General features: G+C 40.1%; 1 protein-coding gene and 4 long non-coding RNA genes across 5 annotated transcripts; 3 read left to right on the top strand and 2 right to left on the bottom strand.

Moving 5' to 3' along the window:
- The first annotated feature begins 8908 nt into the window (after positions 1-8908).
- On the top strand, positions 8909-10382 carry LOC139195809 (uncharacterized). The gene is made up of 4 exons (XR_011580844.1): positions 8909-9002; positions 9174-9289; positions 9441-9969; positions 10075-10382. It is a non-coding gene; the product is annotated as an uncharacterized lncRNA (long non-coding RNA).
- An 11105-nt stretch (positions 10383-21487) lies between these two features.
- LOC139195811 (uncharacterized) lies at positions 21488-22772 on the bottom strand. Its single transcript, XR_011580846.1, has 2 exons — positions 22561-22772; positions 21488-21741 (listed from the first exon to the last, which is right to left on the bottom strand). It is a non-coding gene; the product is annotated as an uncharacterized lncRNA (long non-coding RNA).
- Positions 22773-37480: 14708 nt separating this feature from the next.
- Positions 37481-37933, bottom strand: LOC103408285 (egg cell-secreted protein 1.2-like). Its single transcript, XM_008347142.2, has one exon. The coding sequence runs from the start codon at positions 37931-37933 to the stop codon at positions 37481-37483; it is 453 nt and encodes a 150-aa protein (XP_008345364.1).
- An 18300-nt stretch (positions 37934-56233) lies between these two features.
- Positions 56234-57913, top strand: LOC139196488 (uncharacterized). The gene is made up of 2 exons (XR_011581464.1): positions 56234-56639; positions 57872-57913. It is a non-coding gene; the product is annotated as an uncharacterized lncRNA (long non-coding RNA).
- An 8791-nt stretch (positions 57914-66704) lies between these two features.
- LOC139196487 (uncharacterized) lies at positions 66705-67653 on the top strand. Its single transcript, XR_011581463.1, has 4 exons — positions 66705-66929; positions 67013-67110; positions 67194-67291; positions 67467-67653. It is a non-coding gene; the product is annotated as an uncharacterized lncRNA (long non-coding RNA).
- The last annotated feature ends 4436 nt before the right edge of the window (positions 67654-72089 follow it).

The following is a 72089-nucleotide window of genomic DNA, read 5'->3' on the forward strand; positions in this document are numbered from 1 at the left end:
TCCTATTACAACTATTGGTCCATTTGATTGTTTTAGTTGTATTTAATACTCCCACTATGCTTATAAAACGGTTTTTAAAGCAAGAGTATATGATACTACTAACATAAACTTTGCATTCATTGATGGACTATATAGTTGCCTTAGGGCCTTACGATGACTATGAACCTTTGTTTAGATTCAACACGAGCCTTGTGTTGAATCTCGGTCTAGGGATGGTGATTGATTTTAGTTACGCGTTTAATCACATTAAGGCGTGTTGTCTTAGGGGCGTTGGACCCAACTACTTCATTTTCATGCATATCAAATAAAGCAAGAAAGAAGTACTTCAAAGTAAAGGTGAGCTTATGCTCATTACAACATTTGCATAAATCAAATTACTTTAAAGTAAAGAAGAGCTTATGCTCTTTTACAACATTTGATCAAATCAAATTACAACCAAAATCTAATCTACACATTCCCATGGTTCAAACAAATTTGAAACGGCCTTTCACATAGCTCAATTATCGTAGGCTTAGGTTCATAATCACCCTTTAATTAATTAACACTTTAACTAATTAAATTGAATGCAACATTTTCATTTGGTTTTTGTATCCATAAAATTGATTTAAATGGAGCTAAATGAAATGAAAATCCAATTCTCATTTAAAGAGACAAAACAATTTTGTTCTCTACCTAATTTGGGCCAATATGCAATAACCACAACTTATTTGGGCCATAAAGCAATTAACCTCAACTTTTGGGCTATATTGCAAAACTTTTGGGGTCACTTTGTAAAAACACAAAAGTCCACTACTTCATGTAATTACAACTAGAACCCAAAATTTTAATAATGCAAAAACTTCATTAAAGGAGCAAAACAATTTGTCCTTTAGCGTTTTTGGACCTAAACGTAAAAACGTAAACTTTTGGGCCAAAGTGCAAATACATAAAAGTATCAAAACTTTATGTAATTGCATAAAAGCCCCAAAAGTACCCTACATGTAGGGTGGCCGGTTTTGGAGAGGAGATGTGAGTGATGTGTGTGTTGATTTGTGAGTTTTGACATAAAGCATGCAAGTGCACAAGTGGTGTGTGTGAAAGGGAATTAATCCTTTCACACCCACCATTATTTCTATCACCATTTAAACAAATATCTAAAACATCTCAAAACCATTCAAACTTTAGGGAAATAACATATAACCAAACTAGGGTACATAGGGGTTCTAAAAGTTACTTGAAAACACTTTTAACAAGTCAAACAAGAACCCAAAAATCCACCCTTTGGATTTGGCCGAAAATTCCCAAAAACATGGCACCAAATTTTAGCTCCAATATTCATGCTCATATGAACTACATCTACAACATTTGAGATGGCAAATTTTCTAACAAAATTTACATTCAAAGAAACAAGAATAAAGCTTGTAACATATTACAACTTTTAAATCACAAACTTTGAACTACAAAAGCCAAAAGGATTCACCAACTACTAGACCTAGGCTCTGATACCACTTGAAGGATTATTTTGTGAAAACATGTTCATTTAAGCAACATCTATAAGCATGCAATTAACAATTAAAGGCGGAATCATGCTTGCATGCACTTAAAAACAAAACATTAACCAAGAAATTCAAAGCCTAGTAGATTGGTGAACCAAGACTCAACTCAAAACAAAGTGAGTTGAAATTTATACCTTTGTAGATTCCTCTTTGCATAAGCAAAGGCTAATCACCCAAAGATAGGGCCTTCATTCCTTGCATCTAAATTCTATGGATTTGGATGGATGAAAAGTTTTCTCCAAGTTCCCAAAATTGAGAACCTCTAGGTCTCCACACCAAGGAGAGATTGGAGAATAAATGAGTGACCTTGGAGTAGTGGGATTGCTAGATGCACCCTCCAAGGGGGCCGGCCTCCTAGAGGGAAAAGGAGAGACAAGTTCTCACCAATTTTCTCTAAAAAAAACCCTTAATGAATTTAGGCTATAAAGTCCTTTATATAGTCATTTCAAATAAGTGACCTAAAGAACCAAAAGGTGAATTAAGTTGTCATACAACTTAAGTCAATGGGCTTGACATTCGAAGCCCATTGGGCCTTGAGGCCCAAAACTAACCCGTGGTCTTTTAACGAACTTTATTCGTTTGATTAATTAACATATTAATTAATCCTTGCCATAAATAATTAAACCATTTAATTATTCTTACTCATCTCCATTGTTTCTTCAATCTCCACCTTACACGGTGTACGATCCATTAGGTTCCTTTTAGCGAGGCAGTGGGCGATTAAAACCATTTCACATTGATTGTGAATTGAAACTTACTTTCAATTCTCCCTTTAGTGATTACACACGTTTAGGGCTTCCACAAACCATGAGTGACACCTAGCAGCATATCATGGTTACCCAAGCTAATCAGAAGAGGTAGAGAACCTATTTAGTTTAGGATTACAAATGCAATACGGTCTTTCTCTAATACAATACTCTTGATCACATTGTTTGGTTTGATAGTTTATTTATTCATGTCTACTATCCAATGCGATTCGTGTGCTTATATGATTACCTTGAATGTGATTTGGAACGACTTCCTAAATCTCATTCATACTCTGGCCAAAGGTTCTAAATCATATCATAGAGTATTCTCCCTCAAACGGTTTGAAGGTTAGAGATCCCTTGTTGCGCATTCACTTGCCTCCATAGCTAAGTGGCTTAACCCCAACGATGCCGTGGACACCCTCCTGATGGAGTGACTTTGACATAATCAAAGATCAAGTACTTAACCACAAGACAAACGTGATGCCTCAGGTCAAAGGACTACTTTGCATTATCCCAACCATGAGTTCTCATGTGACATGAATATGAGAACTCTTCGTTGATCGTGTTCAGTGAACTCATTCTCTATTGAGCACCTACGTACTTGCCTTGATGTCACACACACCAATGACTCTAGACTAGTCACTCTCCCTGAGAGAAGACACAACACGTACTGATCTTAACGGACTGTCAATGCCCAATTGGCAATCCTATGATCAAGAACGTTTAGGATATGTCTACTAAAGAATGGTCTCATGAATCTAACTTCTTTAGATCGCATTCTCCCAATCACATATTCCTTTGGACTTATCGTTTAAGCATATAACATTTATATGAGACGGCTCAAACAATAATGTTTGCCCTTGATATTAAACTAGATTAGTTTAACATGTGAAATGTCTGTAAAGTATCATCATATGATTGGTTTTAGGGCACATTTCCAACAGGTTTTACCCAGAAACTCGAGCAGAAGGAGGACCTGCGTTTTTCATTCTAGAACTGTGCCCATTTGGTCACTTTCAAGCCATTTTTCTGGTCAACCTCGACCACAACGGGACTCCTTCTAGGTACAAACTTGTTCTCTATGTTCCTAACTTCAAAATGGATTTTGAATCATTGAGTTTGGTTAAGTATCGAGTTAGAAATCAACTATGGAAGTTAGGAAGAATCAAGCTTGTTAGGAGCTCTGGAAGTTGTGCAGCCACTTTGGGTGGCGCGTGGTTAACACGTGCGTGTTCGTGTAGTAGAGTAGATAGATTTCATATATTTAAACCCTAGGTTTGAGCAAACTATGGCGGTTTTATTTAGGTTTCCGTTATGTGCTTTAATTAATGCTATTTTCGTTATTTCACATATAGGGGAAACTTATTCCGAGGATTTTCGAGGCCAAGCTAGGCTCGGGGGGTACGACCGAGCGACGTACTTATGAGTGGGCAGTTGTTTTATACCTATACATATTTATAGTTTCCATAAATGCGTATTTACTTCACTTTTATGCGTATATTGCCTAGTATCATTATTGTGATATAAATTGTGATAAATGCTGCTATATGGTTGTGATATTACTGTCATGGCATTCATACATATTTGTACATGCTCATCTTGTTGCACCCGGTGTTAGTACTCGCCCTAGGGCCAAGGCCAATCCTTCACGTGTATGTTCACATCCGCACCGTTCGCTCACCTTGGATCCAAGTTTAGGTGCCAGTCCTGTTGGGTAGATTGTACTTAGGCAATCCAACTTGTATGTGGTGTGCTTTTGCACTAGTCTTCACATGATCGTAGTACTAGAGCATATTGATTACACCCAGTCATGTTCGTGTCAAAATCTATCTGTCAAACTTGTGTGTCAGCTTAGATGGATGAGCACTTAGCTATACTTGATTATCACATGATTATTACTGTGGCATTCGATACATCATTACTTGGCATATTACTGATTATTATACTGCTTTAATATTATCGAATTATTGTTTATATACGTGAGTAGTATGTTTAAGGAAACTATACTTGTTTTACGGCGAGGGGTTAGTATATTCAAAGATAAAGGTTTTCTTATAAGCATTGTTTTGCTGACCCACTCAACTTTGTTTTTCACCCGTCCCGGACCTAGATAGCTGTACTCTTTGTGGCACTCGAGGAACCCTGGCAGTTCTGACATTTCCTTCTGTTTTAGACGTTCAAACTTATCACTATTATATAATAAGTGTACTTTGGTTGCTTTGACTACTCTTCTGTATTCTCATTGTCTATTACGCTCTGAATAATTGTAGTTGGTTCAACCTATGAATTGGGCACTCTTTCACTGTTTAGTTCTAATTAGTTTTAATCTTATTCACTTTTTGCATCACTTACCCTTATGGTTACGTCACCTCATGGTGATGGCTAGCATGCTTCCACCTTTCCAAGTCGGGGGGCCCTAATTACCAGTTTTCAGGTCAGACCGGTTCTGTTGGATCGTGTTCTCGAAGCTCAGATGAACGATACAGAATCTTAGGAATTGATACAGGCAATATCAGACGGGAAAAAGAAGGACCTCAGGATTTGAGATCCTGATGGCATGCTTATGCAAGGCAAACAGATGTATGTACTGAATGTTGATGAACTAAAGAAAGACATATTGGATGAAGCACCTATTTCTGCTTATGCAATGCATCCAGAGAGCACCAAGATGTATCATACCATCCGACACTTCTACTATTGGCCAGGTATGAAAAGAGAAGTTGCAGAGTATGTTAGTCGTTGTGCAATTTGCCAGCAGGTTAAGGCAAAAAGGAAAAGGCTGTTTGGATTGCTACAACCACTTCCGATACCTTAGTGGAAATGGGAAGATATTACGATGGATTTCATGTACAAGTTACCTCGTACACGAAATGGTTACGATGGTATCTGGGTGGTGGTTGATCGACTTACCAAATCAGCACACTTCATACCCGTTCGTGAGAATTACTCGTTAAGTCAGTTGGCCAAACGGTTCATCTCTGAAGTGGTTGGGTACCATGAAGTCCCAATTAGTATCATTTCTGACTGGGATCCCAGATTCACTTCGAAGTTATGGGTAGCTTTTCAGGAAGCTTTGGGATCGAGATTACTCTACAGCACCGCCTATCATCCTCAAACAGATGGGCAGTCAGAGAGAACTATCCAGACTTTGGAAGATATGTTGAGATCATCAGTTCTACAATTTGGAGGCACTTGGCACAAGCGCTTACCGTTGATAGAGTTCGCGTACAACAACAACTTCCATTCTAGTATTGGTATGGCACCCTTTGAGGCGTTATATGGAAAACCATGTCATACTTCACTTTGTTGGTCCGAGGTTAGCAAACGAGTTTTAGTGGGCCCTAAGATCGTGGAGGAGATGACGCAGAACATTCAGGTGATAAAGGCTAACCTAAAAGCGGCCCAGGATCGGTAGAAGAGTATCGCCGACAGACATTTTACAGACAGAGTTTATGAGGTTGGTGATTGGGTATTCTTGAAATTATGGCCATGGAAATGTGTTGTGCGATTCGGCAAGAGAGGGAAACTCAGCCCTAGGTACATTAGGTTGTACCAAATCGTTGAACGAGTTTGGGAAGTTGCTTACGACTTGCTTTGCCACCAGAATTGGTGAGAGTGCACAATGTGTTTCATGTATCGATGCTACGGAGGTATTTTTCTGATCCGTCACATGTAATCCCTCTTCATCCTCTGGAGATCAATCCAGATTTGACCTATGATGAGGTTCCGGTGACTATCCTTAATTGGAAGGATAAGGTTCTTAGGAACAAGACCGTGTGGATGGTGAAGGTTTTGTGGAGGAACCACTCAGTGGAGGAAGCCACTTGGGAGACAGAATAACGTATGCGAGACATGTATCCACGTCTATTTTATGGCTTTGATGGTAGTCAGTATTGAAATTTCGAGGACGAAATTTTTATAAGGGGGTAGATTGTGACGACCAATCCCTAATTTTCCTATGTAATTTCTCCCCGAGTATGTGTATTGACGATTATGCCCTTATTGGCAAGTGATGTGGACTTATTCTTATCGCTTCCTTTTTATTTCTCGCTATCACATTTAAATTGTACATGCTAGTATGGGTAGACATAGATTTTAAAGTGTAAAAAATATCTACCTCGGATAGATTTCGATTTCCTTTTACTGTAGGAAATCTAAAAACCTATACATTGGATTACTTTTTCATCCCATCCCGTGCATCCCCCCTTCATTATTTCACTCTCAACTATCCCATCTCTTCTTTATTTTATGTCCACTCAATCAGAAAAGCAAGCATCCCATCTTTCTCTCTCTTCTCCCTCTCACACGCCGAGTTCTTCTTCTTCTTCTTCCTCTTTGCAACAACCACAAAAACACACCAAAACACTCAAACGTGAAAAATAAATTACACCATTGTGATCATCTCAGTCTCATGATCATAACCATGTCCTTGAAATCTGGTGTGGACAAGTTTTAACTCACCAACTCGGAAGGTCGACTCGGTGACTTCGACATATCGATTTTCAAGCCATTTATGGCTTAGGTAAGGTTTGAGAAACCTTTAGAACCTTCATTTCACCTCTATGGGTTGTTATTGATCCTTTTTTTTTGTTTTGGACGTGTGGTTTTACCCAGAAACTAGAGAAGACGGAGGACCTGCGTTTTTCATTCTAGAACTGTGGCCATTTGGTGACCTTCAAGCCATTTTTCTGGTCAACCTCGACCACAACTGGACTTCTTCTAGGTACAAACTTGTTCTCTACGTTCCTAACTTCAAAATGGTTTTTGAATCACTGAGTTTGGTTAAGTATCGAGTTGGAAATCAACTCTGGAAATTAGGAAGAAAATTTCAGTTTCTGGAAAATTTGTAACCGTGGTCGTTTGGCCACTTTCAGGCCTAATTTCTGATTAACTTGGACTATATTCGAACTTTCTGTGAATTGGGATCGGTAGACCACATTCCTAGCTTTAATTTGGCTTTTGTAGACATGAATTTGGTTGAGAATCAAGCTCGTTATGAGCTCTGGAAGTTGGGCCAAAAATCTGCAAAAACTGCAAATTTTCGTGAAGAAGGCGAGTACAGTGTACTTGTGGGGTGCGTGGGCGCGTGTGGGTAGCTTGTGCAGCCACTTTGGGCTGCACGTGAGGGCGCGTCCAGCCTCCGGCCGACTCGTGGTTGACCCGTACGTGTTCATGTCGTCGAGTAGATTGATTTCATATATTTAAACCCTAGGTTTGAGAAAACTATGGGGGTTTTATTTAGGCTTCCGTTATGTGCTTTAATTAATGCTATTTTAGTTATTTCACATATAGGGGAAACTTATCCCGAGGAGTGTCGAGGACAAGCTAGGCTCGGGGGCTACGACCCAGCGACGTACTTGTGAGTGGGCAGTTGTTTTATACCTATATATATTTATAGTTTCCATAAATGCGTATTTACTTCACTTTTACGCCTATATAGCCTAGTATCATTATTGTGATATAAATTGTGATAAATGTTGCTATATGGTTGTGATATTACTGTCATGGCATTCATACATATTTGTACATGCTCATCTTGCTGCACCCAGTGTTAGTACTCGCCCTATGGCCAGGGCCAGTCCTTCATGTGTATGTTCACATCTGCACCGTTCGCTCACCTTGGATCCAAGTTTAGGTGCCAGTCCTGTCAGGTAGATTGCACTTAGGCAATCCGACTTGTATGTGATGTGCTTTCGCACCAGTCTTCATGTGATCGTAGTACTAGAGCATATTGATTACACCCAGTCCTGTTCATGTCAGAATCTATCTGTTCAAACTTGTGTGTCAGCTTAGATGGATGAGCACTTAGCTATACTTGATTATCACATGATTATTATTCAATACATCATTACTTGGCATATTATTGATTATTATATTGTTTTAATATTATCGAATTATCGTTTATATACGTGAGTAGTATGTTTAAGGAAACTATACTTGTTTTACAACGAGGGGTTAGTATATTCAAAGATAAAGGTTTTCTTATAAGCATTGTTTTGTTGACCCACTCAACTTTGTTTTTCGCCCGTCCAGGACCTAGATAGCTGTACTCTTTGCTGCACTCGAGGAACCCCGACAGTTCTGACATTTCCTTCTGTTTTAGATGTACGAACTTATCACTATTATGTAATAAGTGTACTTTGGTTGCTTTGACTACTCTTCTGTAGTCTCACTGTCTATTACGCTCTGAATAATTGTAGTGGGTTCAACCCACGAATTGCCCATTCTTTCACTGTTTAGTTCTAATTAGTTTTAATCTTATTTACTTTTTGCATCACTTACCCTTATGATTACGTCACCTCACGGTGATGGCTAGCATGCTTTGACCTTTCCAGGTTGGGGTGTGTCATATAGCTTCTTTGTATTTTTTGGAATTTTTACGGTACTTGGGAATATGAGATTCTCTAGATGTTTTAACGTTAAATAATTCACCATAGATCACACTAAAATTTTGGTTCTTTTACTCCTACTTAGATAAAACAGTCATACTAACTTTTCTTTGTCAAAGAAATAATTCTCATTTGACACTATCACCGACACTAAATAGTGTGGTCCCCACGACCACCACTACCTAGTAGTACTCGACTGTCCATCTCTCTTCCATTTATTTTCTTTTCCTCCTTTCTTAATTTCCTTTGTTGGTACAACTTTTCTGTGATAATTTTCAGTGTGATTGTTATACTACTTTCCTTGCCATTTGTCACTTCTCTCTGCCTTTGTAAGTTTGTGTTGATCCTGTATTTTATTTTTCTGGTATATTCTCTGAGTCCATAATCTATTTTTGCTTAATATTCATTTTCAATTACCAAAACAAGATTTAAAGTTTCTATTTTCTTTTCCCTACTCATTTTCGTTTTACTTGTTCATTGACTACTGTTTTTGTTTGCAGAACCCATTTTCCGGTAACCCAATATGATTCAATAGCTTAAACTGAGTTATCGAAGACTGTAAGATCAAATCAAATTGTCAAATGTGTGTTGGCATTGAGTCAAATATCTGACCATAGTGAGTCCCAGTAGATACAAATAAAAATTGTATCTTGTAATTACCAAAAGAAGATTTAATGTTTCAAAAATTCTTTTCTAAATTTTAAAACATTGATCTTCAATCTTTTTACTCGTTCATTTAGTTACTCATTGTAGTACCCGATTTACAGCAACTGTGCTTTCCGATGGCATTGAGTTTCAGAGTCTCTGCATCTTTTCTTTCGAATGAATCAGCTCCTCTATGGAAGTATGATGTGATTTTGAGTTTCAGAGGTGTAGACACCCGCAAGGTTTTTGTATCCCATTTATACCATGAATTGTGGGAGTGCCAAGGAATTACGACTTTCTTTGATGATCGAGTGTTTGAAGAAGGAACAAGTATTCCTCTTGAGCTCCCAAGTGCGATCAAAGAATCGCATATTGCAATCATTGTTCTCTTGCCAAACTATGCATCCTCCAAATGGTGCTTGGACGAACTCACAACCATTCTACAATGCATGGAAGGCAGGAACCCAGTTCTGCCGATCTTTTATGAGACAGATCCATCTGACGTTGAAAATCAACTAGATGTTTTGCTAAAGTCTTCGCAGAGCATGAAGAAAACTTCATCACTACCGAAGACAAAAAGAAGGTGACCCAGTGGAGAGCTGATTTGAAAAAAGTATCCAAAATTGCTGGGTGGCATTTGAAGAATTTTAAGTAAGCATGCATGGACAATTAATTTCCTATATCTCTTAATGGAGTCAAACGGCAATGCCTTGTTTATCTTGGATTGATCAGGTATTTTACTTTTCTTCCTTGTAGATCTGAAAGAGAGCTGATTAATGACATCGTCAAATGCGTGTGGAGGAAAGTGCAAGCTACATTCACGCTATCACATTCCTCATGGAAGTTAGTCGGAACTGATTATGCACTTGAGCAACTAAGTTTGCTATTACCTCATGATGCCAATAATATGTTCACTTTATTGGGATAACAGGGATCGGTGGAATAGGCAAGACAACCCTTGCTAAGCTAGTTTATGATAAAGTCTGCCATCATTTTGAAATTCATTGTTTTCTTGCAAATGTTAGAGAGGTTTTTGCAAAAAATGGTATGGTTGATTGGTAGGATTTTATCATCTGCAAAAGTAGGAATAAAATACTTAAAAATACTTGCAAGAGTACAAGGTTATCGTAGTATAACAGCTCAAGCAAAGTCGTTTTCCACAGGGATTGAATAAATAATTCATGTTAAAACCAAATCTTAATTAATTATTTGTAAACAAAGTTTGGAAAGAGGTTGATCTTATGACCTAAAATATTAAAAACAATTAAATAAATTGACAAAGTAAAGAAAACAAAAGAAAATAGTTTTGAAAATAAATTTGAGCACTAGGGTTCGGCCGTCACCTTAACAATTCTACGTAGTTCTTCCAATTACTTATGAATTACATATGCATATTTTGTAGGTTAGGTTGTCCTAATGTATGCCCTACTTGGAACCTCCAACATAGAACGTATATCTAACATAAAACCCGTCCGTGGTGTCTAGACCGAATGTGAACATGCAAGACTGTTTAAGTTTTGTGAAATCCTTTTGAAAAACCATATAACCCTTAAGACGTGTCGTCTATCCTAAGAAGTTACACATATTAACCACAAGAAGCCTTAGTCAATTCCAGGGACAGCTCTCCGCCAAAATTGCATCAAACTAGTTTTTCTAAATATCCTAATGGTGGCCAATCATCAAGACAATCAGATAGTTTCAAACATGGTGATTAATAATTCAAAACTTGCATGCATAATATTTGTTTGGGCCCAAAATATTATTTTAGGCCGAGCTTAGAGCTGCTCTCGGCCCAGTAATCTTCTAAAATTATCATGGGCCGTTTAGTCATCATGGGTCGTCCAGTGAGGATCGAACGAATCCTATCATGAGGTGGATTGGTTTAGATAAGAGTGGGGTAGTCAAAACCTAGTGTAACTAGGAGTCTTTAAGGCTAAGACCTAGGAGATGAATTTGGTTTGTTAAAGAGCTTGGTTCAAAGTCCTATTGGAGTTAGAATTGGCCGAGACCTAATCAGATTAAGATGAGAAGTTCTAATCCGAGTACAATTCTAGCTCGGCTATGAGGGGGTTTGCTGCTATAAATAGAGAAGGGAGTGCATCATTCAAGGCCCCTCCAATTCAACATACAAATTTCCTTTCGCAAAGTTCTCAACAACCTTTGAGATTTTATCCTTCTCCATTTTCTTCCCATCAACACATCTTTAGTTTGGATAAACAGCAGTGTGAAGGCAACCGGCAACATCTTCAGTTTGGATAGACAGTACTAGAGTTGTAGAATCAACCAACCGAGGAACCGGAGAGGCGATATCGGCTCAGAAGCAAGCGAGAAGTAAGTAGTGGTAGAGGACAACCTTGGAGGTAGCCCAGCTGACGAGCTATAAAGTGAGAATGGTAAACTTCTCAACTGGCCCATTAAGCATCACAATCGAAGGGAAGGTCATGAGCCAAGACGAACAACCCTCAAGACTGTAGAAGATCTGCGTCTTCTATTTCTCCCCATACCGATGTAGGGAGCCTGATGGAAGATGGATATTTCTGGCGGCGACAATCTAGAAATTCCTTTTCAGATAAATCTTTAAGGCCGAAGAAATATTTGAATATGTCTTTGGCCAAGTGAGAAAGAAAGGGTTGCAAGGCTAGTTAAAGACCCATCGCTTCATTAGAGTTGAAGTTAGGTATCTCCGACCTCAACGTGCAGAAGTAAACCTGCAGTTAGGGTTAGAAGACCCAGAATGGGCCGTTCTGGTATGGGTTGACCTTCCCAGCAGTGGCCTCGGCCAAGCACCGAGTAAGATTGACAAAGATGGCCGGGCTGAGAGCCAAGACGTGACCGTTGGCCAAGGCTTCAGCTACTGGCATGTTCTTAGCCAAGTATTTGTTCGAATTGGTACAAAAGATAAACTTATTATACCAATAGAACAAGAAGGCCTCATGCTCTCCCTTCTTGAGGTATTCCCCTTCCGAGTCAGCGAAGTGGTTGATCAAGATGCTGTAGTTGAAGAAATTTTTGTGCAGTTTTTACACATCTTCTTTCGACAGCCCTTGGTTTTTCTTCATCAAGACTTCTACGGCATGATCATTGAAGACTGCCTTCAGGTCGAGGTCGAATTCGTATCGCGAGAGAGCAACGTTGACTGGGAGACCGGAATGAAAGGTGCCAAGTATGGCCGTAACATCTAGCACAGTTGGGCCGACGGGACCGAGGTGGAGAACCATTGTGTTGGTGGTCAAGCACCAGAAGCTTAGGGCGGCCATCAAGAGTTCTCAATCCATGATAATTCCATGGGTCGAAAGCTTGATAGCATCGAAAATTCCAAGGGTTTTCTACTCACCGTCGAAGTGTGGCTCCATGCGAGTGACCCAGGCTGCGATGGTTGAGGACCAAACTCCTTATGGTCTGGCTGATTCCCACTTTGACCAATCATACCTTTAGAAAATGAGTTCAAGGCAATGGACCTTTAGCTTGTTGGTAATTGACTCTGGGATGTTATCCTTGAAAAGTGGTCCTAGAGTTTAGTGGGAGGCGCTCGAACCACCCTTGGATCGAAGGGACTTAATGGCGTTTCGGTCGATAAAGTCCCTATACTTGTTGTATTCCTCAACAAGCTTGGTGATGAAGGTGTTGGCAGCCATTGATGAAGGTTTGGAGGTTTCTAGGTTTCAAAGTTTGGTTTCTTTTCTGGGTTGAAAGTAAATAGCAAAAGTTTTTTGGAGGTTTTGAAAAAGTAAATATCTAAATGAAGATGAGCTAAGTATTTATAGGCATTTGGTAAGAAGATCAATGGTTTGATTTTAAAAGAATGAGGGGTAAAATCGATCAGAGAGATTTGTAATCATGATAGATATTCAAAGAATCCAGAGGAAGAGACCGAAAAGCTCGTGGATTGAGAATGCACGTATGCGTATGATAGCGAGGCTTATGGCGAATAGATGTTTCAGATACTCGCACGCTTCGAACGTTATTATTATAGACAGACAGTTGGGCTGAGAAACTGCCACATGGAAAGGAATCTGACATGTTTAAGGGATCGTGCAATCGTGTTCAATAAATGCGCCTAGGTGGTTCGACCATTCGAGCTCTCTTGGTATTCTCTGGTATATTAGGAATATGCTAAGGGATTATTTCGTTTCTTCAAGGTCGAGGCTCGGCCAGGACTTGCAGGTCGAAGACCTCAGAAGCAAGGGGGTAATGTTTGGGCCTAAAATATTATTTAGGCTGAGCTTAGAGCCGCTCTCGGCCCAGTAATCTTTTAAAATTATCATGGGTTGTCCAGTGAGGATCAGATTCTATCATGAGGGGGATTGGTTTAGATAAGAGTGGGGTTGTTGAAACCTAGTGTAACAAGGAGTCTTTAAGGCTAAGACCTATGAGATGAATCTGGTTTGTTAAAAGAGCTTGGTTCAAAGTCCTATTAGAGTTAGGATTGGCCGAAACCTAATAAGATTAGGATGAGGAGTTCTAATCCGAGTATAACTCTAGCTTGGCTATGAGGGGGTTTGGTACTATAAATAGAGAAGGGAGTGCATCATTCAAGGCCCCTCCAATTTAACATGCCATGTGGAAAGCTTCTCAACAACCTTTGAGATTTTATCCTTCTCCCCTTTCTTCCCACCAACACATCTTCAATTTGGATAAACAACACTATGAAGGCAACCAGCAACATCTTCAGTTTGGATAAACAACACTGAAGTTATAGAATCAATCGACCAAGGAGCACCTTCAGTTTGGATAGACAGCACTGCTTCGAGGCCGACTGGTTATTTATCCAAGTCCCGGTTGAGAAGGATTTTCAAATCCTTGTTGGCAGTGGTCATCTCATTAGCCTTCTCGGTGAAGTGAGGTGTTACAGATTACTAGGCTCGACACATAGAACGCCGAGTTGTTTTTTGATTGGATACTTGCATGTAAGTTTCAGAGTTCGGCATTCCGACGGCTGAACCACATTTACCATCAAGACATACATCTTTTTTAAGTATTTATGTGTATACAGTATGGTGCTAGTTCGATGAGCTTATATTCTCACGAATATAATCACCGTGACCGAACCCAGTGCCAATGATTTATGAACTTCGCAGGACTAGCAGCCTTGTCTTCTGGCTCTAGAACCTAAAGGTTGAGATGTGTTCCTTCCTAGGCCATAATCGCAAGATGCAGAAGTTAGCAATGAACCCAATGCAACATCAACACATTACTCCCTGGTCGAGCTCAGCCAATGAGTTGGCACACCCCACACATAATTGAAGGACATAGTTAGCTTATTAGTTACTTGGCATGCGCGCCACGTAGGCTTGGTAGTTTTTAGGGTCAACAATATCATAAGCAAATTAAGGAAACTACATATTCTTGCTAAGGCTTGTGGCCTCGCCCTAGCAAACGAACTAGTTACTAACAATCATAAAACAAAATATTATTAAGAACACAGATAGAAAACACCTTGAAAATAAACTTGAATCTTCCAAAGTAGTGCATGCATTCTCCCCTCCTTAACCCTAATGGCTAAAAAACCTTATTTATAATACTACAAAATAAAATCCTTACTAGAAAAGGTTTCCTATTTGAACTGAAATTCGGACTTCTCAGAAAATCAGACTTTTGACCAATCAAATCAACTCTGATTTGGTCCTAAAAGGTCTCTTTTGAAAGTTGAAGACGTCTCTAACAAATCCTGAGAAGGAATCTTCCTCAAAATATGCCATTTTGACCTCCAAAATGCCCAAAACGTCCAGAAATGTCAATCTGGGAAAGCTGCGCGTTGGGTTTTAATTTCATCACCACAGTTAAACGGCTTGGTAGAAAAATCTGAAATTTGGATAAAATCATCTCGAAAGACTCAAGAACATTCGCCAATTGGAATCACTCCAAAATTCATCTGTTTGATCACTTTTTGCTCAAGAAGAACTCTCCTACATTAAAAATACATAACAAAGTATCAAAATTCTACCAAAATAACCAATAAACTATAACTAAGAATAGGGTAAAATATGTGGTATAATATAGACTCATCATTGATCTTGTGAAAAGACTTCTTTTCTCGCTCTTGAAGGAAAGGATCGCATAAATTTGAGATGAAGTAAGCATTCTCACATAGAAGTTCTTGCACAATAAAAAGGTTCTTCTCATACTTGATGATGTGGATGAATTAAAACAACTCCAAGTATTGGCTGGAAATCAAGGTTGGCTTGGTATGAGGAGTAGAATTATGGTTACAACTAGGAATAGTTAGTAGCATCATGTCCTTTCTGTCGAACCAACTGGAAAAGTCTTAAACCAAATTCGCCTAATTTTCTAAAGCATTGTGTGGAAGTGCAGTGAGCTTGAAACGTTGGGCCAGAGATGACAAGAACTACACAACTTCGACTGGGTTTCGAATGAGAAGGAAGTTTTCGAACGAAAAGAAAGTCGGCTGCAAATTTTTCGAAACCGTTCACAGGAAAGGGAGAGTTTGGGCGAAGGAGATGACAACTATTGTTGAAGAGAGGGAGAATTTAAGTTGATAAAAAATAACTATTGTCAGATACCTTTTTGAGTTGATGACGGGTCATTTATTTTTAGCCGTAAGCTTGTTTTTATTGGTTTGTTTTCAATCGTTCATATTTGATCCAACGAACCATATTTGGTCCAGAACTAAGAAAACGCAAATAAAATAAAGTACTCCAATTGGGTTGAGACAATCATCCCAATAGACAAATTGTAATAGCCCGTCCCTAAAAATTATGATTTATATTATTTTAATAAGTGAATTTACGAAAATGCCCTTTGAAGCACAGTGTTGACTTTTGTTGACTACCGTGTCGTGTCAAGTAAGGTTCATTTTCTTGGTGTATCCTCGTAGTACTCATCGCTACGGGTGCGTGGGCTCAAACGAATCGTGATATGGAGTTATAATGAAATAGTTAAAGTTGGGGGCATTTTAGTAAATTAAATGAGTTCAAGAAACCACCAGATTTTTGGAGAAAAATCTGGAATGCCACGTGTGTGGCCCAAATTTAAAGAAAGATGGTGATGGGTAATGGAGATGGAGTATAAAGGAAGGAAATGAGGGAGGAACCGGCCAGTGAGGAGAGGAGAGAGAAGAGGGTGACCAATGGGTGAGGAGAGAAAGGAGAGAAAGGAGAGAAAGGAAAAACAAAGGAATCGGCCAGGTTCCCTTTCGACCTGCGACCCGGGTTGTAACCGGTGGGTTCTCCGGTGAATTTCACCATTTTTCCGTTGAATTGGGCCGATTAATCACTCCCAATCATCAATTCTACTCCTCCTTTACCATTTCCACTTCAAATTTGAGAGGATTGGGTTTCAAATTGAGGGTTTTGCACCTGTGGGTGCCTTGAGACCCGTGGCCGAGATCCATCAAATCTAAAGCGTTTCCATTCAATTACCACCACCAAAACACCCCTCAAGAGGTCTGGAACAAAGCCTAATCAGTGGTTGGAGCGTCAGAGTTCATTTGAGGACGAATCAAGAACCACCCAAACCTAGGGTTCCAACGGATTTTCGTGAAATTGGGGCTTTTCCTGGAAAAATTGGCCTTGATCGCAGGTATGAAAGTTGCTCTACTCATCAAGATCTTCATTTCTGTGAAATTTTTTAATTGTTGGAAATAGTTGAATTTTCTGGCAAGTTGGGGCGGCCGACCGCCACCTGCAGCGGCGCGTGGGCCGAGGTATCCCCTGACCTTCCTAGGTTAAGTTTGAATACCTTGATACCATTTGTGAGGTCCGATTAACGAATTTCCACCATTTGAACCTAGTTTCATTAAGGACCGCCACCCGATTATTATAGCAGTCGACGATCCGACCATTGGAGCATCACTAAACTTTGATACGTTCTAGTACATAATATTTGAGGATTTTAGAAACTTACGGATCAAGAATCCAAAGTACGGATCATCCCGAATAGGATATGTAATTTAAGTGTTTTATTGACAGGAATTCTGAGATATGGTTTGATAATTGTTCTAGACGCCGATCGTTCGTGACTCCTTGATGTTGTGCTAGGGAGTTCTAGAGCAGACTCCAGGTAAGTAGGCTTTTGATTTTCCATGTATATGTATATATGCTTTACGTTTTTCCAGAAATTGTTTTAAATGGATTTACGATTTTAGATGCCATGTCAATCACATTACATTTTAGAACATGCATTAGTCTAGTTATGCATATTGTTGTTTGATGCTGTGGATGCTCAGGTAAGCTTCAGGTGAGTATATATTGATGGTAGTGATTGTAGTGTGTATGGTTATGTTGAGATGCATTTAGAGCTCATTATCCTGCACCCTGGTGCTAATGCTCCCACCCGTGACCAGGGCATAGTCCTTCATGTGATGTTCACCTCCCACACCGCACGCTCACCATGGATCCAAGTTTGGTGCACAGCCTTGTCGTACATACCACATTACATGGTTCCAACTCGTAGGTGACCCGCGATTATGTTGGAAATGTGCCCTAAAACCAATCATATGATAATACTTTACGGACATTTCACAAAGTTAAACTAATGTAGTTTAAATATAAAGGGCAAAGATTATTGTTTGAGCCGTCTCATATAAATGTTATATGCTTAAACGATAAGTCCAAGGAATATGTGATTGGGAGAATGCAATCTAAAGAAGTTAGATTCATGAGACCATTCTTTCGTAAACACATCCTAAACGTTCCTGATCATAGGATTGCCAATTGGGCATTGACAGTCCGTTAAGATCAGTACGTGTTGTGTCTTCTCTCAGGGAGAGTGACTAGTCTCGAGTCATTGGTGTGTGTGACATCAAGACAAGTACGTAGGTGCTCAATAGAGAATGAGCTCACTGAACACGATCAACGAAGAGTTCTCATATTCATGTCACATGAGAACTCATGGTTAGGATAATGCAAAGTAGTCCTTTGACCTGAGGCATCATAGTTGTCTTGTGGTTAAGTCCTTAATCTTTGATTATGTCAAAGTCACTCCATCAGGAGGGTGTCCACGGCATAGTTGGGGTTAAGCCACTTAGCTATGGAGGCAAGTGAATGCGCAACAAGGGATCTCTAACCTTCAAACCGTTTAAGGGAGAATACTCTATGATATGATTAAGAATCTCTGATCAGAGTATGAATGAGATTTAGGAAGTCGTTCCAAATCACATTCAAGGTAATCATATAAGCACACGAATCACATTGGATAGTAGACATGAATAAACTATCAAACCAAACAATGTGGTCAAGAGTATTTTATTAGAGAAAGACCGTATTGCATTTGTAATCCTAAACTGAATAGGTTCTCCACCTCTTCTGATTAGCTTGGGTAACCATGATATGCTGCTAGGTGTCACTCATGGTTTGTGGAAGCCCTAAACGTGTATAATCACTAAAGGGAGAATTGAAAGTAAGTTTCAATTCACAATCGGTTTGAAAGAGTTCTAATCGCCCACTGCCTCGCTAAAAGGAACCTAATGGATCGTACACCGTGTAAGGTAAAGATTGAAGAAACAACAGAGATGAGTAAGAATAATTAAATGGTTTAATTATTTATGGCAAGGATTAATTAATATGTTAATTAATTAAATGAATAAGTTCGTTAAAGACCTCGGGATAGTTTTGGACCTTAAGGCCCAATGGGCTTCGAACGTCAAGTCCATTGACTTAAGTTGTATGACAACTTAATGAATAATGATTCACAAAGGCCCAAATAGTCCAATGAATCCCTATGGCCGGCCATTTAGAGATGGAGTGGGTTTTGGACTTATTTACAAGTTTGCCACTCCAATGAATTAAGGTATAAATATGACTTTATAGCCAAAATTCATTTAGGGTTTCTTTTGGAGAAAGGATGAGAACACAAAGCTCTCTTTTCTCTCTAAAGAGGCCGGCCACCCTAGAGGAAATTAACTAGCAATCTTGCTTCCTCTAGGTCACTCATTTCTTCATCAATCCATCCTTGGTGTGGAGACTTAGAGGTTCTCAATTTTGGGAACTTGGAGAAACCTATTTCATCCATCCAAATCCATAGATCTAAGATGCAAGGAATGAAGGCCCTCTCTTTGGGTGATTAGCCTTTGCTTATGCAAAGAGGAATCTACAAAGGTATAATTTCTCAACTCACTTTGATTTGAGTTGAGTCTTGGTTCACCAATCTACTAGGCTTTGAATTTCATGGTTAATGTTTTGTTTTAAGTGCATGCAAGCATGATTCTGCCTTTTAATTGTTAATAGCATGCTATAGATGTTGCTTAAATGAACATGTTTTACAAATATTTCCTTCAGATTATTCGCACAGCCTTCACATGATCGTAGCACTTGAGCGTATTTATTTGCACCCAGCCCTGTCGTACAAACCACCAAAGGTGGTTCCGACTCGTGTGCAGGATTAGAGTGATGAGCTATAGGTTCAGCCGTACAGGTCACATTAGGTGACTCCGGCTGACATATCATTTTATATTGATTCATAACATTTGTCTTACCTATTGCATTTCTAAGATACTTGACATGGCATACACTTGGTTTTCACTACTCTCAAGCATGATTTCTATATACGTATGTATCATTATTTTCTGGGAAATTGTATGGGTTTACGGTGAGGGGTTATTATTTTTGGAAAGAGAAATGGTTTTTGAAAAGCTTTGTTTCTGCCTACTCACATTTTCTATTTTGCGCCCCTCCATGTTCTAGTAGCAAATTTTCTTTATCGACGAGGATTCGTGGCATATCCCAGTACTGGTGGCTTCCTATGATGGTATAATCCTTATCTTACCTTACTATACTTTACTTATGCTCTGACATCGCGTGTGAAATGGGTCCATATCCGCTCACCGCGCACTCGTGTACTTAGGCACTTTTAGGATTAAATTTATTCACATTTTACACATCATCACACTTTATGGCTTCGTCACCTTCCGGGTGTCGGCCAATACAACTCGATTCGGAGTCTTAGTGGACTTTCTGGGTCGAGGTGTGTCACAAATAAGCAAAATGTCGACAACAAATTAGCCTTTTTTTATTTTAATTTTTTATAAAACACGTCTCTGTAGGCAAAATCTCTTGGTTTGTTTTTCCTATATAGGCAATTTATCCTTTTAAATACTTATTTTTGAAGAAAACTGAAGTTTTAGAGTTTGTGAGATCATTGAACAAGTTATTTTCTTACCCCTCATATTTTACAGATCAATTGGCTAGTCATTCTCTAGGACGGGATATTCAAAGATCGTAGGGTCTTTGAAATAATCTATGTGTGAAGAAAAAAGAGATCCCACAGACCCAAAATAATTTGAAATTGATGTGTTCCATCAAGATGATTTCGAAAATGAAAATCGATCAATATAGTTCATGAAAATAGGTGTCGAAAATCAATTTGGTACTTCCATAAAAAAATTGTAAGAAATCTGTTATGAGCTGGTGTGGCACGTACTTGAGTCTAGGCCTAGCAAATGGGTCATGTCTATCGTGTTCGTGTCGTTTTCGTGCAACACCTGTTATCTTAACGGATTATGTCGTGTCACACATGTTATCTTAATGGGTCATTAACAAGTCGGGTCACTTTACCCAACGGGTAGAGTGACCTGACCCATTATGACCCTATAAGAAAAATATATTTTTTTCCTTAAATTTTCACATACCACACATTGCCACATAAATATTACTTCAAAACATTAAAACACATTTGTCGTTTAAGTACTACATCTACACTCCAAAATAAAAGCCTAATAAAAAAATATTCATACACTACTAGTCTATTACAAAATATTAAAGGTTGTGAAGCCTTTCTCAAAAGTTTAAACCTTGACAATGGAACTCAAAGCTTGCATGTTATTTCTTTTACAAAATCATCAATTTTCATCGATCATCATGAGGAAATTGTATTGAAACTTTGACTTGATCTATTGCTTTCAAGAGTTATGTTGATGATGTTTTTAGTAAGGTTTTCTAGATCAGAACTCTCTTCCGCATAAATTAAGTATAGAAAAACCCAACATTAAAAACCATTCAAATTATGAGAAGTTTACCAAAATAATTATGAAAAGAAATAAAACAATAGTACTATACCATATAAAAATATATTACCTCCTTTCCTGGCCATTAGTTTTAATTTTAACAAAAAACCCAAATCACTAGTTTTTGAAAAAAACACGGAATACCAAAAGTGACACACCCTAACCCGAAGACTAGGACGTGCTGGCCGTCACGTGAGTGTGACGTAACCATAACGCAAGCGGAAACGATTTAATAATAAAATACGAGTCAACGAAAACCACTAATTGCAGTTATTTACAACCGAGCATTCTATGTGCATAAGAGTGTACTAAACACACATAAACAGAGCATAAGCATCTAGGTGCAGTCAAGTAGGAACATAACTAATTTACAACACCCTCGGGTGAATCCTACATTTATTTAGTCTGTCAGAACGCCGAAGCAGTCCTCGTAGGCCACCAACGCCTCAACTATCAACTAGAACCTGGAGGGGCGAAAAACAGAAAACGTGAGTGGGCGAAAATCAAGCTTTTCCAAATCATTTCATAAATCCACATTTATAACCCCTTTTTGGAAAACCTGTATACTTTCCCAGAAAAATAGTATATAGCATATATATCTCAACTGTCTCAATCATCAATCTTATAACAGATTCAATAAAGAATGTACCATGCCAATTTCAACAGTGTAGTATGAATGCATTAACATAATATAATCAGGTAAAAGAAATAATCAATCGGAGGCCCTCTAATAGCCCTGAACGATTGAACCTAGAGCTCATCATCTATCAATCTCACTCTCTGCCGGAGTCACTCCGCGTGACCTGTCCGGCCTTCTGCACATAAGTCGGAACCACCTAATGTAGTCTGAACGACTCATGGTAATATTCGCTCTAGTGCTTCTCTCATCAATCATCTGTATACAATAACCTAAGGTCACCCACCAGTCATAATCTCACTAACACTCTACGACTGGCCCGTCGTACCCACTCCGCGTGGACTGTACGACCAGCATCTACTTGGATCCAAGGCGAGCGTGCGATGCGGTGAATACTATAAGCACTAAACCATGGTGCAGGATATGAGCTCAATATATCAACATCATCATCATAATATTAATTAAATACTTACCTGTGCTTCCACAGCACCATCACACATATATGCATCATACGACAGTTCATAATATCCATAATATTCTATGCATGGCAATCACATCATATTTCATTTCAATATACTTTTCATTTAAATTTGATTTCTGGGGAAATCGAGTATATAGGTATATATAAAAACAAATGCCCACTCACTGGTATGTCGCCGGGTCGTAACCCCCTTGACGCCCCTGGATGTGCTCGTCCTCGTTATAAGTTCCACCTAGAAGTGAAATAACTTAAAACAATCATTTAACGCACATTTAACGCACCTAAACCAAACTAGGTAATTAATTCTTCATACGATGCTCAAATTGGGTATATGAATATACCACAGTGACCTACACAACCTCAGGATCATCCCCATATTTTTAAAATAATTTTTGGAGGTCTCACGCGCCCCCACGCGCCTGACGTGGCACGGACCTACGCGCGGCCCACGCGCGGCCACGTGGCATGCACACTGACGGCTACAGTGAACGGCGTTAGGGAATATTCCGTCAAATCCTAGTATATTCCGTTAAAAACTAACGGTTTCCGTTAAAGTTAACTAACGGCGTCGGAATATTCCGTCAAACTTGACGGAAGATTCCCTGTCTTCTCCGGCGAGTCGCCGGTCGCCGGCGACTGTTCGCCGGTTTCTGGAAAAATTTCAAATCCACTATTCTCCTTCGTTTTTCAACCAATTTCTTCGAATTTTATACCAAAATGAAGCATTTAACATGTACTATCACGTTGGAAGGGTTTTAGGGCCTAAAAACAACTAGATCATACCTTCCAAAATTCCTCAATTTCGGCCAAACTCGAACCCGACGATCCCGACGTCCATTTTGTTCAAACGAGGCACTCCGAGCCTCCTTAGGACTTCCTAAGACTCGTGGTGATCTTGCTTTAGCCTAAAACACAACCAATTTTAAGTTCGTGAACAGTGTCAATTCACGGGGTGTTTTGAAACTAGGATTTTAGAAATGAAACTTACCTGAAACTTATACCCCCGTGCTCGTGAAGTTCCCAAGATCACGAAGATGATCTTAGATTGGACGTTGGTGCACGTTTGTGGTTGTTCTTGGTGTTTGTCCGAGAGCTTGAGAGAGTTCGAGAGTAAGAGAGAGAGAGTGTTTCTGAGGGAGAGATGAGGAAGAAAGAGGGAGAGAGACAACCTACGGGTTTTGGGGAAGGATTTCAGGAGGTGGGGATCCCACCTAAGTCCAATACAAAATTATTAGACCAAACAAATGTAAATCTAAACCCTAGTTTAAGATCTTAGTGTAAAACAAACACCAAAATTACGTACCTTAATCCCGTTTAAGGGCGTTTCTGTAATTTCACGTCCTCGGTATTTAGTAATTCTGGGACGGGCTGTGACAAAAAGTACAAATTTCATACCTTTAGCGTGTGTGCTAGCTTATGTGTGGTTTTCTTATGGCTGCCGGAGTCGAGTTGAAGGAAGTGAACGGAGGAGGATGCGAGAGAGATGCGGATTAAGGAGACGGCGCGAGAGTAAGTCTGGACTGGAGAGATCAGAGTGAATGAGAGAGAAGAGAAGGATAGCCTCCAACCTAATACACAATGGGCGGTTGAGATTAAATCTCAGCCGATCCAATGGTCACCAATTTTGTAAATTAAATTTAATATAGACACACACACACACACACATATATATATATTATATATATATATATATATATTCTATTAGAGGGCTTGTCAACATTTTGTCCTCTTTTTTTCAATTTTGCCCTCACTTTTGAATACACAATGTTGACATGAGGAGGGCAAAATAGTAATTTTGTACCTTTTGACAAAATAACAATCATATCCCAATTTTTTTTATTTTGCCCTCACTTTTGATGCACAATATTTACATAAGGAAGGCAAAATGATAATTTTGTATCAAAATATTTACATAAGATAAAAATATGCACTTATTAAGAGAAATTGTCCCACAATCAATTTTTCATACATGTAAGTGAAATCTTGATGTTTTTTGGATAGTTTGAATGAACTGAAGCAGTTGCGCTTGAGGAGAACGTGAGAGGAGATGGGCGTGTCAACTTTTTGCCCCCTTTTTTTCAATTTTGCCCCCACTTTTGAATATACAATATTGACATGAGGAGGGCAAAATAGTAATTTTGTACCTTTTGACAAAATGACAATAATATCCCTATTTTTCCTATTTTACCCTCACTTTTGATATATTTACATAAGAGGACAAAAAACTGTAAAATATGCACTTATTAAGAGAAATTATCTCACCATCATTTTTTCATACTCTTTTTAAAATTTTAAAAACTAATCACACTCCTTAATAAAAAAATAAAAAATAAAATGAAATTGTTCATATATATATATATATATATAATTATTATAGTTTTTAGGTGTATAAATGCTCTAAACCCTCGCCGTAAAACATGTATAATTTTCCCAAAAATAGGATATGATTATAAATATATATGTAGATATATTCAAGTCATGCTTCACATCTCCATAAACATAAGTATGCCATACCAAATATAAAACAGAATAAGTAACTCAGCTAAAATAAATTCATGGTAAATAATATATTAGCCGGAACCCCTGCAGAAGTCTATACGACCGAATTCATAGCTCATTAGTCAATCTAGCCAGAGTCACTGCAAATGACCTATACGGCACTACACTGCACATGAGTCGGAACCACTGTAATTGTCTGTACGACAGGACTAGGTGTAATATAGTTATGCTCAGTGCTACTCTCTCATGATAGCTGTGCGCTAAATCGCTAGTCACCTATGAGTCGGAACCACCTATAATGGTCTGTACGACAAGACAATGCACCTAAATTGGATCTAATGTGAGCATAGGGTATGGGAGGTGACATTATAAACAGGCCTGAGCTATATATCTGGCTAAATCACTAACACCAGGGTGCAGGTTTATGAGCTCTATGCTTCTCAAATAATCACAACCGTTATTCACATTCACAATTCATAAACTCACTTGGGCTTACCTTAGCATCCACAACACCACAATTATATATATGCATCATATACTAATTCATATACTGAACATAAATTTATATGCATGGCATTTCAAGGCATACTTTCATTTAACGCATTTTCTGGGAAAATATCAAGTATATGAGTATATACTAAAAAACAAAAACCCACTCACTGGTATGTCGAAGGGTCCTAGCCCCCGAGTCGCCCTTGACTGCGCTCGTCCTCGAGATAAATCTCCCCTGTATGCGAAACAACTATAAAAATGTTAATTTAAAACACATAACCAATACTAGCTAATAACTTCTCATACAATGCCCAAATGGGAAGTTTGAATATACCAACGTGATCTACACAACCTCACGAACATCCCCATATTTTTAGAAAAAATTTCCTACCCCTCATGCGCCGCCACATGCCAGCCAAGGCACGGCCAAACGCTACGCCCACGCTCGGGCACGTGCCTGGCACACTGACGGCGACAGTTAATGCCGTCAGGAATATTCCATTAAAATCTAGGATATTCCGTGTAAAAACTAACGGCGTTACCTTACGCCGTTAGCATATTCTGTCAAAACTAACGAAATATGCTTCTTCTTCCTTGACTAGTCACTGGACGCCGGTGACTGTTCGCTGGTTTCTGGAAAAGTTTCTAACCCTAATTTCTCTCTCATTTTAACATCAAACTTCAAGAAACTTGAACCATTTTGAAGATCTCACCAAGATGAACAAAACCATACCTGATTCGAGCCCTGAAACCACCAGAAACCCACTGAAAAAAAGCCTCGATATTCCGACAAATCTTAAAACGAACCACTCCAATTTCATAAGAACCTCCTAAAGCTTCCTATGAGCTGGAAATCCCCAAAAAACACACGATTTTACAATTGCATGAATAGTGACAAAAATCGGGTTAAGGTTTTCACGAGTTTTCGAATAAGTTCTTACCTAAAAATGGTACCATTCAACTCTTATGAACCTCAGGAACACAATGGTGCCCTTTGAACCCTCAATCTGTGCGTGTATGGTTGGTTTTGAAGTTTGTCCGTACGTTTTGTGCAGATTTTCTAAAAAATCCGAGAGGGATGAGAGAGAGAAGGCACGGGAGAGAGGGAGAGTTTGTGTGTGTGTGTGTGGTCCACGAGGGTCGCCAACCAAAACCAAAGAAAACACTTTGAGTCCTAAGTGTTCCAAAACTTAGGAAAAAATTAGAATTTTTCCATATAAATTTAAACTTAAACCACACCACCACATAACTCAATTATTTCTCAATGTCCAAAGGTAATTTAGTAACTTCCACGCCATCGATAATTTATTTTGGGACGGGCTGTGACAATCTACCCTCCTAATAAAAATTTCGTCCTCGAAATTTATTCCATCTTTACAATCCAGTAATAATCATAAAATAGGCGTGGATACATCTCTCTGATTCGGTCCTCAGTCTCCCAAGTAGCTTCTTCCACTGAATGATTTCTCCACAAAACTTTCACCAAATGCACTGTCTTATTCCTCAGCTTCTTATCTTTCCAATCTAGTATAGTCACTGGCTCTTCATCGTAAGTCAAATCCGAATTAATTTCTAAAGGTTGAGGAGGAATCACATGTGAAGGATCTGAGATATAATGTCGAAGCATCGAAACATGAAACACATCGTGCATTTTGGACAACTCTAGAGGCAACTCAAAATTATAAGCAACCTCACCAACTCGCTCAGTGATCATATACGGCCCGATGTATCTAGGACTTAACTTGCCTTTCTTTCCAAACCGCACAACACCTCTCCATGGTGATAACTTCAAAAATACCCAATCACCTACTTTATACACCCGGTCAGTGGCATCCTTGTCTGCTAAGTTCTTTTGTCGATCCTAGGCTACTTTCAGGTTAGACTTAATTACCTGAATATTTTGAGTAGTCTCGTCCACAATCTCAGGGCCCATTAAAACTCTTTCACCAACCTTTGACCAGCATAAAGGTGTACGACAAGATTTCCCGTAAAATGCCTCAAATGGTGACATACCAATACTTGAATGGTAACTGTTATTGTAGGCGAACTCCATCAAATCCAAACAATCATGCCAACCATCGCCAAAATGCAGCACTGAAGATCTCAGCATATCTTCTAATGTCTAAATAGTCCTCTCAGATTGTCCGTCTGTCTGAGGGTGATATGCCGTACTATAAAGTAATCTCATACCAAGAGCTTCTTGGAATGCTATCCAGAACTTAGAAGTAAATCGAGGATCCCGGTTCGAGATAATATCAACTGGAACACCATGGTACTTCACAATCTTTGATATGAATAACTTAGCTAATCGCCTTAATGGATATTTTTCCCTCACTGGAATAGTGTGCTGACTTAGTAAGCCGATCAACTATCACCCAAATGTCGTTATAACCATTCTATGTACGAGGAAGCTTGTACACAAAATCCATTATAATATTTTCCCATTTCCACTGTGGAATAGGAAGTGGCTGCTCAACCCAAACGGCTTCTTCTTTTTAGCTTTAACCTGTTGGCAAATGGCACACCTACTCACATATTAGGCAATTTCCCTTTTCATACCCGGCCAATAATAAAATGGTCGAATGGTATGATACATCTTGGTACCTCCTGGATGCATTGCATATGCTGAAATATGCTCTTCATCAAGGATTTCTTTCTTTAGCTCTGTATTATTCGGCACATACATTCTACTCTCCTGCATAAGCATACCATCAATTTCTCGAATTCTGAAATCTTTCTTCTTCCCTTGATTCCTTGCTTGAATTATTTCCTGGGTCTCTTCATCGTTCATCTAAGCCTCGAGCACACGATCAATTAGGATTGGCCTGACTTGAAAATTAGTAAATAAGGCTTCCTCTTTATCTTCCACTCCTAACTCCATTCCAGTGGACCTCAAATCTGCAAGGAGAGGAACATGACAATCATAGATGGCATTAAGTCTAGCTAGAGTCTTCCTACCAAGTGCATCCGCCACTGCATTTGCACGACCAGGGTGATACTCAATCGTGCAATCAGAATCACTAAGTAACTCAATCCATCTTCGTTACCGAAGATTAAGATCTCTCTGAGTAAAAAGATACTGAAGACTCTTATAATCTAAAAAGATCTTACATTTCTCACCATAAAGATAATGTCTCCAAATCTTCAAGGCAAAGATAATAGCTGCTAATTCCAAATCATGAGTAGGGTAATTCTTCTCATGAGGTTTCAACTGTCTCAAAGCATAAGCAATCACCCTACCATGTTGCATCAATACACAACCTAGACTATTCAAAGAAGCATCACTGTAGACCTCGAAATTACCACTATCATCCGGAAGTGCTAAAACAGGTGCATGAGTGAGATAATACTTCAACTGCTGAAAACTTTGCTCACAATTATCATCCCACTTGAACTTAACATCCTTCCTGGTCAACCTCATCAATGGTAAAGCAATCACTGAAAAATCCTTAACAAATCGTCTATAATAGCCTACAAGGCCAAGAAAACTCTTCACCTCAGTGACGGTTCGAAGTTGTTCCCAATTCTCCACAGCTGCCACTTTTTGAGAATCCACTCGGATACCTTGAGCTGATATAATATGTCCCAAAAATGTCACTTAATCTAACTAGAATTGGCATTTGCTAAACTTAGCATATAACTGGTGTTCCCTCAAACTTTTCAACACTAATTTAAGATGTCTAACATGCTCTGCACTAGTCTCAGAGTATACCAGAATATCGTCAATGAAGACAATAACAAACCTGTCCAAATATGGTTGGAATACTCGATTCATTAAATCCATGAAAGTTAGTGGTGCATTAGTTAACCCAAATGACATCACAAGAAACTCATAATGACCATATCGAGTCCTGAATGCTGTCTTAGGGACATCTTCACTTCTAATCTTCAACTGCTAGTAACCTGACCTCAAGTCAATCTAAGAGAACACACAGGCACCTCGGAGTTGATCAAACAAATCATCTATATGAGGTAACGGATAACGATTCTTAATTGTTACCTGATTCAATTGCGTGTAATTAATGCACATCCTCAAGGTTCCGTCTTTCTTCCTCACAAATAAAACTGGAGCTCCCCAAAGTGAAGTACTAGGCTGAATAAAACCTTATCCACTAATTCTTGCAACTGAACTCTCAATTCCCTTAATTCAGCAGGAGCCATTCTATAAGGAGTCAAAGATATAGGATCCGTACCTGGAAGCAATTTAATAGTGAACTCCACATCTCTATCTGGCAGTAATCCAAGCAAATCATCAGGGAACACATCCAAAAAATGCCTGACCACACGCACATCCTCCATAATACTAGGAACATCATCATTCAATACCACATGAGCCAAAAATCCCTGACAACCTTTCCACAACAATCTTTTGGCTTTCATGGCAGAAATAACATCATGCCTCACTCCGCTAGGTTATTCTACAAATGTAACTTCAGGTAATCCAGGACGATGAAATGTGACTGTCTTTCCATAACAATCTATCTTGGCACGATTGTAGTGTAACCAATCAATGCCCAAAATCACATCAAAATCAACAATGTCTAACGGAATAAGATTAGCTACCATAATAACATCCTCCACCATCACTGGACATCTTGGATATACCCAATCCACATAACATCTCTCCCCTCTAGGCATAGATAACTCTAAATCATATCCTAGAGGTGTAGGATGAGGTTGCATCATTTGAGAAAATGCATGAGAAAAAACAAAATGCGTAGCACCATAATCAATCAATACTCTAGCAAAATGACTAAGAATATTTAACATACCCATGATTAAATCAAGATTGTTCTGACCATCTTGCGGTGTCATGTTATGGATACGTCTCTAATTCTGCTGTCGTCCACCACGACCTCTGCTGGCATGAATACCTCGTCCTTGTCTTGGCTAACCAGACTGCCTCGAAGATCCTGCACTGCTAGCAACAATCTCTACCTACTGGGGTTGTCCCCCTGGTACCACTGGGATCCACCTGCTGAATGTGGTTGATATGGCATAGAACCTCCCTGATACTGAGGGTAACCACCCTGATAATGAAAGTCCTGTGAGTACTGATATTGCCCTGTAGCATAAGGAGCAGCGTCGCGCTGATAATGATAAGCACCTCCACGACCAGTCTCAGCATAACCACCAGATCCTGAAGTTTGCTGGGTCGGCGCAGGTGGTGGTAAGGAAGGTTGTTGGGGCCTCTACTGATTCTGAGGGCAATGAGTAGCCCTATGCTCCATCTGTCCACAAGTATAACATGCACTACTGCCTCTCCTACACTCCCCAAAATGCCTATTATTACACCTGCGGCATAAAGGAACACCTGAACCATCAAAGTCCCTTTGCCTCTGAAATCTCGAGCCTTCAAAGAATCTACCACCTCTCCTCTGCACATTAGAGCTCAAACCTCCACTAAAAGAGCTGGAACTGACACCACTTCTCTTAAAATTATGGGTCTTACGAGGTCCTTGAGATGATTGACCTTTACCTTTATCATCTCGCCTCTGGTTCCCGTTCTTTTCTTCTTCATCTTCACTTTCATTGGGCATGTTCTTTGAGTCCTGAATCCGCAGTAAACCCTCATAAAACTCCTGGTAAGTGGCACAAGGAGTCGATGTCACTATAGAACGCCATTTCTTCTTAGTACCCAACCTGATGCGACGGAGCATCTCAACCAGATTAGCATCAACCTCCGGATCATATCGAGACAAATCAGTGAACCTCTTGTAATACTCATTCGCTGACATCTTTCCTTATTTCAGATGTGTAAACTCTGTTTCTTGCAATCAATGTACTCAGGGGGAATAAACCTTTTCCGAAACAACTGTTTAAACATTTCCCAATCGGCTGCTACTTCTGGTGGAATCTGATAGGACTCCTGTCTCCACCAGGATGCAGGCTCCGGACCTAGAAACCAGGTAGTCGTCTCGACCCACCTATCAGGAGGAAGATTCCCCTAACTCTGCATCACAAGGAAAGTCTTCTTGACATGATTAAGCCACTTCTCCGCTCCCTCATGTCCTTCATTTCCCATGAAATGATTCAGCTTCAAATTATACACAGTTTCAAGAGGTGTCCTTTGAGGAGGACGGAGCAAAGCCTGAATGGCATAAGCTATAGCTTTCTCTAACTGAGCAATATCAGGGAAACTAGGCTCAGCTGAGTGACGTGGCTCTCTACGAGGCGGCATAGTTTTGACAGAAGACACCACAATGGTTAGATCATTCACAAGATATACAGGACTACTAAACCTAGGCTCTGATACCAAACTGACACACCCTGACCAAAGATCAAGGCGTTCTAGCCGTCACGTGAGGGTGACGTAGCCATGTGTGCGGAAGCGATAAGGATAAGAAATAACGAATAAATAAAAACCGAAAACTGCTAATGTACACAAATAAGCATAAAGTGCTAGCAGTGAGATACAAGAGTAAATGCTCATAATCAGAGCATAGAAAGTCTAGGTGCAGTCCAGTAGGACAAGTACTAGTTATGCAATACCAGAAGATGTCCTACTAAATATATAATTTGTCAGAACCACCGAGATCCTCAAATGCCACCAACAGCAAGTTTACCTAAAACCTGGAGGGGGCAAAACAGAAAACGTGAGTGGGCAAAAACAAAGCTTTCCAAAAATCATTTCATTATCAAATGCTCTAACCCCTCGCCGTAAAACATGTATAATTTACCCAGAAATAGGATATGATTATAAATATATATATATATATATATATATATATATATATTCAAGTCATGCTTCACATCTCCATAAACATAAGTATACCATGCAAAATATAAAACAGAATAAGTAACTCAGGTGAAATAAATTCATGGTAAATAATATATTAGTTGGAACCCCTACAGAAGTCTATACGGCCGAATTCATAGCTCATTAGTCAATCTAGCCGGAGTCACTGCAAATGACCTATATGGGACTACACTACACACGAGTCGGAACCACTGTAATTGTCTGTACCACAGGACTGGGTGTAATATAGTTATGCTCAGTGCTACTCTCTCATGATAGCTGTATGATAAATCGCTAGTCACCTACAAGTCGGAACCACCTATAATGGTCTGTACTACAAGACTGTGCACCTAAATTGGATCCAATGTGAGCATAGGGTACAGGAGGTGACATTATAAACAGGCTTGAGCCATATTTCTGGCTAAATCACTAACACCGGGGTGCAGGTTTATGAGCTCTATGCTTCTCAAATAATCACAACCGTTATTCACATTCACAATTCATAAACTCACTTGGGCTTACCTGAGCGTTCATAGTACCACAATTATATATATGCATCATATACTAATTCATATACTGAACATAAATTTATATGCATGGCATTTCAAGGCATACACTTTCATTTAACGCATTTTCTGGGAAAATATCAAGTATATAAGTATATACTAAAAACCAAAAGCCCACTCACTAGTATGTCAAAGGGTCGTAGCCCCCGAGTCGCCCTTGACTGCGCTCGTCCTCGGGATAAATCTCCCCTATATGCGAAACAACTATAAAAACATTAATTTAAAGCACATAACCAATACTAGCTAATAACTTCTCATACAATGCTCAAATGGGAAGTTTGAATATACCAACGTGATCTACACAACCTCATGAACATCCCCATATTTTTAGAAAAAATTTCCGACCCCTCACGCGCCGCCACGCGTGGGCACGTGCCTGGCACACTGACGGGGGTAGTTAATGCCATCAGGAATATTCCATTAAAATCTAGGATATTCCGTCTAAAAACTAACGGCGTTACCTTACGTCATTAGCATATTCCGTCAAGACTGACGGAATATGCTTCTTCTTCCCCGACTAGTCAACGGACGCCGGCGACTGTTCGCCGATTTCTGGAAAAGTTTCTAACCCTAATTTCTCTCTCATTTTAACACCAAACTTCAAGAAACTTGAACCATTTTAACACAAAACCATACCTGAGTCGAGCTCTGAAACCACCAAAAACCTACCGGAAAAAGCCTCGATATTCAGGCAAATCTTAAAACCCATCGTTCTCGATGATTTGACATCTAATTTCTTCCAACGAACCACTCCGAGCTTCGTGAGAACCTCCTAAAGCTTCCTATGAGCTTGAAATCCTCAAAAACACACGATTTTACGATTGCATGAATAGTGACAAAAATCGAGTTAGGGTTTTCACGAGTTTTCGAATAAGTTCTTACCTAAAAATGGTACCATTCAACTCGTATGAACCTCAGGAACACAATGGTGCCTTTTGAACCCTCAATTTGTGCGTGTATGGTTGGTTTTGAAGTTTGTCCGTACGTTTTGTGCGGATTTTCTGAAAAATCCGAGAGGGAGGAGAGAGAGAAGGCACGGGAGAGAGGGAGAGTTTGTGTGTGTGTGTGTGTGGTCCACGTGGGTCACCAACCAAAACCAAAGAAAACACTTTTGAGTCCTAAGTGTTTCAAAACTTAGGAAAAATTTAGAATTTGTCCAAATAAATTTAAACTTAAACCACACCACCACATAACTCAATTATATCTCAACGTCCAAAAGTAATTTAGTAACTTCCACGCCATTGATAATTTATTTCGCAATGGGCTGTGACAATAAAATTGTTAAATTAATATATATAATTATTATAGTATTTTTTTATGGTTATAAAATTGATATTTTGCTTATCGTGTGTTGTGTTACCGAATTCGTTATCGTGTTGATCCGAATACCTGTTAATTTTGTGTCGTGTCGGGTTATCGGATCGTGTCAGGAATTGTTAGGCTTACTTGAGTCCCACAATTATAATTAAATATTATCATGTAGCTAAAATACATAATAAAAAAACAATTTTTATAAATAAAAATAATAATAAATAAAAAGATGATTTGGGAACTCTACAGACAGAGCTGGACTGCCTCGACAACAAATGCGAAAATCACAGAACCTCTCCTCTACCCAAAACAAACCCTAGAAATGTCCAAATTAAAAGAGCAAGCATCAGACTTGGATCCCAAAAAGCGATGCGTAAAATGAAACCACCACTCCCGCGCGCCGCTTCTATTACGAGAAATCAAGTCCCTCTCAACCAAGGTATAAAATATCGATGATATCGGAAATATCGGTAGTCCAAAAACACGGAAATTTCGATGGAAATATCGGGATATTATCGATATCGATAAAAATTGAATAAAAACCACGGAAATTGTAAGAAAAACTTGGAAATTTACTTTGCATGATGTTTATTTAGTCAATTATCTATTAGTTTATCACAAAAAATTGGAAGGAAATGTATTGCATGATGGATTTAACTGATTTAAGTTGATTATATAGCGAGTTGGCAAACATTGTGAGTATAGAAAATATGTAGTAATTAATGAAAAAAAGTTCAAATATACCATAATCATTTATATATAATGAATTAGTACAATATTTTACACTTTATACATTATATGGTAAGATGCATGAGTGACTTAGTACCACATAGAGTGAACGTGGTGAGTAGTTCAAAAGTAGATACTTGAAAAGAAATTGTCAAAGATTCATTGTCATGTGCAAATTTGTTTCTTGCAAAAAGACTTCAAAATAAAACCATATATATAAATATTTTAGCATATTTTCACAAAAACATAAGTGATATGGTGGTCAAGGTGTTGAAGGAGTAAAATGGGAGGGGTTCGAATCCCCTTGGTGTTTTTTTAAATATAGAAATTTATCCTAGATAATAAATATTAGCTTGCAAGCCTTGCAGACATCTTAACGACCATATAAATATTATGTAATGTCGGGCGGTGGGCTAGCGCCTAGTCGAATTTAGGTAAATTTCTTGTATATTTTGTAAATAAGTGCATACTAACATTTACAAAAAAAAAAAAAATTTGTATATCTTGGAATAAATATATTATATAAATTAGTTAAATTTATTTTATAGTAGATGATTAAATATTGAGAAATACGTTATTTAAAAAAAATATACATATCTAAACATAAGAGTATAATATAAGATTATCTTATTCTGATCATAAAAAGAAAAATAATATAATACAAGAGTGTAATATGGTGTTGTTTTAAAAAAACAAATAATAAAATATTATCTAAATATTTTATATAATTTATTTATTAAGGGATAATGGGTAATTATTGTTTATCCCTTTATTTTGTGATAAGGCAGAGACTTTTTCACTTTCCCAAGTTCCCGTTCACATCTTTTCATCTTTTCAGACTTTTCTTCTTCTACATCTTCTTCTTCGTCTTTTCAAACGTTTCTCTTTTATCTCTCCCCTCCATCTTCTTCTTCATCTTTTCACCTCCCTCCTCTGATGCCCACCCTCTCCGCCTTCTCGCCTCCCTCCTGGCTTGACCCCAACTCCGCCTCCACCTTCCTTACCGATCCCACCGACGACAACCCCACCTCTGTCGTTGACTTCAGCGACGACCACCACGACCCCCAATCGCCCCCAAACCCCAACCTCAACCTCCACAACAACCACCCATTCTCCTCCTCCCCCCCGGAGCCTGCCCCGTCGGCGCCATGCTCGCCTCCGTCTTTGTTCCACGTCTGCTTCAACCAAGACCACGCCTGCTTCGCCATGGGGACAGACCACGGGTTCCAGATCTACAACTACGATCCGTTTCTAGAGCTCTTTCACCGCGACTTCGATAACGGCGGTGGAATCGGCGTCGTTAAGGTGCATATCTTGGGTTTGGGCTTGGATTGCAGAGAGAGATCTGGGCAGCTGTGACAACGCAGCCTCGGCTACCTTTCTGACGATGGAGCCACGACGATTGTTTCGATAATATCGAATATATCGCGATATTATCAATACTATCGATAATATCGCAATATTTTGACGACAATTAGGGGGATACGTGGGAAAATATCGGTCTCTCTGAAAAACGATAATATCGATGATATTTCGCCGATATTATCGATATTTTAGTCATTGCTCTCAACTGAAATCGGTTCCAATCCCTTTCAATTTCTTTGTCATTTCCAAGAAATCCTCATCGGCTTCGATGGAAATCCTCTGTTAGAACTATAAATCTTCCATCCTCAAACGAATGACCACATTGACCTGCCAAACCCCTCAATGCGGCGCCTATAGCCCTATCTAAACCAGCTCCATAGTCCTAGACTCCAGTAAACGCGGCGCCCTTGGGGCCGTTGAATTTGGTGGTGGATGAGGCTCTGGAGTCTGTATTTAGAATGAAGGGGTGTATGGTATGGTGGTGGTGAATCAGAACATGGAGTGGAAATGAGGGCTCTCATTTTCCGTCTCGAAGTGGAGGAGTCCAAAATTGTTTTTCCGTTTGGAAGGGGAAGTGGAAGTGGTGTTGGAATTGGGATCATCGATTTTTTTTTTATTTAAGTTTTTAATGAAATAATAAGTCATGAACCAAACTGTAAAGAAATAATAAGTCATGAACGAAACTGTAATCAAATAAAAAGTCATGTACGAGATTGAAATATTTTAAAGATGTTGTATGAAAACATGGGGGTAAAATGTAATTTACCTTTTTTTTGTTATTTAAATAGAATTCATGGGACAAGTTATGAGCACATAACTGACAGAATTATGATGAAATGGCCACGTTGATTTTCGACAACTATTTTGAAAGACTATATTGATTAATTTTCAGTTCTAAAAACAATCTTGATAGGGTGTGCCAATTTGAGAAACCATTTGTGATAAAAATTTATTCGAAATAGATCAGATGCTGGACAAATTCAGGGGTTCCTACTTCCTAAAACCAAATCATTCCATCCACCACATAGAAGCCAAAATTGGCTAAATGATGCACCGCACTCTTAGCTTGGCTACGGACATATATAAGAGACGTTCGACGCACTGAAAGTATTCCACAACATCTGGAATTTTCTATAAGCATGCCCGCCCATCTCTTAGTTATCAAGTTCCTAGACTTCAATAACAAATAGAGGGAACATGGAATTAAACTCGACCGATGCGAAACATATAAGAAATGCCCAATTAAAATTACCATTCATTCAATAAATTAAGGAGTAGGTAGTACTACTCGAGAATGAAGATACATATTTTTATTCTCTAATTAAAGGGCCAAATATTAAACCAACACGGTGGCATTAATTGGCAGGAGGGGACAGGCGTGGCATTAGTGGGCGGGAGGAACAGGCGTGGTAGCGGCGGCAGCAAGAGGTGGTGAAGAAGGGGCGGAGGAATTAGTACTAGTAGCAGATGCAGCGGCATCACAGTAGCCTCGCAAAATGTTACCCTCCTCAGCCGTGAAACCAATCGAAGTGAGCATTGCAGGCCAGCAGTGGCGTGTAATAGTGGCAATGGCTTTGCAACAGTCGGGCCCTATATCAGCCTGCCCATTCAGGAAAAACAGAACCACCTCATTGGAGCATGATTTCAGCTCCACAAGCGCATTCCAGCAATTCGCTAGTCTACCATCCCCTTCGTTTCCAGTTTTGATCCTTGCCGCGATGGGGATGTTGTAGCCTGGCTGCATGGGATTAATCACGTTTCTTGCTGCAAGTGCGTGGTCTGCACCCAAGAATATTAGGCATACTGCCACCGGGAAAGCCACGTTTAGGGAAGCCATTGTACTTTACTGCTACTACTACTGATGGAACGTGTGTATGTATTTGTCTTTGATGAAAATCCGAGGGCTGACTAAGTGAAGAAAATGTGAGGATTTGGGAAATAATTTATAGTGGAGATGAGTCCGGTGAGAAACCTAAGGGGGCTGCTAATTATTGATTAAGGTGTTTATTAGTTTCATGATCATGGGGATTGATAATTTAATTTTGGTGTCTGGTTAATATTCCACCAAACGGTAACATGGGAAACAAGGTAATGAGCTGAATGCTGATGCCTGGTGGATTTTCAGGAGGCGTTACACCGTCCACTCCAGCACTGCAATTTCATCGTTTCCATTTTTTTTTAATATATATATATATATATATATATATATATATATATATATATATATATATATATATTAAGTTTTGGAGCTACTTAGGCCTCGTTTGGCAGCTCGGACTGTACTGACTATTTCTGTCGGCTAGGATAAATAGCCACCAAATAGTACTGACCAAATTAGTCAGGCGTTTGGTGCAGTATTGGATTAATGACCGTATTATTTATAATATGTTTAGTACTATTCCGGATAGGAGAATCAAACGTAAAATAAAAAAAATAAAAAAACTGAAATCATCTCTTTTGTTCCCCATATCTCTTTGCGGCAACCCCCCCCCCCCAAAAATCCCTCCCTCTGTCCCCCTTCTTCTTCTTCGTCTGCTCCCCTGAGCCAAAACCCACCACAAAGGCAACAACAAGAAACCTAGAAAAACCCACCTTCCAAATTCGCATCATTTTTTTTCCCAATCCTTCTCTTTTTTTAGCTACAAATCAATACAGCAAAAGTGGAATGGTTATGAAGGATATGACCCAAAGAAGGCATATGGGTTCTTTAGTAATTGAAAATTTATAAAATCAATTGCAAAATTAGAGACAAAAACAACAATCTGATTCAATCTGATTGAAAAAAAAAAAGTTGGAAGAAAAATAGGAGGACAGAACAGAGAGAGAAGAAGAAAAATTGCAAGAAAAATAGGAGGAGGGAGGAACAGAGAGGAGGAAGAAGAACCTCAGATTCAGAAGAGGAGGAAGAACCTTGGATTCAGAGGAGAGAGCAAGCAATGTGAGAGGAGTAGAGCGAGCGACGAGAGGAACAAAGAGGGCGAGAGACTACCCGACTAATAATACAGAGCTTTTTGGTTGGATAACTTAGCAGGTGTACACCGTATAAAAGGTGTGGGGTTAGTATAATTAGTTCGGGTATTATTTAGTACAAAACAACACCAAACACCTGGAACCGTACTAGTTATTCTATCTGGTCTGTTATACGGGCTACCAAACAAGGCCTTAGTGTTTAGTATATTGCAAGACCCTTTGGATATTAGGGTTTCTCGGTATAGCTGTTTCTTAGGGTTTAAGTCAACTCTAGGAGATGTGTTTTACCTAGTTAATAGATGTTTCTTAATTTCTTGAGTTTAGCAATTGTAAGAGGTCTTTTCCTTGTTGTCATCTCCTTAATTCAAGGTGATTAGTTAGGCTCCCTAGGTCAGCCTGTATGGTATAATTTAAGGACCTAATTGAGTGCTCATCTAATCACTCAATCCCCTATATGTATTCTTGTAATCCTTACAATTTTCACAATACAAAAAAAAAAAGCATATTGTGGAGCAAAAAATAATCAAGAAAAATATGAAGGCAACACGTGGATTTTTGGATAAAAAAGATAAAATTACCCTTGAGTCACACCAGGACTCCCAATCACATGCAACGAATAATAACGGCTCAATCGAGGTCAAAGGTGATTAAAATGGTATTCTTTTAAATCCTCTCATCACTCCTCATCAAATCCACACCCACAAGGTAACTCCCAATTATTCTTTTCAAATTGGGATTAATTACCAAAAGTAATTGATTAATTTCCTAATTAATTGCACGATATTATTTGGCATAATATCTTGCAATTAGAGCAAAAAAACCACCATAAGTGGCCGGTCCCTATTTCTCCAAATAGGGCTGGCCACACCCCTACATATATCCCCTCATTTCTCCAAAATCCTAAGTCCAATTCTCTTCTAAAATTCTCTAAACACTTTCTCTCTCAAATTCTAACTTTGGCATCGAAGATTCTTCTGCCAAAGCCCTCCCCATTCATCATAGGCGCGTGAGGCTCTTGGCCTTGATCTTAAGTGTTAATTGTTTTGCAGGTGCATTCATAGATTTTTCGTACGTTTTCATTCCTAGAACTTTTTATCTAAAAAGTCTTTGAATAAGCATAAAAGAAAAGTACAATGACAAGAAATTCGGAAACCACGACGAACGAAACTTCCAACGTTCAAGAATTTAGACCACGACAATCCACGATGGCCACCATAGCAGCAAACACCATGCCACTTTTGGCAAGCCTATAACTCACAGTGAGCAACAAGCCCAGGCGCTAAGGGCAGCCTAAGTCATTGCCCCAGCAGCGCAAGCCTAAGCTCAACACACGGCCCAAGGCCCGCAGGCCCAAGCCACGCCAAAGACAGTACAACGCCCCACGCCGTTTCAAACCACACAGAGCGAACCTAGCGCGTTTCCGAGCCGAGCCTAGGCCCAACACATCCGAGTGTTGTACGTGGAGCAACCCACTCCCGTGGCCTCCCAAGCAGCCAAAACTAGTCCAATACCAGTTCAACCATCCCAACTTTAGATTTATGGGCCAACGATAAAACCAAGGCATTTTTACCTCATTTCTCAGCAGATTTGACATTCCCCAACTCAAATCTCACACTCGGAGTCCATTACACTTCCACTACTCAAGGAGACGCATATTGTCCAAGCTCTTCCAACCCAAATGGCTAACAACACTATTCTCGACAAGTCATGGAGTTGACAAGCACCCTCGCGCATCAAACGACCTTGGTGAATCAACTCTTGCAGCATACCGAGATGCAGCGTGCCCTAGACGAGGTGTCCCGAAGTAGGACAAGGGCAGATGATGAACCTCTCCAGCAGCGTCAGCAAATAGCCACTCAACAAGTCATAAACCGAGCATTCTGGCAGTGTACACTTCTGACTGGGCCTTCGAGATTACGTATACTCTCGTCTTAGTGCACGGATGAGCATGCACTCTCGATTAGGCCCATGGATGAGCATACAATCACAGTTGGGGTCATACTCCGATAATCATGAACAATTTTCCAGGCGAAGTGTTCATTCGCGGCTAGGCCTGCAAAGAGCATCCTCCACCTCACATCGAAGTAAGCGGCACAACGGACGGAGGGAAACAATCACTTAATTCGGCTCAAGTTCAACTGACAGTCTACAAGGAATTCGCTCGCTTGCTAGGAACGTACCACATGAACCGTAGCCATGGCATAGATGAGCAGAACACATGGAAGAGCAGCCTAAACCAGTAGGTCACAATTGGGGGAAACCGAGAGTTTCGCTACCCCAACAAAGGCAAATTTAGGAAGAAGTAGAGAGGCTCATGACCAAGCAATTGGTGATTTCTAACGCAACGGGGTCATTGACGAGCCACTACGATGGGACATGACCAACATAAACAAGTCACCCTTCACGGACGAGTTCGAGCAGACAGAGCCTCCATGCAAGTTTAGCATGCCACATTTCATGTTCTTCAAAGGAGATGAAAACTCGGAGAAACAGTTAAATCACTACCGAAGGGCAATGATCCTTTATCGAAACAACGACGATCTCATGTGCAAGATTGTCGCCACCACTCTACAAGGCAAGGAGCAAGATTGGTTCTTCACCCTGTCGCCACAATCCATCTGGAGTTTCGACCAACTTTCTTTGGTTTTCACCAAAGAATATTCATCCTATCGCTCAATCAAGAAGAAGTTAGACCACTTGTTTAACGTTAACAAAAACCCAAAGGAACCATTCCGCGACTATGTGAAAAGGTTCAAAATAGAGAAGGCAAAGACAGTCGGATGCAACGACTCGATAACCGATAACAAGTGTAACCTTCCAAAAAGGACTCCCAACAGACCACCCGTTGTTTAGAGAATTGATCATGAAAGAATATCTAACTCTGGCAAACTCTTTCGCTCTGGCAGAAAAGCATGTACTTTGGGATGAGGCTCGTCGATGCACATTTAAGGCAAATCCGAGCTATCTTGAATATAAAGTCCCCTACTACTTTGAAGAAGATTCAAGGTCTGATTAGACGAGCAGCCACACTCAACAATTTACCCTTGTGATCCACCAATCAACATGAGCCATTTTTTTTACTCAACCGAAAAGGAGCAGCAAGACGAATAGAACGATGAGTGCAAGAAAGCATTCAAGGACTTGAAGAAATACCTGACATCACCTCCTTATTATCCAAATCGGACGTAGTGGAAGACTTATTTACATGCTTGACGGTATCTAAAGCAACAATAAGCTCTACCCTCATACGAGAATAGCTGAGGGCTCGACTACCTGTATTCCACAGTTCAAAAACTCTCTTCAATGCGGAAACCAGCTACCAGAAATTCAAAAGCTAACTTTGGAGATAGTTGTTACAACCCGAAAACTCAAGTTATACCTTTAGATGCACGTAGTCATCCTCATGACGCACTATTCCGCCCAATCCATACGTGCAACAATAAAGGCATAGACATTGGCAGATGCAAAGTTTTCTGACAAATGCAACAACTCAGCCCAAAAGGCACGCCAAGGGCAGACGAACACTCGAATGACACACTCGGAAACAAGTTTTGTCCTCTTCACCCCAAAAGATTCTACATAGGAGCAACACGTACTGGCAGTTGAGCACCACCTCCTATTATGCGTCACTCGACCTCAGCCGACCCTTGCTCCATAATTCAGCTCTAGGGTGGCCCAATACCGGTAGTTGAGCATTTCCTGCTGCGTGTAACATGGCCCTAGCTCCATGGCTCCCTACAACACCTTTACGCCTAGCCAAAATGACGCAACAGAGCGACTCAACGACACCTTGGAGGTAACCGAGAATGCCCTAGCCAGGCTTGTTTCACCCGATGGAGACTTCTAGCATTTGCACGTCGACAGTGCATCTAACTATAAGGGCTCGGGAGTAAGCGTGGTCCTTGTCACCCCAGACGATTCGTTGCTCGAGTAGGCAATCACTTTAGGCTTCAAAGCATCCAATAATGAAGCAAAGTACGAAGCCCTATTAGCAGGCCTTTGAATGGAAAAGGACTTGGCGGTAAAAAAGTTTGCAATTCATTCTGATTCCCAGCTAATCACCAGCTAGACTACTGAGGAATACACGGTAAAACATCCAAATATGGCGTAATACCTAGAGAATGTATGAAAACAACTTGAGGTGTTTCAGACTTACACCCTCACTCAAGTTTCGTAGGCAGACAATGCTCACGTGGACACGCTAGCCGGCCTAAGCTCTACCCTCGACCACCAACTCAAACGCTTTATTCCGGTAGAGTATCTAGACAAGCCATGTATAAAGGCGGAACCAGCAGCCGAGGTGTCACAAGTTAGTACAACTCCAAACTGGCAAGATTCTATTATAGACTACCTAGCCAATGGCACACTCCCCATGAAAAGATTGGAGTCTAGAAAACTTCAAAAAAAAGCAACACGTTACTACATGTGAAATGGCATTCTCATCCGAAGATCTTACATTGGACCACATCTCCGCTGCCTAACGCCTCTCGATAACCTAAAGGTTCTAAGTTCAATCTACGAAGGTGTTTATGGAAATCACTCTTGAGGCCTATCATTAGCACAAAAGGCTCTTAACGCAGGTTGCTATTGGTCTGCCATGCATCAAGACGCTAAGAAGTTAGTACAAAAGTGTGACCGTTGCCAATGCTACAAGCCAGTACCAGTACTATCATCAAACTACACCAGTGGGCAATCGACTTAGTAGGGTGAATGCACCCCGTTACTGGGGGCAAAGGCATGATGATAGTGATAACTAACTGCCTCACCAAATGGGTGGAAACAGAGCCCATGACAAACACAACTCAGACGGACATAGAACGCTTCATATAGAGGAACATCATTTGCTGATTTGGCATCCCTCAGTCCATCGTCACAGACAACAGCCTGTAATTTATAGGCAAAGGTAGCACATGTCCACGCCAAGGTATCCCCAAGGTAATGGGCAGGTCGAAGCATTCAACAAGATTATTCTTGACTGCCTCAAGAAATCCCTCTTCGACAAGTAGGGAAAATGGCCAGACGAACCTTCCGGATCTCTATGAGCTTATCGCACAACCAAACGATAAGCAACCTGTGAGACTCTTTTCTCTTTGGCATTTGGTTTATAAGCAATCATTCATCCCAATGTCATCATGCCAAGTATCAACACTCTACTGCCAAGCATCGAGTAGAACAGAAAAAAAATGGCCACAAACTTGGATCTGGTAGAGGAGAAACCCGAGAAGGTCATCACCTGCATCGCAGCCTATCAGCAGCAGCTTCTCTCCATCTATAACAAAAGGGCCAAGATCCTGCAGTTCCAGCTTGGAGATTTAGTCCTAAGAAAAGCCTTCATCACTGCCCACAGAGACGGCTCAATAAAGATGAATCCATCTGGGAAGGTTCATACAAGATCAGCAGAGTAGGCGGCAAAGGTAGTTACACCTTGCCACCATGAATAACAAAGAGATCGAAAAATAGTGGAACGCCTACAATCTAAGGAAGTACCATGCGTGACATCTCGTTACATCAAAGCCCGAAGACTCAAGCAGCTCAATAGGCACCACCTCGCAAGCCGAAGACTATCCAGCTGTTATGCAGTTTTTACCTTACAGCTAAGTTTTCGTTCGTTTCACTTGTTTTTCAATGAGAAACTCAGAAGTAATCTATAACTTGGCTTGGCTACATGTTTACAACAACTGATCACTCCTGCACTTCAAATGAAGACCACGCCATTCTCAGAGACTTAAGCAAGAATTGCGCCCTTCTGGTGACCAACCATGCTCTTCAGTGCGAGAGGGTTAACCAATTCCTTGACACCTACATGGGTTTGCTTTCCGATGCGGGAGGATAAACTATACACTCCGAATATCCAGACATGGATTAGTCAGGCTGCCCTGGTGTAACTAGGTGCACGATGGCTTGCGTCAGGATTCCTAGAAATAGTCGCAATGGTCTTTTTCAAGGCTTAGTTAATTGAAGGATTTTGGGTCACCTGGCCTAATCCATAGGGAACCGGGCCTTAGAGATGAATGAGGCACATTACGCAGTACGCCTTATGATCAGCTGCCCTGGAACCTTAAAAATGCTACTGAGTGCACTAAGGTAGCCTACAGTTTCTAGAAGACTGCCTATGACTTGCCCTTCAAGCAGTAAGCCGTGCTAAACTTATACAATCGCACATTTTTTAGGAAACGTTAAACAAGTTAGCATGCATATATGAAGCTTTATCCACTGCCGACATGCTACGTAGTCAATAAGCTTCACCTCTACCAAGCCTAGAATGATCGTTTAGATCTACACTAATTCCTAAAGTGTTGTGATACTTGCTACGCAACCCACGAAATTGGTTACATAAAAGCAAGAAGTTCTCTCGGGGCTTTGCTTACGAAATTCCATACAACCACGTAGTTTTGATACGAAAGGTTAGTGAATTTCATGACCCAAAAATCCTTAGTATGTTGTGATGTAGGCCACATAGCTCAAAAGATTGAAGAAGGCCAAGGTTAACAACCAAGTGGTCACCGGCTGCCGAACAACTTTGCACAAGTTCTACACCAACACCTACGACTGCATAGGCTACGTGGACAGAAAAGTAGAACATCTACCACTGGTCTAAAGGTCAAAGGTTGGGTGTAAACAAAAAAGGCGAAGATGAAGAAAAGCGAAGAAAGCAAGTTTATTAAATTTTCTAGCAAAATTGATAAACAACTAGGCAAAATCCAAAAGAGTTCAAGCAAAGTAAAAAGCAACAAGGAAAACAAAGAAAATCCTAAAGGCTACCTAGAAGACTACTCTTCAACAGCTTGGACATCTCAAGACTACTCGATCGCCACACCTTCAGCAGCCACGACCTTCTCAGCGCTTTACCCCTGGATGCTCTAGCCTGGGCATTAACTTCTCTAACTACTTCACCAATATAAGCCTCAAAAGTAAAGGTAAGCAAGTCTTTTGGAGAAATAGAGAAGGTCTCGAAGTCTTTTCCAACAAACTCAAAATTAGATGGCCTACCAAAGAGATGATCTATATAACCCAGATTGTAGAAATCGGCCTGACTCTGAACAAGCGAAGCCTCGAGCCCAGCCCATTCAGCTGCTCGTTCTCCTTGAGCAGACCAATACGGACGCACTGCAGCTCATCCACTTCTTTCTTTAGACTTTCGTTGATCTTTAGTGCACCTTAGAGTTCCAACACTTGGGGTTTAAGCTTATCAATGATCTTCTTGAAATGGATCACTTGATTGTAAGCAGCAATCAACTTTTCATCCTTTACGTAAGCAGCTGAACGAAACTAAAAAATGGCACGCTCAAGATCATGAATCTGAGGTATGTAACATCCAATCTCCTTCTCTGCCCTGTCATACTTAACTTGGATTGCATCAAGCCTAGTCTTCAAATCAACGATCTCTTGACGAGCGGTCTCAAGCTGCAGAGAAGTGAGGGCAGAGATATTAGACCTCTTCAAAGCGACAAGCTTAGACTCTAATCTCTTAACTTTCTTGGCAAAAAAATACGTTTCAGCTGCCATAGTATTTGCCATCTCCTTCGCAGCCTTGGTATAGTCTTGGTCAAGAAGTGTAGACTCGACTGCCAAAATCGTCATTTTCTGTATCATAGCAAGCAGAGCAGTCCTTCTATATTGGGTCGTATACTTCGCAAAGGAACTTGGGCAAATAACCCATCTAATGCCATCAACAAGCTTGGCACACGCGTCCATGTCTTCAAGCAGATATGGCTTCAAAAGTGCATTGATCTTAGCAGCCTCTCTAGAAACAGGCTTGGTGGATTTCTCACAACTGCCTATGCAAGTAGTCTCATCTTTCTCAGCAAGCGAACCAGTCTCAGCAGCAAAAGGAATAGGCTTTGGTGCCACTTTAGTAGCAATATCCACATTATCGCTCTTCATAGTAGCAAGCCTTTCTAAAGGTGAACCGGACTTATCTTTCAACAAACGTCTTGGTACAAACTTCGGCACTTGGGGCATAACAGAACCTCTACATTGAGCAATCCTATCAGCAATCATACTAGCCATTTTCGGCATGGTAGGCGTCTTAGGCTCAGATCTAGCAGCCTTATTTTTCTTCCCATTGGAAGAAGTCAAGTCAATCACAAGCCTCTCGGTAGTAGGTGGACCCTCACGAGCAGCGGAGGAATCTTAACTGGCATCTCTTGAGCAGGCGGGGAAAATCTTTTCTTTCCACCTTCGTTCGTAGTAGGCTTCACGACAGCGATCAGACGAGCCAATGCATCCACCATGATCTTCTTAATCTCCTTTCTGGGGAGCAACCCACATTTCTCTCGACGAAAAGGACTAAACAGCCAACATCATTCACAGTACTCAGCACGATAGCTCAACTTATGCTAGCTTTTCCCTTATTTTTTCTCTAGACCAACAGCTAGGAGGCTTGCATGGCCAACATGCCAGCAGCCCATGAGGCCCGTGACCTCTTCATTTCTCTTAATCACCCTTTGGGCCCGCATCAGGTCTAAGAGCCCAAACGACATGAGCCATGTTGCTCGCCTAGCACTATGCCCCAACGCCTCAATCAGCGGCCCCAGCCACATAGGTGCCCTTGGCTTTAGCTAAGCTTAGCAGCCCAAGTAGTGGCCCCTGCCAGCCGACGTGCCGCACCACCCCAACGGTTGCCCTGCAAAAGCACCATCTAAGAGAAAGACAAGGAAAATTAATTTTTTCTTACCTCGGTGCTGCACGGAGAAGACAAAGAAAACAATGAAAGATGGTCCTTTGCACAGGCAATTGTAGAAGATTGCTTGGGGAGGGGGAACAAATATCCTCTAGCTTTCTCTCTCTTGTAGGGTAGAATAAATTGCTCTCTGAAGTTGAATTAATAATCTACTTAAGGTAGACTTAAACAAAATTTAGAAGTAATTTATTTCGCTTTCCTAGAAAGATCTAATTTCCAATTAAAAAGGGAATCTACGTCAAAACATGAAACAATCTTTTGTTTCCTAAAGCAAGAAGATATCTACACCTACTACCTTTTCCTGGGAGCAACCCAACAGGTGTTGGGGCATTTGTAGAGCAAAAGATAATCAAGAAAAATATGAAGGCGACACGTGGACTTTTGGGTGAAAAAGACAAAATTACCCTTGAGTCACATTGGGACTCCCACATGCATGGAACGAACAATAACGACTTAATCGAGGTCAAAGGTGATCAAAATGGTATTCTTTTAAACCCTCTCATCACTCCTCATCAAATCCACACCCACAAGGTAACACCCAATTATTATTTTCAAATTGGGATTAATTACCAAAATTAATTGATTAATTCCCTAATTAATTGATTAATTTCCTAATTAAATGCAAGATATTATTTGGCATAATATCTTGCAATTAGAGCAAAAAAACCACCATAAGTGGCCGGTCCCCATTTCTCCAAATAGGGCCCGGCCACACCCCTATATATTGCCCTTCATTTATCGAAAAACCTAAGTCCAATTCTCTTCTAAAATTCTCTAAACACTTTCTCTCTCAAATTCTAACTTTGGCATCATAGATTCTTCGGCCAAACCCCCCCCCCCCCAATCATCGTGGGTGCATGAGGTTTTTGACCTTGATCTTAGATGTTAATTGTTTTGCAGGTGCCTTTTTGTCCAAGAAGGAAAAGGCGGAAATTTGCATCCACACATATTCATTCAAATTTTCACATGGTATAAGAGTGGGCACTCTTCTGAGCCTGTCTCTACATATCTCTAGTTGTGAGCATTCTCAAGCAAAAAAATATGGCCGAGGAAAACCTAGTGAACTAGGAAGCTGAAAGCACAATTGCTTATCTACCTGGAAACCTTTCTGAAGTGGATATCAATCCAAACCAAAGACTCAATTCAGTATTACTGAATGAGTTTTAACTATCTCTCATGGTCAAGGGCAGTTACACTTGCCCTTGGTGGAAGAAATAAACTTGGTCTCATCAATGACAATGTTCTAGCTCTAGAAAGCACATCACCTGATTATGAAGCTTGGCTATGCAAAAATCAGCTTGTTATGTCATGGTTACTCAATTCCATGGATAGAAACATAGCAAAGATCTTCAGTTATTCTAGTTCTTCTCTGTTGTTATAGACCATAGTGAAGGAGATATATGGGAACCGAAACAATTTTGTTCGTGTGTTTCAACTCAAAAGGGACATCTCCTGCATTCAACAAGAAGGTAAAAGCTTTGTTCAACATCTTGGTTCTTTAAAGGGTATATGGAACGAGTTAGATGTCTATAGGCCATATACTACTGACTCCACAATGCTCCTAAAGAGAGCTGAGAAAGATAAAATATTCCATATGTTATTGAGTTTGAGTTCTAACTATGAGGATCTAAGAAGTCATATTCTCATGAACCCAGAGCTACCATCATTCACAAGCATTTGTGCAACCATCCAGCGTGAGGAAGTGCGAAGAAATGTCATGAACACTGGCACAAAAGCTAATGTAACTGAAGCTCGGGCCTACATGACAAACAAGAGAAGCTACAAAGGAAAAACCCTAATTTGAAGTGTCAGCACTACAACTACACAAGGCATGTGAAGGATAAGTGTTGGATTCTGCATCCAGAGATGAAACCTGATTTCATGAAAAACCAAGGTCCACAGAAGGTGTCTCAAGCATTTCATCAAGCCAATATAGCCTCATCTTCATCTATCAACAGCCAGCAATTCACAACAAATCATCCAGCTCTAATAAATGAGTTTGTAGCCTATCTCCAAAAAAAGAAAGGAAGGGAAGAAATTGATCACACTGTTGATACTAACAATGGAAATTTTACTGCTTTGTTGGGCAAATTTGTTGGTTTTATGGTTGAAGCTGAGCACATACCATGACAAGACTACCAAGGTATCATGAATGCCTTTAAAACTACTCTAAATGTCCATTTGTTGCATGATTTTTAGGTGGTTGATTCTGGTACCTTAGACCACATGACTAATAAAGTGTCTAGATTAAATGATTTGAAAAATTCACAAACCTTCACAAGTTTTTGTTGCAAATTGTGAGGGGGCTAAAGTATTAGGAGAGGGAAAAATTCATTTGATCTCAAACAAAGTAGAATCCATGGCTTTATATGTACCTTTTTTCCTTTCCAACTTCTTTTTGTAGGGTAAATCACAAATACTTTGAACTGTTTAGCCATCTTTTCACCACAAAGTGTCATTTTCAAGATTGTATCACCAAGAAGGCGATTGGTGAAGGTTTTTATCTAGATGGTCTCTATTACATCTCAAAAAGTTGTCCCATTGGATTTCAAGTCAAGCTGTTTTAATTCAAGACAACCATTTGTGGCATCAACGTCTTGCTCACCCATCTCAATGTGTTTTGTCAACTTTGTTTCCAACTTTAAGCAAAGAAACAATCCAGTGTGAAACTTGTCATATGTCCAAGGCTACTAGGCTGCCATTAGGTGTGTCTTTGTGTAGGGCTAGCAAGATTTTTGAGCTTGTACATTCAGATATATGGGGACCTACTAGTGAGTCTTTTGATGGTTATAAGTACTTTATAACCTTGTTGATGACTATTCAAGAACCACATGGTTGTATCTTTTGAAATCCAAAACTAAAGTGATGGATGTGTTTAAGGATTTTCGTAATCTTGTTAAGAATAATTTTTCTTCACAAATTCAAACACTAAGGTTTGATAATGGCACCAAATACATGTCTCAAATCATGACACAATACTTGAGCAATAATGGCATTATGCATCAAACTAGTTTTGTGGGAACACCTCAGCAAAATGGCATTGCTAAGAGAAAAATCATGACTTACTTGAAAAAACAAGGGCACTCATGTTTCAAATGAAAATGCCTAAAAGATTTTGGTCGCAAGGCGTTATGGCAACTGGATATTTAATAAACAGGTTACCTAGCATGGTGTTAGATTTTATGTCTCCAATGGAGATGATAAAGGGAAGGAAAGTGGACCTCACTCATCTCAAAGTTTTTGGTTACATATGCTTTGTCCATGTACAATCTCTTTATCAAGATAAGCTGGATGCAAAGGTAGCAAAACGTATTTTTCTTGGCAATTCCTCAACCCAAAAAGGATACAAATGCTACAATCCTCAACTTAGAAAAACTAATTGTATCAAAGGATGTTAGATTTCATGAAACTAACCTTTATTACAGTAAGAATCTTGAAGCTGCAACTCAGGGGGGAGAATTTCTTGAATTTGTTTCCTTTGCCAAAAATTGAGATAATGTCCAATGAAGTTCAACCTAACAGTTTTCAAGTTCTAGCTAGTGATGATCTTCCTTCCAGTGAAAGACAAAATGCAAATGGTTCATCCAATGGTGTCAATTGCGAAGAGAGTGAAACTTCACAAACTTTGATCCCAAAAGTTATGGAATAGGAGCCATCTTCAGTTGTCCTTCAATGCAACCCTGCACGTGAAAGACATCTACCTCTAAGGCTACAAGATTTTGTGACTTAAAAACCAAGGCATGCATCTTCCAACTATGTTTCATATCACAAGTTTACACCTGCTTACAATGCATTTCTCAGCAACATTTCTAAGTCTACAGAACCTCAAAGCTTCCATGAAGCAAGTGAATATGAGGTATGGAAGCAAGCAATGCAAGATGAATTACATTCTCTAAACCAATACAACATTTGGAGCATTGTAAAATTACCAAAAGGATAAAAGGCAGTGGGATGTAGATGGATTTATAAGATAAAATTCAACTCTGATGGATCCATAGAAGGCACAAAGCATGATTAGTAGCTCGTGGCTTCACTTAAGCACTTGACGTGGACTACAAGGAAACCTTTGCTCCAGTTGCAAAGATGAACTTAATGCATGCTCTTCTTTCTATGGCTGTCAGTATGGGATGGTCTATGTATCAAATGGATGTAAAAAATGCCTTCTTGCATGGAGATCCTGAAGAAGAGGTCTATATGAAATTGCCTCCAGGTCTTCCATAAAGCAGGGACCCTGAAGTGGTTTGCAAATTGCATAAATCCATTTAGTTCTCACAGGTGTTGGTTTTCAAAGAAGTAATGCAGACATTTCAATGTTCGTATGTATAGGAACTACTAGAAAATTGGTGGTCTTAATTTATGTTGATGACTTCATTATTACTGGTGATAGTGCTAAGAAAATAACCAAGCTCAAACATGCTCTTCAACAACGATTTGCCATCAATGATCTTTGAGTTTTGAAATACTTTCTAGGTATAGAAATCGCATCATCTCATAAAGGCATATTTTTAAGCCAGGGAAAGTATGTTCTTGACCTCTTCAAGGAAGCTAACATGAGTGATGTCAAACCAACCACCACACCTCTTGATAGCAAACTCAAACTCCGCATGGAAGGTTAGCCACTTTGAAACATTGCCTATTATCAAAGATTTGTTGGTAAGTTGATTTATCTAACAATAACATGACTGACATATCTTATTCAGTGAGTATTGCAAGTCAGTTCATGCATTCCCCTACCTTAGAGCATTTTAATCTTGGAAAAAGGATCCTACGCTACTTGAAAGGTTCTGTGGGTCGTGGCATTATCATAAAAAACAATGGGAACACTCAAATAATAGGGTACTGCGATGCTAATTGGGCTGGGAATTCTATTGATCGAAAATTAACAATGGGGTATTGCACATTTGTGGGAGGCAACTTAGTCACATGGAAAAGCAAAAAAACAAGCAATGGTGGCACGATCAAGTGCTGAAGTTGAGTATCGATCAATGGCTTCCACAGTTTGTGAGTTGATTTGGCTGCGAGGTTTTTTTTGACATAGGGGTGTTTACATCTCATTCCATGTCACTTTACTGTGACAATCAAGCAACCATGCATATAGCTCCAACCTTGTGTTTCATAAGATGACCAAACACATCGAAGTGGATTGCCACTATGTGCGTGAACAAGTTCAATCACAGGTGATTAACACTCATTATGTCAAGAGCGTTGATCAATTGGCAAATTTATTAACAAAATCCTTAGCTTCTCATCAGTTTCAATGTCTGTTGGGCCGCCAAAGGCGTGAGGGGAGGCTTGAAAAACTGCCGGAATGGTCCTACGGGTATCTTTTCCCATCGGAGGTAGTGCCCAACGGGAGAAGGGGCCGAAATAGGGTTTCTATTACCAGAAAGCGTCCATTCAGATGATATCTAGTGGCAAGCACAAACCTGATGAGATCCCCCTTTCCATCATATTCATTCCTTAAACAGGCAAGTCCCTTATGTAAGTAAAGAAAAGGGTTTGGGATCAGCTGCAGGTTACGAAGTCAAAGTAGTCGTGAGGCACCGAAGGTGTCCATGTGGAGAAGCGAAGGCTCCGCAGGAAATTACGAAGTACTGAATTTGCATATAGAAAGACGATGGATCCGTGTCTTATACCAACGTACAGATAAATGCTAGAAGTTGCCACAAGTAGAAGAACAGGAAAGGCTTAGACCCATCAACTTACTAGATCCAACTTGAGGGGGAGTATGGAAGACCCTTTAGATATTAGGGCTTCTCGGTATAGATGTTTCTTAGGGTTTAAGTCAACTCTAGGAGATGTGTTTTACCTAGTTAATAGCTGTTTCTTTATTTCTTGTGTTTAGCAATTGTAAAAGTCATCTCCTTAATTCAAGGTGATTAGTTAGGCTCCCTAGGTCAGCATGTGTGGCGTAATTTAAGGAGCTAATTGAGTGCTCATCTGATCACTCAATCCCCTATATGTATTCTCGTAATCCTTGTAACTTCTTACGATTTTCATAATACAAAAAAGAGCATATTCATTCAAATTTCCACATAATACTACGGTCTAATGGTATTTCTCTTTCCTTTTAAGTGAGAGGTCAGTATCGATTCTCGCCAAAAGGTGAATTTGAACCATATTACTATGGCTCACCCATTATGAAGTTTAGTCCACTTCCCCATCCCTTCAGTTTAGATAATATTGCTTGTTAAAAAAATATATTAAATTTTGGTTTCTATTCTTAATTTATGAACACACATTCAACATCATATGAAAGGTCAAAGGTATATAGAAAACGCAGGGACATGCAGAGAAAACTATTGTCCTTTTCTCTGTGTGTGTGAGTGTGTGTGTAGTGTTAAAAGCGAGAGAAAATGTTTTGATTTGTTTTTGCTCATTGGTACAATTTATTTTTATTTTAATTATGGTTCTATGGGTCTAAAAATAATAGATGAATGGAGAATAGAAGAAAACACATAAAAATTGTGGAATCATTGGAAGGTTAGTTACATATTGGTGCTCTCCATCTAGTTACATATATGTGAACCAATTTTAAAAAACATTTCAGGACGGGCCAGTACCCGTTTGGTCCTCAAATGGCTCTGCCACCGAAGGTGGGGTAGTAAGATTCACATTTTTCGTAAACACCTATACAAATTAAAATCAAAATTCTTATTTTCTTCTCAAACCAAAATTCACATTCAACCCACCCAAATCAATGCTCTAAACCCACAAGACATATGATTAAAAAAAATTAGATTTGTCATCAAACTAATCTTGACCAATCGACCGCGAGAATCCGTCATCTCCATGCCTCCGCAATCTCCAAATTGGTTGTGAGGGGCAAATCAAAGGGTGGGGTGGTGTAAGGAAATTATCAATAGTGGAAGGGAATATTGGGTGTGTTGGATAACACAGGTTCTTGGGGCGTTGGATATGGGAGTGGAGCAAATATGGTATGTGGGAAAAGAGAGCAACTTAAATTGAATGGATTCACGGTCATATAGAGTCCCGATTCAATGATATATTGATATGTAAAGAAAAATTCACACATTACAATTCATTATTGGAAAGGGGACACCACGTTACAATAAACCTGTTCTATGTAAGCCCTTTCTCGTGGGAAAGGTGTTGAGGGGTGGGAGGGAGGTGGTGTCGTGGTAGGGATTTGTTGCTTTAAAATCAAAAACCAAAAATAATCAAAAACAAAAAATAATTAATGTATGTGATTGTGTAAATTATTAGTAGATTGAATTTACGATACTAGAAGATATTATCGCATTATGATTGTATTGCTTGCAAGGCAAGTGATCATTTCTTGTTTACTATGAATAAAGACACATGCAATGGAATACATCTCAGAAAGGCTGTCTTTACGTCCATCTACCATATCTCATAACCATGGTATGCATTTATGACAAGCAAAACCCAATAATCATGGCTACAAGAGAGAAGGTTTCTTCGTTGTCAATCCCTTCTCGTTGTTTGTAACTCTTGGTTACTAATCTAGCCTTATAAGTCTCCATGTTCTCTTCGACGCCTATCTTCCTCTAGAAGACCCATTTGTTTCCAACATGTATTATACCATCTTGAGGGTCTACATGAGTCCAAACTTGATTATGACACATGGAATCCATCTCGAATTTCATGGCCTCTTGCCATTTCTTTGAATCAATGTCGAACATTGCTTCAGTGTAGTCTTTAGGGTCATCTTTTGTGTCATTGTCACCCCTCAAAGTCATTGTACATGCCATATTAGGGGTGGGCAAATGGGTAGAGGGCTCGCGTGTTAAGGCGGGTAATCACGGTTCGGGACGGGTATGAGGTGGGTCCAATTTTTTTTTTAGAATAAACAGGGCGGCCCTAGTCGGGGTAGTGATATATACGGGGCGGGGCATGTCCAAATCTTCAGACCCACAAGGCCCTAGACCGGCCTGTTTCTATTTGAGTGAATGGATAGCCCATTCCTATAATAAGGGGTGGTTTGGAAGTGAGGTGCTTAAAAAAAAAAGCACCTATGAAAAAAAACTGTGAGAGTTTTAGGTGTTTGGTAAACTGAAAAAAAAAAAGGGGCTTATTTTGGAAGCTGCTGTGAGAATAAGCTGAAATCAAAGGAAAATGCTGAAGCTGCTATTTGCAGCTTTGGAAAATTGGTTTTTTTTCAAAGCACACAGAGCTACAGTGCCCCTTTAATGAAAAGACCTACTATCAGACTGCTTTTTTTTCCAAAAGCACTTTTACAAAAAAGTTTACCAAACACTCTACTGATTTATTCTCACAGCCGCTTATTCTCACAAGCTGAAATCAAAGGAAAATGCTGAAGCTGCTATTTGCAGCTTTGGAAAATTGGTTTTTTTTCAAAGCACACAGAGCTACAGTGCCCCTTTAATGAAAAGACCTACTATCTGCTTTTTTTTCCAAAAGCACTTTTACAAAAAAGTTTACCAAACACTCTACTGATTTATTCTCACAGCTGCTTATTCTCACAGTAATTTTTTTTCAAAGAACAGCAATACCAAACCATGAATATAATCAAAATTGGGCATGTTTCTCTCTCATTTCGAAACCTTCCCAGGCTTCCAAGTCTTCTCCCTTCTTCGATTTCAAATCGAAACCCACCAAGTTTAGCAAACTTCTTCACGTCTCTCATTTCTCTTTCACCGCCTTCGCTCTCACTCTCTCTCTCTCTCTCACCCGTAATTCGAACATCACCAAACTTCTTCACGTCCCCGACATCACGACGGCCCTGGCGACCACCACGACGGCCCAACAACCTCGATTGTCCTCCTCGAGTCCTCGACGACATCCCAGACTTAGAGAACCCAAGCACCCCACCACCCATCTTCTCGATTTGCCATATCTCTAACAACTTCCGTAGAGCAGTCTTGTGGTGCACTCAGTCTCACAGGTAAAAACCAAACCCCCATTTTCTTCTCTACTTGTTTTCGGATATCTTGGGAACCATCATATTTATCATATTTTTTCAATTTTCATTACAAATTTTAATCAGATATGTTTAACTCTTTAATCCCTTTTTTCCCCTTTATTTTTTTTATCAAATTTTGTTTTAAAATTAATTGAATTAAACTTGTATTTGTTCATGCGAGATGTGGATGTATATGTGGAATTATTATGGGGTAATAAGAATTCAAGGGGTTTTGAGTATTGGGTTTTTTTGGTTAAGATATTTCTTAGTATCCTTCACTTTAAACTGGCATATATGTAATTTAGTGAAGCAAAAAGCTAAGTTCTTGAATGGATTGAACTAATTTGTTTCTTTGATGGATCTAATACTAGTAATTATTAGCAGTGTTTGCCTTCACCGCCATTGTTGTGTTTTTTAATTCAAAAACACCTGCTAAGTGATAGATTTGCGTTTGCTACTATTTTGTTGAGTGATTTGCATCTCATTAAATCCTGAACTTTTGGATTGTACATGTGTTTAGAAACTCAGAACAACTTGCGAAACTCGTATTTGCGAAACAATTATCGAATGATAATAATTATCTTGGCACCATTAGTTAGGTTAGAATTTGTTCTCAGATCACTGACTTTGAAAAATAAGTTCAATTGGTTTTGTAATGGACGAGGAAGTTGGTTAACGAGGATAGGTGTGGTTGCATGGAATTGTGATGGTGATTTTGATGCTTACTTGAGTGTTTATATTATTGTGTCTACTACTGAACTTGTAAGCATATGGTTGTAAAGCAGGCCCCTTTGCATATACATATATTAGAATATGTGTGGAAATTTGATTGAGAATGTTATTTCGAGCATATAGCTTTGATCAGTTTGACTGAATATGCAATTCGAATCTAGAAATTATGCAATTGTGGCCCTTGCCCAGTTGTCTTGCACTCTTGCTCAAAGTTCTTCAGGCAAATTCCTTTAAGTTCTGATTCTTCTCAATTCCTGAGTTCTGGATTCTGTTTTGTGTTGATCAGTTTGTAGAATACCTATTTCTCTTTGTTTGATTAATAAATATCCATTGTCTCTCTCTTGACAATTAGGTACATCAACATTTTGATTGAATTATTATCGAGTTATTATCTTTCTCTTGATAGTCTTCCAAATTGAATAATTATAATGTGAACATATTGGGCGTTGGATGTCAATTTGATGTTATTCTTTTTCTTACAGATTCAATGAGGAATGATGTTGGACATTTGATGTCATTGCAAATGTTAATGTGGATGTTATTTCGGTTTTAATGTTTATGTTTTTTTTGGATTTGGAATAGCTCCTATAATTTGTTTGTGCAGAAGCTTGAAGCAGCTCTTGTAATTTTTGAAAATGTTTGTGCTGTTGTAGTGCACTGCACTGCAGTTTTATAAAAATGTATTTTTGAAAAAAAAAAATTAAATTGGACCTATGGACTCGTTCCGGACTGGCCTGTTTGAAATAGGCCAGGTTAGGTCCGATTCCAAAACTCAAAATCTAACAACCTGGCCTAGCCTGTCCCATTACAGTTTATAACGAGTAGGGTCAGGTTTCTCCAAATTTGGGCCTGGCCCAGTCCGTGCCCACCCTTATGCCATACCTCTGAGGTGGCCTACAACCTTTCAGATTTACATGGAGTTAGGGGTTCAGGAACATGGTTGTCCATATTTTGATTGCTTGTTTGTGGTTCATCAGGAATTTCCTTTAATTTATCGTTCTTTTGCCAGTTCCATTGAGAACAAATTTGTTCTCAAGGAACATAATAGTTCTGGCGACAAAGACTTTTTGGTTGTCAGGGTGATAGAACTTGTATCCCAAAGTCTATTTGGAATACCCACAAAGTAGCGCTTAACTGATCTTGTTTTAAGCTTGTCAGCTTCAAGCTTCTTCACGCAAGCTAGACAACCCCAAATCTTAATATGATTAAGATTTGTTCTTTTGCTATGCCATATCTCATATGGGGTTTATGGGACTAACTTGAAAGGCACTCTATTAAGAAAATAAGTTGTTTGTAATGAATATCCCTATTGCACAATGTCTTACTCAATGTTAGTCCCTACAATGAATAGCAGATATGTTGAGTATCACTTGAATTAAATATCCAGGAATTTGAGCTCACTATAAAAGCATTCTCTAAGATAGAAATAGTCCCTTCAAAAGTTCTTGTCATAAGGCTCGCAATGCGCACCTGTATTTGTTCTTCCAACCTTTCCACAGGTATCCGCTCTCCCAAAGTAGGCACATCATACCTGGTTGCGCTTCTTGCAAAGCTTGTTCTTTGGGTAAATTTATGAGTCGCCCATTTTCATACAAAGTTTGAAATGACCCTTCAACCTCTCCTCAACTGAATCAAGGGGACACTTGTGGACCTATCCAACAAATATACGTACCATTTCGTTACTTTATAGTGTTTATTGATTCATCAACACGTTGTTCACTGCTGCATTTGCGAAAGTCTTGACACAAATGATTAAGCTCAAGGTTCACCACCCTGATTAACCAATTACGTAGATTTGACTAGATAATACTGGAGAGTGAATGTCACAAACTTTTGACGATTATTTCATGTCAGGTGGGATTAATGTTGAACATCATGTACCTCATATTCATATGCAAAACAGCCTACAGAAGTGTTCATAAAGCGCCTTTACTTGATTGCTTGGACCTTGGCCATGAGCACCAAACTTTTGAAATCTGCTTAAGGCTATGTAATTCTGTACACAGTTATGTTGGTTCACCTGAGACTCATCGCCACCTAACCTTTTTCACCGTTAAAGTTGGTCACTGGGTACAGACCTGACGACTCGTACTTATATGGTGTAGTTTATGTGCAACAGTGCTGCCACTACGTACCAAAATAGGTCTGTTGAGAAGAATGAAAATATATGTCGGTTATGATTCACCATCAATTATTTGCTCCATAGATCCTTTAATTTACTGCACATTTTGTGTATTGTCACTTCGATGAGACAATCTTTTCCGTCGTTAATGAAATATAAGAGCCTTAATGTTCCTGAAGAACATAGTGAATTGTCGTGGATTAACCCCATTATGTCTCATCTAGATTCTAGCATTGCATTGTCTGAAATTGAAGTGCAACGTACTTTAGATCTACATAGCAGTGCTTAAAGCATACCTGATGCTTTTAACCATCTAGCAAAAGTGAAGAGATCATATATACCAGCTACAAACGCACATACAAGGATATATGTACTACACATACTTTGAAACATCGCCCATGAAGAATGAGCAATTCCTGAATGATAGTTGGCCATACATCCCGGTACATTAGCAACTAGCCAATTATTTTCTCCTACCCTGAAGCATGGCAGACCTATTGGTCTAAAAGGTTCACAACCCCGAAAGAGAAAGCCCACGACAACTACTAGTTAAACTAATTTGAATCCAACCATAGCCTACTCAACCAACACTTAAGGTTATTCTAGATTACGGAAGTGTCCTTCAAGAGATGAATACACTTCCCAAGGATTGTGAGGTTTCGGTTCATTATGCTAGCTTGCATAAGGTTTGGAATCGAACTAAGCTGATAGTCGATGATGCATTTGCATACACAATAACTATTGATATTACCATCTTTTTTTTCGCCCCTCCCTTTTTATCAACTTTTGTTTCCCGTGGATCGTTCATCGATGACATTGAACTGCGTCCTATTGATGAATGTCAAAGTAGAACTGATTGGTCAAACTAAAAACAAGCAATCCAAGTCGAACTGATTCACTTGTGAAACGCAAGGTGTTTAGGCATGTAGTTTCTACACCCCCACATGTGAAGCCCGTTGGCTGTAAGTACAATTTTATAAGGAAGCATAATAAGAAGAATGAGATAGTGTGATACTAGGCATGCCTCGTGGCACAAGGTTTCTCTCAACACCCTACGATTGATTATGAGGAAACGTATTTCCCTGTAATGGACGTTATAACGTTATGTTAACTTATCAGTTCGGTATTTTCTGAAAAACTGAATATGAATCTTATGGGCGTGGTAACCGCATATGTTTATGGGGATCTTGCTACGGAAATCTATATGAAAGTTCCCTAAGAACTTACATTGACTGGATCATATAGTTCTAGACCACAGAACACCCTCTTGATTAGATTGAGGCGTTTACTCTACCGATTCAAACAATCAGGGTGGATGTGGTATAACTGCCTCAGTGAGAATTTGATTAGTCAAGGATATGTGAATAATAAGACATGCCCACGTGTGTTTATTAAAAAGTCACATTTCAGATTTGTGAAAGTTGCAGTTTATGTCTATAACATGAATCTCATTGGGAGTCTTAAAGAGCTTGAGAAAACTATCGGGCACCTAAAGTCGGAATTTGAGATTAAAGATCCTGGGAAAACGCAATATTGGTTGGCCTAGAGATTAAGCATTGTTCAAATGGTATTCTAGTTCATCAATCGAACTACATCAAGAAGGCACAATTAGATCATTTCTATCCTGAAGTTCCATACTTTAGTGTAATTGGTGCTTTATTGTACTTAGCTCAATGCACTGACAGAACGTTTTCTTCATTGTTAATCTTTTGACAAGATATAGCAACGCACCTACACGCAACATTGGACTAGTGTTAAAGACATCCTTCGTTACCTTAAGGGTACTTCAAAGTTGGGTTTATTCTATCTTTATGTATCTCAGAATAGATCATACCATCTTGGTGTCCAGAATAATGCTTGCCTAGTTGGTTATGCTGACGTAGGCTATTTATCTAACCCTTACAAGGCACGTTCTCAAACGAGTTATGTCCTTACCATTGGAGACACTGCAATATGTTGAGTTTAACCAAGTAGACCTTAGTAGCGACTTTTTTCAAACCATGTTGAAATTCTCGCCTTACATGATGCTACACATGAATGCTTCTGGCTAAGAGCTGCTATTGAGCATATACGAAGCATATGTGGATTTTCTTCTGTCGTTCTCAACCTACAACGATCTATGAAGATAACATAGCCTATAGCGACCAAATCAAGAAAGGATACATCAAAGGAGACAACACCAAGCATATTGCGCCGAAATTCTTCTTCTTATATTAGCAGTAAGAGCATTAGAAGATTGAAGTCAAGCAAATCCAATTATAGGACAATCTAGCTGACCTCTTCACAAAGTCACTATCGAAGTCTACCTCCCAAAAGTTTGTTCAAGGAATCAGTATGTGTAAATTGTCTAATTTGCAGTGCTTATAGTTCTTATTTAGAAGTTCTGTCAAACTCAATGGGGAGTATCCATACGTATGCTCATTTGATCTTATTATATTCTTTTCCCTACGATAAGAAGCTTTTTTTTGCTACCTAAAAAGGTTTTAACAAGACACCTATCTATGGGTTGGTCATATTATTATGTGTTCTACTTGCATCCTAAAGGTGTTTAATTTTGACTTAATGTAAGTAAGGATGGCAAAATACCCGCGGTTACCCACCCATTTAAACTTCACGGTTACGGTTATGGGTAACTGTTTAGATAAATAAACGGTTCTGGGTATAACCGTTTATCCGTGAAATTTAAATGGGTGGTTATAAACGGGTAATCGTTTACCCATTTATTTTATATATGTAAAATTTGGTGAGGAAGGGAACTGGGGAAGGCTTTCGTGTGGGGAACATTTTTCCTACTCGGTTTAAACTTTGGTGTACATAACTCCCTAGTTTGTTTTGTTTGGAATTTTGAATTACCGATTTATAACATAAAGTTAATATAAATGGTGTACGTAACTTCCTGGAATAAATGGGTAACTGTTTACCCATTTATTTTATATATGTAAAATTTGGTGAGGAAAAGGAACTGGGGAAGGCTTTCGTGTGGGGAACATTTTTCTTATCCGGTTTGTACTTTGGTGTACGTAACTCCCTAGTTTGTTTTGTTTAGAATTTTGAATTACTGATTTATAATAACATAAACGATGTACGTAGCTTCTTGGAAAATGAGAAGGGTATCATGAATATATCACCGATTTAGTTGTTTAGAATTTTGAAGATAAATTGCATATAGAAACTGTTGATGCACAAAATCAGCGAAGACTTTGGTACAACAGAAAGTGTCAGGTTTTATGACCTTCGCTTGGTTGCTTCGATCACTAGTGAGGATAAGTACGTAAATGAGTAGAGACAGAGAAGCAAACACAGGATGTACGTGGTTCACCCAGATTGGCTACGTCCACGGAGTAGAGGAGTTCTTATTAGTAGTGAAGGGCTTACACAAGTACAAAGGATCAAGCTCTCAATTTAGTGAGTTCTTGTGAATGATTTAACACAAAATGGCATTAGGCAATATTGTGGGGGAATGACCCCTATTTATAGAAAAACTTGTAGCTTTGTCACATTGACATGTGTCATGTTATGATTGGTTCTTGATGTTGACACGTGCTGCGCTCTGATTGGCTTCTAATCTTGACACGTGTCGAGTAGTGATTGGCCTCCTGGTCGGAGGGGAACTCTTCTGGGTCCTTGACAGTATAGCGTTGGCCGGTGCTCGGTAGTTTCGGGATTGGTCAAGTATGGTACGAACAGTGCTCCCCTAAGTTCCCGAGTGAGGGAAACTCCTCGGTTGGGGACTTGCAAGATCCAATCCCTTGAGTAATCACGAAACTTCTAAGTACCGAAGTGTGGTCTGATCTTCATCTGCCCTTCTCTGGAAGTACCTTTCCTCCATCCGGGAATGGTGTATTTAGCTGATGTTGACGCACAAGGTAATGTATCAATTTCACTTGAAGCTTAGTTGTAGTTTCGGGCTTAGTCAAGTGTGATACAAACCCTATAGTAGGAGTCCCCCAAGTCGCCGAGCTAGGAGATCTGCCGAAAGAGGTGACAGACAAGGTAAGCAGTCAAACTTCCAAGTAAGCAACCCAGGATCAGAGGTTTGACTTCGGCTTCCGGTTGATTGTTCTCATTCTCCTTGTCTCTCATTCAACTGCCAGGATAAGGAGAAGCAAATGGATAAGAGATGATATGAGATACTTTTGCTTTTGAAGAAGTAACTTTCCACAGGCTTATTCTTGAACTGTGCTGGAGGGTTTTCTGGTGCCCTTCAGAGTATAAGGCCGACTCAAAAATTTGAGGGTCAAAACAAGTCCATCAAATCTAGAGTACGTTCGACCTTGATGATATGGGATACTTTTGCTGTTGACGGAATAATGAATGTGGTATGGAAAGGTGTCGTGCTGTAGTGATCTGTTTCAGCTCACCGTTTAACCTTCTGCTTCAATCTTTTGCATGGCAGAAGTGGTGTGCAACCTTTGCATTTAAATGGTCCTTCAGAACATTCCTTCATAGTGACTCATCCACGCTTGGCAGCTTCAGTGTAAAGAGCCAATATCTGATCAACTGTCATGAGGTATTTGCCGGTGGAATTCGTGACCTTGACAGCAGTTGAGGATGAGTACTCGAGAGCAATGCTAAGTAAGCAACCAGGCAAAGGCTCCAGGCAGTCAGTTCCAAATTGGAGGTTTGATTTCAGGTTCCGACTGACTGCTCTCTTTCTCCTTGTCCTGCAGGTGTGGACAAGGACAAAGACAAAGACAGGGAGAAAGCATGATATGGGATACTCTTGCTTTCGACCCTGATGATATGAGATACTCTTGTTCTTGGTGTGGCTTATTTGCTGAGGTATTATCGGGGGGAAATAAAGCTGAGTATTTCGAGAGGTTATGTTGAGGGTGCCTTTTCGAATGCGAGAAAGGGTTGAGCATTTTTGCAGGTTTGCCTGTCCGTTGAGGAGGGAGGTCAATGTATATAGGGATTTCCCAATAACAAGTAGTAATGCTATTCCTTTACCCTTCTTGGTCACAGCAATGTAGTGGGAGCTGCCAGCTTCACGTGTTTTAATTTTGTCAGAGCACTTTGAAAAAGTGGTATGTGGTATCTGGAAAGCTGATATTACGTGTGAAGCTTACAGACAAGCTTTATCTAAGGAAATCTGGCTCTCGAAGTTCTGAGAGTTGTGCCTCTTCGGTTTTCGAACAAGCAATCCCGTCGAGGATCTGACTCTCGAGATTCGGAAAGCGGTGCTACTCCGGTTTTTGAGAAAGTAATTATGTTGGGAGTCTTTTCTCGAATGTGAGTAAAGGTTGGACGTTCTTGCCAACCTGTCTTGCCGCAAAACACGGAGGTCGACACACATAGGGACTTTCCAGTTGTCAAGCAGTGGTGCTGTTCCTTTACCCTTATGGGTAATAGTAGGGTAGCTGGAACTTCGAAATTCTCGTGCCTAAACTTTGTCAGAGATCTTTGACAAAGTTATATGTGGTACCCGAGGAGTTGATGGTGCATATGGAGAGCAGTGATTGAACAGTAAGATTCACGTGTTTTCTACTTCACCAGAAATCTTCGACAGATTGCCCGTAATTTCCGCAAAGCTGAGTGTGCATGTGACAGGTGCTGACGAGGCTGAAAAAGCAGGTGCTTCTTCGATTTCTGAGATCGGCCCTCGTGGTCTCTGAGCAGCCCAGCTTTTGAGAAAGCAAACGCCTCTTCGATTTCTGAGATCGGCCCTTGTGGTCTCTGAGCAGCCCAGCTTTTGAGAAAGCAAACGCCTCTTCGATTTCTGAAGCTCCGTCGAGTGCAGATTTTTATAGAGGCTGGCATTAAGTTCCACAGCACACTTGAATCTCTACCAGTAGAAGCTCATTTCTTGCACTTCTAAGATCTTGATTTGTCTGACCTCTTCCTTCTTCAACACATTTGAAAATGTCTGGACCCTCCGACCGTCGTTTTGACTTGAACCTTAGAGAAGAGACAGCCACGCCTTCTCCAGACAACATATGGCGCCCATCCTTCATATCCCCTACTGGTCCTCTTACCGTTGGGGATTCTGTGATGAAGAATGATATGACCGCTGCAGTGGTGGCCAGGAACCTTCTCACTCCCAAAGATAACAGACTACTTTCCAAACGGTCTGATGAGTTGGCTGTTAAGGACTCTCTGGCTCTTAGTGTTCAGTGTGCAGGTTCTGTGTCTAATATGGCCCAACGCCTATTTGCTAGAACCCGCCAAGTTGAATCATTGGCTGCTGAAGTGATGAGTCTCAAACAGGAGATTAGAGAGCTCAAGCATGAGAATAAGCAGTTGCACCGGCTCGCCCATGACTATGCTACAAACATGAAGAGGAAGCTTGACCAGATGAAGGAATCTGATGGTAAGGTTTTACTTGATCATCAGCGGTTTGTGGGTTTGTTCCAAAGGCATTTATTGCCTTCGTCCTCTAGGGTTGTACCTGGTAATGAAGCTTCAAATGATGAACCTCCAATGCCTCCTCCTTCTGGGGTTTTGTCAAGTACTGAGGCTCCGGATAACCACCCTCCGGTGCTTTCTCTTTCTGGGGCTCTACCGACTGCTGAGACTTCCCCTAAGCAACCTTTGTGAAGGCTCCCTTTTGTTTGTTTATTTTGACTCATGTATATGTACATATTTGTGGCTTATCGAAAATATTAATAAATAAGCTTTGCTTCATTTCAACATATTGTGTTAAATACACCAAAGCCTTCTTCATAAAGTTCTTTGAATTTTTGCTTTTGTTGAAACCTGTATTGTTGAAGCTTTGTGAGTGAAGCATGTAGTTTGAGGTAGTGTTCCCTTAATTTCCCGAGTGAGGAAAACTTCTCGGTTGGAGACTTGAAAAATCCAAGTCACTGAGTGGTTGTGAGACTGCCGAGTATCAAGGTGCAGTAGCATATGGTGGGAGTCCCCCAAGTCTTCAGGCGAAGAGAGTTGCCAAATGAGGTGTCTCGCGTGTTACTAATTTGTCAAAGTAACGAATCCTTGTTTCGATGTCACACATTCGTATATGCTTTATCTAAAAATATTTCCAACTTTTGTGTGTTTGATGCTGCATGCTATTGACTAGACAAGATCAAGTGCAATTAGTAGCTTTTCTCTCTTTTTCATCTTTTCTTTGGTGGAATTGCTTTTCGTTTCCACTAATCAGCCTGAGTGGATGCAAGATAACACCTTTCTCTATAGCTTAGATTGCAAAGTCGTCTTCATGAAAGTTTTTCCTTATCTTGTGAACTACAACATATCCAAATTTGAGATCCATCGGAGTAGTACAACTTCAGAAATTCAAGTATGATGAGTAACTGTTCATCAATGTTCTGTTAATCCGTCAGACTTGTTGTGAGCTTCGAAACTCCATTTTCTCTTGTTCAGATCAACATACTTTCTTCATCGAAGTTGTTCCTTAACTTGTGAACTACAACATATCCAAATTTGAGGTCCCTCGGAGCAGTATAACTCCAGAAATCCAGGTATGATGAGTGACTGTTTATCATTTGTCTGTCAACCCGTCAGATTTGTTGTGAGCTTTGAAACTCTATTTTCTCTTGCTCAGATCAGCATGCTTTCTTCATTGAAGTTGTTCCTCAGCTTGTGAACTACAACATATCCAAATTTGAGATCCCTCGGAGCAGTATAACTCCAGAAATCCAGGTATGATGAATGACTGGTTATTATTTTTCTGTCAACCCGTCAGATTTGTTGTGAGCTTCGAAACTCCATTTTCTCTTGTTCAGATCGGTATGCTTTCTTCATTGAAGTTGTTCCTCAGCTCGTGAACTACAACATATCCAAATTTGAGATCCCTCGGAGCAGTATAACTCCAGAAATCCAGGTATGATGAATGACTGGTTATTATTTTTCTGTCAACCCGTCAGATTTGTTGTGAGCTTCGAAACTCCATTTTCTCTTGTTCAGATCGGTATGCTTTCTTCATTGAAGTTGTTCCTCATCGACTCTTTCATAACATATCAAAAATTCAGGATGAACTAACGGTTAAATATTTCCAGATCTTCGAAACATCACAACAGCTTCGAAATCTGCAAGAAGCCGACTATCATGTTTGGAGCTTCAACACTGTAATTTCCGTCGCTCAAACAGAAATGGTTCCTTCTTGAAAGTTGTTCATATGCTCAAGAACTATAGGGTGTCTAAAATTCAGCTCCATTGGAGAAGAGCAGAGGTTGCAGAAATTTGATAGATGAAAGGAGGCGGAAGAGGGAGAGAGAGAAAAAGTCTCTTGGGTTGGATTTCTATTTTGGGGCAGATTCCAATTTTTGTAGCACCTTCAGTATTGATGAATTGCTTGTACTTTTGTCCATTATGAAACTTGGGACTTTGGCTTGTTGTTGGATCTATTATAATATGTTTGGGAACATATATAAGTGAATAAATAAGAAGGAAAATTTTGGGCCCTTGTGGGTGTAAAACAAAAAATGTTTATGTTTACCCAAGTGTTTTTGTACAAGTTCAAGGGCATCTTGGGTTTTGTGAACAAAATTTGTTTATTTGGAGCAAAGTTTTGTGTTGAAGCTTTGTAGGTGAAGCTTTGGTGTTGAAGCTTTCTAGGTGAAGCTTTGATGGTGAAGCTTTGTAGATGAAGCTTTGTAGATGAAGCTTTCTAGGTGAAGCTTTGATGGTGAAGCTTTGTAGATGAAGCTTTCTAGGTGAAGCTTTGATGGTGAAGCTTTGATGGTGAAAGTATGTAGAGGGAGCTTTCTAGGTGAAGATTTTTTAGGTGAAGCTTTGTAGGTGAAGCTTTTTTAAGTGAAGCTTTTCGGGTGAAGTTTTTTTTTTTGGGTGAAGCTTTGTGGGTGAAGCTTTTTAGGTGAAGCTTTGTGGGTGAAGCTTTGGAGGTGAAGCTTTTCGGGTGAAGCTTTTTGGATGAAGCTGTTTTTTTTTTTTTTTTATTTTATTTTTTTTTTTATTTTTTTGGCGCTTGACACGGTCTTCATTTGCTTGTTTTGTAGTGACTGTGGAAGACGGATTGCTTTCTGATTGAGAAGGGTTCCGACATCGCTTGCTATGAATGTAAAAGAGTGAGGGCTGAGTTGGCTAAATTACCTCTTTATTGAATTCATTGCCAAATGGCCTTCATTACATAGGATGCCGAACGGCTATAGCTCAACACTTGTACATCGTGAGTCTATTTGTAGTAGTACTTCAAGTGATCAGCGTTCCATGGATGGCCAAGGGTCTTGCCATCGGAGCTTCTAAGTGTGTAAGAGCCAGGGCGACTGATGCCAATGACTTCATACGGTCCATCCCAGTTTGGACTAAGTGTGCCTTCACTCGGGACTCTGTCGCAGAGTAATCTTTTCTTTAAGACCCAGTCTCCTATTTTGAAAGAACGAGGCTTGACCCTAGAGTCATAATAGTTGGAGATGCGCTGCTTGTAGGCGACATTCCTCAAGTGAGCTTGGTTTCTGTGTTCCTCGACTAAATCCAAGTTGAGGGTGAGTTGTTTGTCATTTTCACTTTGAATGTAGTTCTGGACTCGGAATGTTGCTTGCTCGAGCTCAACAGGGACAACCGCCTCTGTGCCAAAGGCAAGTGAGAATGGAGTTTCTCCTGTTGAAGTCCGATATGAAGTGCGATATGACCAAAGAACTTGGGGTATAAATTCTGGCCAACAGCCTTTAGCTTTGTCCAAGCTGGTTTTCAAAGTGCGCTTGATTATTTTGTTGATGGCCTCAACTTGTCCATTAGACTGGGGATGAGCTGGAGAGGCAAAGCATAAGTTGATGTTGAACTTAGAGCAGAACAACCTGAACTTCTTGTTGTCAAACTGTCGCCCATTGTCAGTGACTATCGCATTGGGAATGCCGAATCTACAAAGGATGTTCTTCCACACGAAGTCTTCTATCTTTGCCTCAGTAATGGTTGCCAAGGGTTCTACTTCGGCCCACTTTGTGAAGTAGTCCACTGCAACGACTGCGTAACAGACTTTGCCCTTCCCTGCCGGCATTGGGCCGATCAAATCAAGTCCCCACTGGGCGAAGGGCCAAGGGCTGATCATAGGAGTAAGAGGCTCTGGAGGGGAATGAGGAATAGTCGCATATCGTTGACATTTGTCACATGAGCGGGATACTTTGATGGCATCCTGGTGGAGTGTTGGCCAGTAATATCCTTGGCGAAAAGTCTTGTGTGCTAGGGACCGAGATCCAGCATGATCTCCACAGACTCCCTCATGTATTTCCCGAAGGACGATTTCCGCCTCGGCAGGCGTAAGACACCTTAAGTATGGCAGGCTAAAACCTCGCTTATAGAGTTGATCATTGATGATCAGGTAGCGGATAGACTTGTATCGAATTTGCTTAGCCTGGACTTTATCATTTGGAAGGGTGCCATGAGCAAGGAAATTATAGATCGGGGTGATCCAACTATCCCCCTGTTGTAAGTTGCATACTTCTGCGGCCATGGTGCTTGGTGTTGCCAACAGTTCGACATGAATTTTTCTTCCAATCTTGTCTTCCACAGCCGAGGCGAGGCGAGCCAGGGCGTCTGCATGACTGTTTGCCGCTCGAGGAACTTGGGTGATCTGGTAGTGGAAGTGCTTGAGCAAAAGTTGTGTTTGCGCAAGATATGCTGCCATGGAGCTGTCCTTAGCATCAAAGTTGTTGGTAACCTGGTTGACCACTAATTGGGAGTCACTGAAAATATCAATTTGTTTAACCCCGAGGTGTTTGGCCAAACGTAATCCTGCTAGAAGGGCTTCATACTCGGCCTCATTGTTTGATGCCTTGAATTTGAAACGAAGAGCATACTCCATTGCTACTTTGTCGGGCGTAGTCAAGACTAGTCCCGCTCCACAGCCCTGTTGGTTGGATGAGCCATCAACATACAGACTCCATGCTGAGGTCGTTGATTCTACTTTCTGAGCTTCCGATGGTAATGAAGCTACTGCTTCAGGTGTAGAAGCAATGTCAACAGGATATGTGAAGTCGGCGATGAAATCTGCTACTGCTTGACCTTTTTCGGCTGGTTTTGGTTGGTAGGAGATGTCAAACTCACCCAATGCTATCGCCCATTTGATCATTCGTCCAGACGTGTCAGGACTCTGGAGTATCTGTCGAAGAGGGTGATTGGTAAGCACGATGATGGCGTGTGCTTGGAAATAAGGGCGAAGTTTCCGAGCAGACATGACCAATGCTAGAGCTAATTTCTCAATGTTGGAGTATCGTGTCTCCGCATCTTATAGGGCCTTGCTAGCGTAGTAGACGGGCCGTTCGACACCACTGTCCATTCGAATAAGAACAGAACTGACTGCTGAAGCCGAAACCGATAGATAGATGATGAGAGTGTCACCAACTTCTGGTTTGGAGAGCAGAGGGGCTTTACTCATGTACTCTTTGAGGTTCCTGAATGCCTTGGCACATTCCTCCGTCCATGTAATGTACTTCTTATTTCCCTTGAGTGCTTTGAAGAAAGGAGCACATCTGTCTGTGGCCTTAGAGATGAATCTGGTTAAGGCTGCCACCTTGCCAGTAAGGCTTTGGATGTCTTTTGAAGTTATTGGTTCTTTCATGTCGAGGATTGCTTTGATCTTTTCAGGGTTAGCTTCAATGCCTCGTTGGCTAATCATGAAGCCTAAGAATTTGCCAGAGCCCACGCCGAAGGCACATTTGTTGGGGTTCAACCTCATTCGATACCTCTTTAGAATGGTGAAAGTTTCAGATAGGTTGGTGATGTGTTGGTCAGCATGTTTGCTCTTGACTAGCATATCATCAACGTAAACTTCCATGCTCTTCCCAATCTGTTCGGCGAACATTGAATTGACCAGTCTTTGATAAGTTGCTCCTGCATTCTTTAGGCCGAAAGGCATGACCTTATAGCAATACAGTCCCCTGTCAGTAGTGAAAGCCGTATGTTCTTGGTCTGAGGGGTTCATGAGGATTTGGTTGTATCCTGAATAAGCGTCCATGAAGCTCAAGAGCTCACACCCTGCCGTAGAGTCTATAAGTCTATCAATGAGAGGAAGAGGGAAACTATCCTTCGGGCATCCTTTGTTTAGGTCGGTGTAGTCGACACACATTCTCCACAAGACCTTTTGAAGCAGGAGACTTTCCTTGGTCGGATTTTTCTTAACAAGGACAACATTTGCTACCCATGTTGGGTAATTGACTTCACGGACGAAGCCTATGTCCTTGAGTTTTTCAACTTCTGCTTTCATCGCCTCGTATCGCTCAACATCATAAGATCTTCGCCTCTGTTTTACTGGTTTGGTCTTGGGATCAATACTCAAGTGGTGACAGATGATATCGGGAGAGATGCCCGGCATATCTTTATATGACCAAGCGAAGACCTCGGCGTTCTCTTGCAAAAAGGAGATCAGCGAAAACCGAAGGGGTGGTGACAAAGTAGTGCCAATCTTTACCATGCGGTCTGGATGGTCTTTGGAGATAGAGACATTCTCTAACTCTTCAGCGGGTTGTGCTTGCTGGGTGAAGGAGTCATCTCGAGGGTCGTCGGGTTGACTGTTGCTATCAGGAAGATCCAAGTTCGCTTCATCTAGGCTGGTCTTTACGACTTGGTTATGTATAGAGAGAGTCTCTTTGGGGACAGACAGGTGTTGTTGTTTGACTGAAGTGTTGTAACATGATCGTGCACTAAGCTGATCTCCTCTGATGTAG

The sequence above is a fragment of the Malus domestica genome, chromosome 01 (genome assembly GCF_042453785.1).
Source record: "Malus domestica chromosome 01, GDT2T_hap1".
Taxonomy (NCBI): Eukaryota; Viridiplantae; Streptophyta; class Magnoliopsida; order Rosales; family Rosaceae; genus Malus; species Malus domestica.

Coding starts and splice junctions, on each gene's coding strand:
- LOC103408285 (XM_008347142.2), bottom strand. CDS start 37,933: ATGGCTTCCCTAAACGTGGCTTTCCCGGTGGCAGTATGCCTAATATTC.